Consider the following 58,235-nt stretch of genomic DNA (forward strand, 5'->3'; position numbering starts at 1 on the left):
AACTCCCAGCCATTTCTTTCTCGCCTACTCCCATAGAGAGGAAATGGGTTGTCTCCAGCCTTTGCTTCCTCTTCTGCTTCCCCTTGTGCCCACTCAAGGTCTATCTTACAAAGCACACATCTGTTTAATCATCCAAATATTTTTTACTGGGAAGTGTGCAAGATCTTCAAAAGGTGTGAAGAGAAAGAAACAGGACTACTCAGTAAAAGAGAGAGACACAGTACAGATGTATGATGCGAGTATATCGCCAACTGAATGGCAAAATTCAGCCTACCTTTTCTAAAGGACACAGGTCACTTCAGTTCCTAAAATACCAGTTTGCACCAGAGATGTTTGACACCATTTGATTGCAAACACTAGTAAACCATTTGAGGATCAGGGAGAGTCCAATAATGGGCCAAACTTACCCCTAATGTTACTGAATTAAACCAGAGGTAATTTTGGCTATGACTGAATTTGACTTCTGACTGCAGAGAAACATGTGAGATACTCTCATTCGTCATGAAGATACTAGCCAGAGAATTTAGCCCTTTTTATTTTTTACCTTTGTGTATCACTCCCAAATGCCACTCTCTGTGAGTGCGTCTATTACTTGTAAGCATTTACTAATCATTTGTGAACAAATGTTAGCATTTAGTTTGGTTCCATCTGTCATTCCTAGTGGCGGTCTGTGCCTGGCCACGTCATTGCACAGAGATGTGTCGGTGACTTTTTCCCCTTCCTGAAAACTCAAACTCTTTGGATAGAAGAAACATATTTTTGAACCATTTTAAAATAAGTTGTCAAGGAGGTCTTATTCTGGTTGAAAGGATCAACACCCTGCTAAGGCAGGACTGTTCTTTCCATATGTAGAAGAAAATCTGTTCAGGGTCACATCCTGCCTGTGTCTCCCACCTAATCATTCAGGGCTGTTATTGCAGTGTACATATGTTTATCTGAGCCAGCAGCATGGCATGCCAGCATGGGGTCTAGTGGGACCGCAAACTCAGCCAGGAACCAGGGGGGATATGTAGGCCCAAGCAGCATGTGCTTGGCATGAGCAACAGTTTTCAGCTGAACTTCACCTTTCCTCCTATCCCCAAAAAATACTGTGAGGTAGCTGGCACCATGTGATTTAAGATTTCTAAGCAGTTTAGAAGAGATTTTAAAAATTAAGGAAAGGGTCCTTCAAAATACAGGCACTGAGTGTGCATGGCCCTCTGTCAAGACTCCCAGGCCATCTGGCCAACAAATTCATAAAGTTTGTAGAATGGCAGTTGCATACTTCCATTTAGTTTTGAAAATTGTGTATGCTGTATATCCTACGAATCTTGTGTTTTAGAAGACAGACTGTCTTTATCCTGTTTTCTGACTGCTCCATTGCCCACTACCCAGTTCATCACTTTGGCAACAAATGACTGCAGGGTCTATATTCATTGCCTCATTACATGCAGCACTGCTGCTCCCAGCTAGCACCCATCCATGCTATCAAACTGAAAGCCAGTTTAGACATGTCCTTCACCTCTGTGGTTACATCTTTGACTGTTTTGTGGATCTATGAATTATCATAGAATCATAGAATCAGCCAGGTTGGAAAGGACCTCTGAGATCATCACTTTTAGTTTCAAACCCTGAGCACCAGATGTATGCTACAATCGTTAGAGGTAGGAAAATGTGTTTGCTTCTCCTTCAGTATGTGGTTCCTTTACTCTCTTACAAAAATAGGAAGAAATTTTTAACAGTACTTTTGTGCCTATTTTCATAATTGTCATGAATCAAAATATTCACTTTAATTAGTTTAGTTCAATAGAGTGCTTCAGCTTCAAATAGCACAGGAGAGCGTGGACAGTAAAATTCATGTCTTTGATGTTGCATTAGCTTTTTGAGAGATAATTTTGGTAGAAGGCTATTTCAGTGTTTTTGAAGCTGTCAAAAATCAGGCCTTTATAGCTCAATGGAACTGAAAAAAAATTATGAGTTTTTTCCTATACTTGCCTTCCTACGTTTCATTTTCTCTTTGTTTCATCTCTCTCTGCAGGTTCAAGGGAGCAGATCTTTCCATGTTTCAAGCCGGCACAGCTCCACAAAACAGCTGTGCCAATTATTTCTAGTTAGGGACTGCCACTGGGTGTAAAGCTGCTTGTACTGGAGTTGCTGCAATTACTATCATTATGTTATTTCTTGGCATGGAAAGGAAAAAGATAAGTGAGTGTTTGGGGAGCTTTGTTTAAGTGCAGCAGGTCGCTTATTCATGCAAACTGCTGAGAGCCACTGGGAAGTCAGCACAGTGAGGACAGTGAACTTCTTGGAAAACCAGATCTCATATTTAATTTGGTAAGGAGACAAAGCCATTTCTTAAGGAAACCTAAAAAACTCCAGGTCTGCCAGTTCATTCAGAAAGGAAAAGCATTTTTCAGTGTGTTAGATTAACACTGCAGTACCTATTGTGCCTTTGCTTTTATGCCGCTTACAGAGATCTTTCCCACAGCTCCTGCAGGAGCTACTTGTGTAAAGCCAATGCTCAGAAAAACCATCACGTTTACCTCCATCTGAAAAACTATTTTGAAGATTTGTTTCAAGTGGTCTGTAGTGCTATTCACACTCTGTTCCTGAAGCTGAGAAGGAAACTCTTCTTCAGACACAAGATTAGAGTGATCTGAAAGAAACTTGTTCCATCTGGCAGTTTGAAGGACTTAAATTCGATGTAGTTTAGGGTACACAACATGGTCCCCTCACATGCAGCAGAGCTCCTGTACCTGCACATACCAAGCCAAGGGGCAGTTCAGTACCCTACAGCCAAATGCTGTTTACATTTGGTCTATATTGTAACCAATTCAACATAGCACCTCTTCTCAAGACAATTTTTCTTCATATAATTGTAGCAAAGCTTCAACATGCCCAGGGAGCCGCACAGAGGCTCCAGCAGCGGGTATTGCCTCAGGCTGCCCAGACCTGCCCAAACAAAGGGCCAAGACCTGCCAATTGCACACCCCTGGCACTGCTCTGGCTTTGCCACTGAACAGAGACAGGACAAAGACTTCAGTTCAACACTTCATCTCATACATTCATTACACATCCATTCTTCACAATATGGTTTAGTCCTTCACAATAAGGTTTCAGCCTCATGATATGGTGTAGTGGGCACAGTGGTATTTGGTCGAAGTTGGACTTGATGATCTTGAAGGGCTTTTTCAACCTTAACGATTCTATGATTTCTGTATTTTCCTCCTGTGAACATGACATGAAGCCGCGAGGAAGGTGCCCAGAGGTGACAGGACGGTGTGAGAGGTACCACTGGTGTGAGAGGTGCCACTGGCAGCACAGCCCGGGGTGAAGGAGGAGCGGGCTTGCCTTCACGGTACCCGCGCCGAGGGCCTTTCACGCCAGATTTATATTTATATTTATACTTATGTTTATATTTCTATTTCTATTTATGTTTATATTTATTACTTGTGTGTTTACTCGTGGCCCCACACCCCGGCAGCGCTCTCCAGAGCGATTGCGCAGGGACAGCCCCGGCCCCAGCCCGGCTGCCCGGCCGGCACCGCGCCGGTTCCTGCGCCGCGGAGTTTCCGTCGCCGTGTCCTCCGCTGCCCCCGCGCCGCGCCCCGGTCACCAGGCGCGTTTCCATGAGCCGCCTATAAACAACATGGCGGCGGCGGCGGCGGTGGCCCCTCTTCCCGCCCGCGGTCTGTAGGTGGCGCGGCCGGCGAGGGGACGCCCGGGCGGTGGGTCCGGCGCCGCCGCCTCAGCTGCGCCGCGTTCCGCGCTCCCCCTCCTCGGCGGGGCCGCGGCGGGGGCGGCCGGCCTGCGCTCCGCTCCGCCCCGCCGTGCGGGGGTGTCTGGGCGCCCGGGAGCAGCTCGGCTGCTGCAGTGCCGCGGCGGCGCTGAGGGTGCCCGCGGGGGCTCCTCGGAGGAGCAGAGGAGGGCGCGGAGTTTCGGGTGCCGGCGGCAGCTGAGGGGCGGCCGGGATCGGGACCATGTCGCTGCAGAGCCCGCCAGCGGCCACGGCCGCCGCAGAGCTGCCCCCCGGCCCCGGCAAGGGGCTCCCGCCGGGCGCGGAGCTGAGCCAGGGCAGCACCGCGCCCCCGTCAGCCGAGGAGGGCGGCGAGGAGGAGGAAGGAGAGGAAGAAGGGGAGAAGGAAAAGGAGCGAGAGAAATTGCCGCCCATCCCGTCGGCGTCCACCGCGGCTGCCGGGGTAGGTCCCGTCAGCGCCCGGGCAGCCGCCCCCGGGACCGGACCGGGGACCAGGACCGGCTGTGCCGCTCCATGTTCGTTTGCTGTGTTTGCCGCTTTATTTGGGAAGGGAGAGGGAAGGGAGGAAGCATCGTGTTCGTTTTCTTTCATGTTCTTTTCCGTTGAGAGGCTTTCATTCAAGTTTCTTAAAAATAACAAGTGCATCTGTAAGCAGTGACATAATGAAGCTATAAATTCTCCATCCGCTTATAGTTCTTTAACATTTTACAACGGTCTGCTCCGGGGGGTTAGTCATGACTGAGGGTTTGCAGCACTGGTGACTGTTCATTAAGGGTTCTCGGGGGTGGAGGGTTTGAGCGCAATACACTTAATGGCAAGAGAGTTGATGAGAAATAGTTCTGTATTTTTAACTTTTTCTTAAGAAGTCTTACGGTTTTTACTTTGTGTTGAAGCAACGATGACAGAACAGAACGTTTTGATGAAATCATGAATGAGTTAGCGTGGGTAAAAAACTGGGAGAACGGTATTTGCCAGAAAAATTTCATTTCAGAAGCCTCCTTTGAGATTTTTAATTAAAATGAAGTTGTCATTTTCTTTATGTTTTGTAACATTGTATGGTCAGCAGAAAATTTTCCTGGCATGAGTTGAATATCTTACGTAGCTTGGTGTTAAAACTTGGGACAAGTTACTTCAGTCCAACAGCAGAGCAAAAACATTACTAATCCTGTAGTTAAGTAATACACTTATGAGATTTTAGTTCAACAGTTTTGATAAGTATCTGACTTACTAGAAATTAGCATTTTACATAATTGAATGTTAAAAGATTGAGCATATAATACTTATGAATGTCAGGAAATAGTTGTAATGTTGAACTAAGTAATCATATGCAAACTACAAACTCTTTGGAGCAATTCTGCCAATTTTATGTTTTGTCTAAATGTTCCAATCTTCTGAAAGACTTTCAGCTTTGCAAATTTGTCAGAATGTGGGAGACTGTGTTTGTTCTTGTGATTCAAATACCAGTGTGGTGGGACAAGTCTGTAATGGACAAGTGCCCAGGAGTTATTTTTACCTTTGAAAATCTCCAGACTTTGTATGGCAAATACCAGTCCTTTAGAATAAAGATACAAGTGATGGCGTAAAATGTGTCAGGCTCAGCTCAGCCAATGAAAAATGTGTGCACCTGGACAGCCGTGGAGAATCCCAACTGCCTTAAAGAATCAGAAGAACTTCCTTGTAGTGAACGTCCTTCATGTACCTCTGAACCGCTGCCCACAGGCACAAGTTCTCTAAGTTGACCTGCTGCAGAGGAGCTCAGGTCTGGCTGGATGTCACTGCTTGTCAAATGCAGGGCAGGGCTTGAATTTACAAAGAGGGGGTTCGATAGTATGTTACAGAGAGGGAGAGAGTTTTGTGGAGAGATGTCAGAGACAATTCCATAGCCCTGGGTTTCTCTGTAACAGAATGCCAGTTTTGATTGAAATACACCAAACAGGGAATGCTGGTATGCTTTTGCAAGATCTTCGAGTTGCTGTAAAGAGGGTATTGGACCCTTGATCTGCTAAGCCCCAGTTGTGACCAGCTGACACATCTAATTCCAGGGGTTAGTGAAGTGTGTTGTGACATTCATCTTACATAGCATGATTTTAGAACAAATTCTTGAATTAAAAATTCTAATGGAATAGCTGAAAATGAGTTGCTTAATGCTTGTTTGATTTCTTTCTTTTATTTCTAAGGAACATTGTGGAGTTTAAATTAATCCATGAACAAATTAACTTAATCCTGCAAGGAGTTCAGGCTTTTCTTATGGTCCAAATGGTGATTAGAAATAATGCACAAGGGGTGATGGTTTGGATGTCAGTATTCAGATTCTGAAAAGAAACTCGTGGGAAGGTAAATAACTTGCTCCCTAGTGAGCAGGAACAAACAGAGATTTCTTGGAGCAAAACCAGTCCAAAGTTACACCTTTCAAGCTATGAATGGAAGGGGAAATCCTGCTTCTTGTGTAGGCTGTTGCATTGTCAGTTGCCTTTTGGTAATGAGTGTCCTCCATGTCTTCTTGCACAGGAAAGAAAATCTTTTAGTTTTCACTAGTCTTTGCTTGCCACATACATATGGCTTTTAAATAAGCAATGTTAGGGCTAACATAGGATTTTCAAGAAACTCCTCTAGATGATCTTTTGCCTCTTCCCAGAGGGCAGTCTGCATGTGCTCTTCACAAACAGTTTGACTTGTTTTCACCATTTAATTTCACTTCAATAATGAAAATCACAGATTTATAAAATAGAATGCTAGTACCTCTCCAGTCTTACGAAGGGTGTAATGTTTTGGAAAACTTCCACTAAGAAGCCAACAGAGTTGTGGATTATTAATATGCTCTTAAAACAGGACTAAAGATGACTTTGATCCACTTACTCCCTCTAATCATACTCAATCCTTATGGTGGGGAGGGGGTAGGGGAGTGCATGTTCAGTTTTCTGATGGCAGTATGTGTGTAGGCTCAGAAGCTCAGTGACCTCCTACAAAATTTTGTAAGTATGACATGGTGCTGTGCTCTTGTCCTAGATTACACCCCAGGAGTTGTCAGAGTTCCTCATTAATGAGCATGAAGTTTCCCAGTATTCCTCCAGAGCCTTCCAATGAAGCTTTTGTCCATTTGTTTGTCCATATGTCTGTCTTTGTTAGAACTGCACTTGAAGCAGGATGATGGAGTTACAGCATGTGCAATTTTTGTTCTTTATGATCACTTCTGAGGGAGGTGGCATTAAGAAGAAAGTTTTAAAATAGCTGTTCACCTGTAGTATTTTAGTGGCATTGCTGGAGTAAAACCTGGAAAGCTAAGTCAGTCAAAAAGGGTGTCACAATAATTTATTTCATAAATCTCATTTTCTCAATTATCTGTGCTATCTATTCCCTATTCGTCATAATTTGGCTAGTCTGAGCTTCAGAGGTTTTCTGCCTGGAACATACATTTTGTGACAGAGCAGATTGACCTCAGATCTGGATTTGTTTAAAAGTTCTTTTTCAGTCAATGATCTTTGTTCAGGGTCTGTTTTTCTCCAGTCACATGCCAGGTGATTTTTTAAGAAGCATCTTTATGATATTTCAAAGATTGTAGAACAAAAGAAAAAATTAATGCAAAAATTACTGTGGTAGTTACATTTTAGTTTTGAATGTTTGTTTCATACAAGGAATTTGGAACTAGAAATTGAAACTTGGAATTTTTAAAGCTAGAAGTCCTGCTGATTGTTCAGGTTTGTTATGTACTGAGTTATAAGCCATGGAAAAATAGCTATTTGTGCCACAGTTATTTAAAATTCCTGGCAGTGTTCCGGGTTGTGCACACTGTGGTGTGGTAGGTTTATGGGCTGTTATTACCCTCCTGGTGGTATTTCAGGATGTTGTGGTGGAAGTGAAGTTCTTTCCTCAGAATTCTGGCTACATGTTGTAGTTCAAATTTATTTCTCTTAAGCGGAAAGGGAAATGTACTGGCTTAAAAATTTTGATAGGATGCTAATTATTCTAGGGTTTTTATTCTCATTATGGGAATTAAAGTTTTGATTTTCATGGAAACATTTTTTTCCAGCTGAGAGCAGAGATGCCAAATATCAAACAAATGAGTCTTTAGGTTCGGTGAGGCTGAAAATCATGATATGCAGGAAGAGTGTGTATCTTTTTTTCGGTTGACCTACCTTTTCCTGATATCAACTGATGACTTGGAGCTGATATGAAAATTAAAATCTTCATCATGTGACTTCTATCATCTTAGGCAAACCCCTTAACACATCCATACTTTGCAAATTCAAGAGTAAATAACTATATCTAATAGCACCGAGTGTAAAACAGACTAACTGACACAGTCTTTTGGAAGTCTGTTGTGTGATTTCACTTCTGTTTGTTGTTAAAATACATTAGTACACAACACTTCTTAGCAGAGACTTGTGGTACTCAAGTAGAGTTCCTTTTAGCTCTCCTTTTAGCATTTGTGTTAACAAATGTTTGTTGGTTAGCCTTTCTTACGTAGCAGCAGATGCTGACAATTGGAATCATTTGGGAGTTTTACCCAGGTAGTCAGTATTTAAGTTTTATTAGCAAGTTAGAATTTTTGGCTCTGCATTTCAAGTCTTGGGAAATTTTTCAAGAATACTTCAGTATATTAGGGTTATTTGGAAAAAGGAGTATGTGACACTTTCATCTGTTTAAACTGAGTTGGATGTAGGGAGGAATATAAGAGGAGTTAGACATTTGGATACAGACAGTCTGAATATTGTCAGCATTCTAATTGTACTGTGTTTTCCTCACAGTAGTCCAAGGATATCTTCACATCCTGCAAATTAATATTTGAGGTTTTTTAATGTAATGAAAAGGAATTTTATGGTGTATCTCCTGATTTAATTTGAAACAAAATTGCAGAATCATTACTTATGTCTCATTTAGTTTTTACCTCTCTGATTTCAAGATAAAACGTATTTAAGAGAATTCTGTGTAATACCTCACTGGTAGGATTACTCTTGCAGTAATGTATTAGCCCTTTATAGCATATTGTCATCTTAATTACAGGGGTTGGAGGGAGGAGCCAAAAATCAGTTTTCCACTTTCAGCAATTTCATCACAACTATCAACCAAAAGAAAGAAGGCATCGGAAACAGAAATTCACCTACACAACTTGTTATACCCAACATCAAAACCGGTAAGAGAATAAAAGCCCTGTGTTACTTGGTTACCAAGGTAAGAAGGTGCTCAGTTTTCTGCCAATATTTGTATTGGCAGAAACTAGAAATCTAGTTTTCATTAAATTATGCTGTGTTGTACATTGTACAGGCAGGCAGTGATATATATGATAGTCCATCCTCAGTAGAGGTTGTGTCATAGAGACAAGTTGGAGAAGAGAAAAACAAATAGACCTGGAGGATGAAATAATCATCTGAAGTTAAAGAAAGTTAGATTCAGTAGTCTATCTGCAGAGACTCTTTGTCTAACTGCAATCAGGCAGTGTCTCTAGAAATTGTGTCAGAATTTTGGAGAACATTTTCAGTTGCCATCTGAATATTTTGCCTTTCTCGGATAACATTTTTTTCCTCAGAAACTAAAAGTGACCTCCTATCAATATTAACTACTCAGCTGCTAGCCTCTATACCAGAAACATTCATGCTGTTCATTCAGACTCCAAGCTCCTGTCTTTCGTTATTTAAGCCTTAATTGTTTCCCGTCCAGCTTCTGTCTGAATAGTTACTTAGTACAATCTTAGGTTACAATATGAAAGCCTGATGCTTAATAAAATTTAGGACAAAGTAAAATTAATATTGGGTCAAGCAATGTGAAAAATGCAGTACCCTCTTGCAGAATTCATTTCACTAAACAGAAGAAATATGCTCCTCTCCTGCCCTCCTGCCTTTTTTTTTTTTTTTTTTTGTACCTGGCAAAAATGGTGAACTGTAAACACCTTTCTGTTGAAGTGCCCTCAGTTTTGCTGCACATAATACTGTCCCAGTTGTAATTATTGCCTCATAAGTACTTAGTTGTTAATTTTCACCCCACTAATGCATGGCAGTATTTATTATAGTCAGGGATATATTCTTGAAATAGAGCTCAGTGTGTAAAATTGAACAGATATTCTGGTAGTTTCAGAAAACAGATTATTTTTAGCAACAGTGCAAGGTGACTATTTTGAGTCAGTATTGTATAGAATAAGTAACAATTGAAACAGATGTCTCAGTTAAAAATGCTGCTTTTTCTCTGGCAATCAGGAATAATGCTTAGTTGGTGTTTTGGCATGTGTTTGTTTATAAATATATATATCTATATTTATATCTATACATGTGCTCTCTGAGCACGTGTAGAGATATATATATATATATATATATATATGGGCATATACTGGTAATACTTTAGTTAAAGGATGTTAATTTCACTGAAAACAAAAGATGGAAGAGGTAACGCTGGTAAATACAACATGAAGGCCAGGGAGATGTTTGTTTGCTACATAGCTGCCCCATGTAACAGGTCTTCTAATGTGACAATGGTCTGGTATGAAATTTATATATGAAATAGATTGATATAGTTCTAATGTTACAAATACAAGCAAGTTTTGTTTGCTTTAACTATCTTGAAAATTTTTATCTGCCAGCAGCTGTGTTGATCACCATGAAAATAACTGCTGTTCTAAATTCATTTACTCTGAGCTTCCCTGTGCTACTCAATTCTGCTTTGTATCAATGAGATTTTCTTCCCCAGAGTTTTTGGTCGTTCCTTAACCAGCCATGCATTGCTGAATCTTTTTACTTGATGTAACTGGGCAAGAAGCCAGAATGATTGTTTTTTCTCATAATATTGTGTTATTACTGCTTATCAACTAAATAAGTAAAGTTTCAAGTTTCTCCTGGATGACACTTGTGACAGATCTTAATTAGTACTCTTGACTGGCAAATGAGCAAATAAATCTATTTACAAATCAACTTGAATGATGACAAAACATATTGAAGTTAACCCTCTTTGTTAAACATATTATTAAAAATCAATTTTAGCATATCTAAATTAAACTGCATATATTTCAAAGAAAACTGCATGGATGGCAGGGTGCAGCTTAGCACCTGCAGCCTCAGTTTGCTGAAATGAGAAACAGTTTCTGTCAGCAGATGTGAAAAGAATATTTTCCTCATTTCAGTGTATTCATCTGGTTATAACTCAGTAGGTTATAATTCAGCAGGTTATAACTCAATTTTAAAATCCATTTAAAATTGAGAAGATAGAATGAGACAAACGAAAATGGCTTGTTATTCTCAGAATATAAAAATAAGACAAAGTCATAGTTTCTTTGAAGTCAGTCCATCCTGCCTTCAGGAAATGATGCACAGTAGCAGAGCACTTGCGTGGCGGGATTGTTTGGCAGCTTGGCTTGAATTACTTTAGTATGTTTGTCCACGTGGGTTTTTTTTAATTACTACTTTTCTCTTCAAATAGCTTTAAATTCCAGCTGTGAATATCCATATCTGTAGTTGATGCCATACTCAGGGGATTGAGGGCAGTTCTGATCTGTTATCCCATGAATGGTGACTGAGTTAAGTCACAATGACAGTTTCTCTGTCATTAGCATGAGTGAAAAGAATCTGCTTTTGGGATGTGGGGGTTTTGTTAGCATCTGTTTCCCTGCTGTGATAAATGGAGTAGGGAGCAGAGTAGTGATACTACTTTGATGTGTAGTTAATTTTTAAAAGAAACACCTCTTGGAAAAGGCTTAGAGAGCTCTTAGACATAAGGATCCTTCATAGAGGATTTTTGTTAAATATGTTTGACTTTTGAGGACAGTTTTATTTTATGTAGTGTCTTTTATCCCAAACATATGTCACAATTCATATAAATGATTTTAAAAATGTGCAGTATAAATCAGATTTAAAAAGCACTTTGAGGATATTTGTCATAAAATGAGTGTTGGAAATGCCCTGGAAATTTTTTTTCATGTTTTGGATGGGTTTACCTTAGCTGGCTACCAGACGCACCCTGAGCTGCTGCTCCCCCTCCTCAACAGGACATGGGGAGAAAATAAAATAAAAAAGCTCATGGGTTGAGATAAAGACAGGGAATCCACTTTCCAATTACTGTCATAAGCAGAGCAGATTTGAGGATATTAATTTACTGTCAGTTAAACAAAACAAACCCAAAACTCAAAACACCTTCCCCTGCCCTGACCACCCACGCCTCCTTGTTCCCAGTCTCAACTTCCCTCCTTTTTTCCCCACTCTACTGCCTTCTTTCCTCCAAGTGGCACAGAGGAGTGAGGAATGGGAATTGCAGTCAGCTCATAACTTGAACTCTGCTACCCTTTCCTCCTCACTCTGCTCCCCTGCTCCAGCATGGGGACTCTCCCATGGGATACAGTCTTTCACAGACTTCTCCAACATGAGTCCTTTCCATGAGTTGCAGTTCTTGAAGAACTATTCAAATGTGGGCCCTTTCCACAGGGTACAGTCCGTTAGGAATGGCGTGTTCCAGTGTGGGTCCCCAATGGGCCGGAATTCCTGCCAGCAGCTGCTCAGGCATGGGCTCTCCATAGGCTGCAGGGGGATCTCTGCTCCACAGTGGTGCTGCAGAGGGATAACGTGCTTCACTGTGGTCTTCACTGGCTGCAGGGGAATCTCTGCTCCAGACCCTGGAGCATCTCCTCCTCCTCCTTTTCCGCTCATCTGCGTGTCTGAAGGGGAGTTTGTTTGTTTGTTTTTTAATCCCTCCTCTCTCAGCTGCTGTGCAGTGTTTTTTACCCTTTCTTAAATATATTATCATAGGGATGCTACCAGTGTCAATGATGGGCTCAGTCAGCTTTGGCCCATGGTAGGTATGTTTTGGAACTGATTGTGTCTGATGTACAAGCAGCCCGATTTCTCCTCTAACAGCAGCTACACTGTTGCCTAATCTTGCCTCTCTAACTCGATACTATGTTCTCAGACCAAATAGAAAGTAAGGAGTAGAATAGAAAGACCTTGGTAATGCGCTGCTAGTGCTAGAATGGCAGCCAAATTTTTTGAGGAAATTTTTAAAGATGCTATTGTTTCACGAATTCTCTGTAAGACAAAAAAGTTTGCCTTTCCCATTTAATTTATTGGAGGAGTTCTTTAAGGAGGCAGTAGATGATCCGCAGTCTGCTCTAGATAAAATTATATGTCACGGTGTAGAAAAATGGACTGAAGTCTTGTCCTTGTATGACAGTTGGACTTTGGTGTGGTTGTGTCAGAGATTTTTCATAGCTGTAGGAAACACCATTGTTGCAGTTTGTATATTACAGTATTTAAAATCTATATTGTAAATACAATAGGGGGCAGCACTGCTATTTCTTTCAATTAGTCAAAGTTTCCATCATGTCTGGGAGGTGCAAATGGTAAGAAAAATCCTTGTTTAAAGATGTAGGATCAAACACTGTGTTTTCTTTTTTTTCCTAGTTCCTATACATCTGCATTTTACTAACTAAATATTTATGGATATGATTGCATTGTATTTATTCTTCTTTACCTTTTTTTAGTGAGAGACCTACCACCTATTTGCCTCGACGTACGGCAAAAGCAGCGCATGTCTGTAGATACGTTACCCCAAGAACCGAAAGCACCATTTCCTCCTGAACCTTCCCTTCCCATTCGAACCAAAACTGTGAAAGATTTTCAGTAAGTTATACTGTTGTTCTTAAAAGTGTACTTTCTTTCTTTCTTTGGACTTTTTTTTCATTTTGACCTAGTTCATACATTTGATTTTGTTAATGTCAAATGAGGAAGCAGTTGAGTAAGACTGACAGGAGTTTGGTTGTGATGGTGGAATCGATAACTCTGTTGCTCTGAAAATTATCAAATTTTTTTTTTTCTACCTTGCAGTGTTGTTCCATGCAGAAAATGGCAAAACATATACTTCAGAGTTAGAAATTCAGTGGGTGTTTAGTTTTGGAAAAAAATATATGTGGCTTATTGTAGGCTGTAAAATCCCTTGCAGTCTTAGGTATTTTCTTTGTACTACCAATTATTTCTCTTTTCCACGTTTGAAATTTTGTGCATTCAGTGAAGAAAAGGAATGCTTTTTGATTGTCCAGTGTGTATTTTGGTGGGAAAGGCAAGCAGTGTAAAGGAGAATTTGAAAAGTCAAGGAACTTGTCACTGACAACTGAGCCACTTTTCTCTGGTCTCCACTTGAACACTGAGTCATTGACCACAGGTCTTTGACTGTGACCATCCAGCCAATTCCTTATCCACCAAGTGGTCCACCCATCAAATCCATGTCTGTCCAGTTTAGAGACAAGGATATCATGCAGGACAGTGTTAAATCATAGAATCAAAATCACAGAATAAACTAGGTTGGAAAAGACCTGAGATCATTGAGTCCAACCTAATATAGGTTTGTGTTGGAGGAGACCTTTAAAGTTCATCTAGTCCAACCTCCTTGCAATAAGCAGGGACATCTTCAACTAAATCAGGTTGCTCAGAGCCCTCTCCCAGCTGATTTTGAATGTTTCCAGGGATGGGGCATCCAGCACCTCTCTGGGTAACTTATGGAAGCGTTTCACCGCCCTCATTGTAAAAAACTACTTCTTATACCTAATCTAAATTGACCCTCCTGCATTTTAAAACCGTTACCCCTTGTCCTGTCCCTTTTAATCCTCTGCTGTGAGCCCCTACTGTCCTTCCATTGCCCCTCTCCCATGACTGCCATCCACCAGGAATGGCTAGGTTCTTCTTTGTTGGATCTGACAGCTGCTCCCTACACTGAGCTGGGTTTTGGTTTCCCCATGCTGAGACTTTCTTGGACAGTCTACTGCAAAGCAAGAGGGAGGGCCTTCTAGGGGAAGGCCTTGAACAAGTCCAGGTAGATGATATCAGTCATACTTCCATCATCCACCACCACCGTAACCCCATTGTAGAAGGCCACCACATTTGTCAGGCACAATTTGCCTGTAGTGAAGCCATGTGGGCTGTCACCAGTGACCACCTTGTCATGTGCCTAAGATAGTTTTATTTGAAATATTTGAAGAGAAATAAAATTTTGCAGAAATGGTAATGAATGTAATTGGTTTAGGAGCCTTTATACTTAAATAAATTAGTCTGAGAAATTTTATCTCGTGTTAGTGTAGCTTCAGCATAATTTTGTTCTGCTAATTATTTGTCTTAACATACTGAACTGTTACATCTTGAATTAACATTTTGAATAAAAGACATTGCTCAGGTGTATCAAACACAAACTATGCTTTTGTTCTCTTATAATACCATGATCTTTAAATGACAAAGAAGATGTTAGAAAGATACTGATATTATACTTGTCTGTCTTCTAAGTGTGCTTAGTGAGAAAAGCTTAGAGTTTCAGTGCATTCTAGAGTCTTAAGTGGCTGAAAAGATCAGACCCTTATATTACCAGTATTTTAATGTATTCTTTCTAGGGATGATGTGGAAAAGTCCAAGGCATCGGGAGACTGGAAAGCTGTACATTATTTTTATTCTACAACATTTGATTCTTTTCTGGAGATAAATGCTGCGTTTAAGGTAGAAAATAATTCATAATACTATTTAGTAATTACAGTGCTTTGCATATTCAAAATGTTTACAAAAATATCAGTTAAAGGCTTGCAGGTGGTTACTCAAAGGCCACTATGATCATTTTGTCACAATCTTGCTTACCTTTGATAGACAATCTGTTATTGTATTTCTTCACTGATTCCAGTTTAAGCAACTATATTTCAAGTTTATGTGGAGCTTTAAAATTCCAGTATGTAATTTGTTTTGTGACACTATGACTGTCTAGATACTTTCTACACAAATTACAGTTTTAAAACATCCAAACTAATGCAGCTAATGTGGAGACCCAGGCAAATCTGGAAACAGAAATTCTCTGTCCCTAAAAAAGGGTGTGATATGGGCTCTAGTAGAGCTGTTTGTGTGTTATGATGGCATGCTTGGTTTTCCTTGAGAAATAGCTATATTTGTGTTTCTTAATTCATGCTAAATTATTATTTCCTGCCTATTATAGAGCAAACTATGCTTATGATATTTCATATGGACAATAGGGCCTGAACCTAGACAAATAACCTGTGACTTTTAATTACTTTACAAATATATTGAATGCTTAAAAGGTCATTGCTTTTGTCTGATGATGGATCCACAACAAAGATAAAAGATGAAAGTTCAATGTAATTCATTATTTGAAGCCCTCTTACATTTTTAAAATAGAATGGCAAGGTAATGGAATTACCTGAATATTGCCAATGTGTCAGAGTACTGTTGTTTTGCTTCATTTTTCACGTATTAATTACAGAAACCTGTATTCTTTTGTTTTGATAAGGAAAATAGTTACATATGTTTTCTTAAATGTTAGAATTATCTTTTTCAAGGATAGATAAAATATTTGAAGTATTTCAAACCCAAAATGCTTCATGTATTATCTAACTTACAGAAAGATACCAGTTCTCCATTTAATACCATTGAGGACTCTGGAATCGATGCAAAATTTGTGGATGTTGTCTATGATGCCTTATTAAATACTGTAAGTAGAAGAAAATAATTCATGTTTTAAAACTTAACAATTATTTCAGTGAAGAAATATGCTAAGAAGCAATTTATACCAAAAGTTTTTCTCAGATATGCATGATTTCTGAAGAATCTCTCAAAACACACTTAAAACGATCCCATGAGAATTTACCATAGAATCATGAAAGCTGCTCTAATAAAAGAGGAGGAAATTTTTCTACTTGTAAAGCACAGTTTATATTGTGGTAGATCTTAAAGGCCACTTTCAAGTTATAACATGACTTGTGGTGGGACACTGCATGGTGGGAAATAAAGAAAATGTGAGGATGGGGATAGCAAAAAGTAAATACTGTGCCTAGTAAACAAAAGGCAGAAGTAATTTAGACATTATATTTACAGTTTTTAAGTTAGTTTAAGTGTTGAAAGCCACAATTGGCACAACCTCAGGCCTCAGCTAGTAATCTGTGAGGAAGATACTTAGGACCTCAGCATCATAACACAAAAGATTTCTTTGCTGTCTTGAATCACAAGCAAAACAAACTAATTTTTTGTTACAATATCTTGTATTGAACATGTATAGTTACTTCAGATTTGATTTTTCCTCTCCTTTTTCCATAGCCTCAAGATGTTCAGAAGTCAGTCTTAAAAGGAATAATTAATGGTCTGCTACAAGAATGGACAGGGTAATTATAACAAATGTTTGCATTAGTGCTGTGTCAGCACTTAAAACTGATGTTTTGTCTTCATCATTTTAGACAAAGAAAGAAAATGTTGTCATGCAACTTATTTGATGCATAAGAACTTAATTCTTTTTGCATGGCAAATCTGCTGACATACATCTTGAACTCTGTCAGCTGACATTTAACCTTTGGGAGGCAGATCTAGATGCAGCCATACGTTCCTTCACCAAATCTCAGCTACTTGTTCTCAGGGCATTCCTTTGGACATCTGATTTGGGAGATGAGTTAAGGAATTTATTTAGGGTAAAACTTATTGTCCACCCCCCAAGAGCAACTAGGGTAACTCCCTGATTTGAAGTTTACTTCACAATGCCATTTTTGTGTGGCAGCAGCATAGGAAGAGCAGTGCAGGATGCAGAAGGGGATAGCCCAAAAGTAGTTTTTCTGGGAGATGACAACATGATGATGAGTTCTTAGCATGAAGTAATAGAAGTGAGAATGCAAAGTTAATTCATAAAAAGATATAGCAAGAGACAGTGCCTTGTTGTGACTCACTTGTGATGCAGGTCTTGGCTATTCCTTTCTCCATTTTATGCTACTTTTTCTGTGCTGTTGCTGCATGGGTGCTTTTGGTTATGTGAAAGCCTTGATAAATGGCAAGACATACAGAGGCTGCAGTGGTAGAAGTGTATGGAGAATTCTTGCAGGAAACATCAAAGATGGAGCAAATAAACTCATCTGTGGTGTGATTCAAGATAGACAATAGCATGGAATTGCCTCTTTGATCAGAACTGAAGAATAATAGGTTCTCCACTTTTAACCTTCTCTCATGTTATGCTACAAAAAACAGATGATAAAACAGCCTACTGCCTTTAGGAAGTTGTCAGAATCTGTAAATGTCCTTTTCAATTACTGAGAGCAGTGAAGATTCTTAAATATGGTATTCTGTACTTATTGACCAAGCAAAATAAAATTGTGTGTCATTTTATGACTCTTAATGTGTGTAAATGATGCATACATATGGTTCTGTTTGTTATTTTATTCATTCATAGGCCACGAACAAAAGATGATCTTAGAGCATACTGTATACTTTTACAGGTAAGAAAAATGATCTTTTTGTTTAAAAATGTGTCTGCTTAATTTATAATCTATAAACCAGTATACTATGCAAACAAGATAATTCGTATAGCTGAGATACTTCATATCTATGGAAGAAGTGTAGGGAATGCATGATGGGAGTGGGACCTTGATGGAAAATAGTTGATGGGGAAAGGTTGCATAGACTAAAACTATGAACTAACAGTTAGACAGGTAATTGTTTCCTGTTATTTTGTGGGTTGAAAGAACAAATGTTTTACCATGTTATTTGTTCTTATTTCATCCTTATTCCCAGATTTGCTTTATTGGTATGCTGTAACTGAAAGTTTCAGTATATACACTTTCTGATATTGCTGTAACTTTCTCCAGTGTTGCATTTTAAGCAGACTTTCTTCAGTTTATCTAACTGGCTGCATTGTCTGATTTTTGTCTGAGTTCACCTATTACCTTTGTTACTGTAGGTGATTTGCGTTTGCAGCAGATTTCCCCTTTAAATTTTGCCAATGTAGGTAACACCTCTCCACACAAGGAGTGGTTCTACTGTTATTTGACAATATCAGATAGTAATTTAATTTTTTGAGACAATAGTTTTCTTCTTTGGGGTGGTATAGTAGCTGTGAATTACAAGGGCTATCTCCTGCTGAAATGTGGGAATGTGTGAACTCAGACAAGAGGGACTGACATGCAGAGAGACAGAAGCTACAAGAATCATTTTACTGAGATGAAAAGCCCATCACTCAGAGAAATGTAATTTATGTGCTACAGTGTAAAGGAGAATCCAGAAAAATATATTGGTTACTGCCTTTGGGCTACCTGTGGGCTTTCTTTTGAAAAAAAAAAAATCGTACTTTTACAATATAGCAATTATGTATTTCTTATTGGGCTAGAAATTGCAAGTCATTTTTTCCCATAGTTTTACCTCTGTCACAGCTATTTTTGTGAATTCCTTTCCTGTGTAATTGAATTGTATTGGCAACAACAAACATAAGAAAAAATCCTAATGACTTTACTTCTTTTATGCAGTTTATTAACCTAACACATTTTTTTTAATCTTTTTCAGAATCCTCAATTTAGTAACACTTCTACTTATGTCATCTATGCTCACTTGCTAAGACAGATAGCAGCCTTAACAGAAGCTGACCATCATTTCCTAGTGCACTGGTCTAAAAAGTAAAAAAAAAAAAAAAAAAAAAAGAATTTAAAAAAAAAATTAAAAATTCCATTTTTAGGATTACAATTGTTATTGTATTTCCATTGATGTTGACTGTTTTATAAATTATATGAAAGTTAATTTAATTGACTAAAGAGATTGTTTTTGATGTTTTCAAAGTACATATGGTCATAGTCCACTAAGTGATACTGATTTATAGATGCAATATGTATGTAATGTATAAAAATTAATATCTTTCTGCAAAAAAGCCATAATTGGAAAAAAACTTGCCTAAGTTATTCTTCCATAAGACATGCAAAATAACTTGTGTGTAAATTTTTAGTTACATGTTTATATGGTATTATTAAAACAAACATATTTATGATCTTTGTTTAAATAAAGTTTTATCTTGCATAATTTGCAAAAGATATTGTAATGTTACTGTATTGTGTGAAAACTACGAATGAATTAGAGTCCTTGCTTCATAGTGTAATAGAGGTGGTGAGAGAGTGTGGTTAGGGCATTAGATTTGTAATTAATTGAAATAACTCTAATAGCACCTCACTAATAAAGTCATATGGGAGTTACTGCCCAAAGAGCAGCTTCCAAGTTGGTATGCAGATTGCTCTCCTTGTGCTGACTGTGCAAAAAGTTCAGTTTGGGGTAAAAAAAAAAGTTCAGCCATATTTGCAATTCCCTTATCTCCTAGGGAACCTGTTAGTAAAAGATTTTATTTTCTGCAAGGATGGAAATTTGGTAAAATATGATTTCATTTGAACTGGTGTTTACAAATAAGGTTTGCACTCTTGGTTAAGGATGCAATAGGCATATCAAAACATCTATTAGAAGTGGAAACCATTAAAATAGGAGAGGTCTTGTTTAGAAAAGGATATTTTAACATACCTACATGTGTATTTTTGTGCTATTATGGAAGTGGTGCAACATGTAATTTAAAATGTGCACTTGTCACAAGCACTTGAAGTACTTTTCCTCTTTATTCAATAGGACCAAGTATCTCAAAATAAAAAAATCAGAATTCCTCAGTATTCAGAGTATGGAGTGAAATAGATAAGGCATTTTGTTTACTAAAAGTCAAGAAGAGATAATGATTCTATTGCTCTTTTTTGTTTGTTTTTTTTTACAGAGCAATAGTTAGGGGCACACTGAAGAGAATTACCGTGTGTCAATACTTAAAAGCACGCCTCTTCAAACTTTGTATTTCAAATTGTGTTTTTATGTATAGGACAAAAGCATGTTTTTGAAAAAATAACACTGAAATCTGATAGCATAAACTCTAGTGTAGACAGTGATCACATGAGAGTAAGTGCAGCATGTCTATTTTAGGATTTCACAGAGGAGGTTCAAGCAGGTGGTGGACAGGTTACTGCAATTCATTTCTTTACGTCTGTTTCCTGCAAAACCTGAAGAGTTTCCACCTATGGTGAAATGTAACTGGTGGATTCCATCAGCAACAAAAGTCCTGGCTTTATTTAGTAGGTATTTTTCTTGAACTCTGTATGCATATGTATGTTTATATATATATGTTTGTGTGTATATATAATGTTTGAATATATATATAGATGTCGAAATATATATATATAGAGAGAGAGAGGATAGTTTATGCTGCTCCTCTTCTGGGGGAGACTGATGGTGGCACAGTACAAACTACAATAAAGGTAGTAAGCAACAAAGAAAGTCTTCTGTTGCTTTCCAGTAGATGATAATTGCTACGCATCATTTTCCTGTGACAAAAACTGAAGATTGTTCAAACAGAAATCCACAGAAGTGACCAATGGTTAAGGTTTCCCTTAGATTTGTAAAAGAAATGTCTTAAATTTGTAATTGCCGGAATTTCATCTGTAACTGGCCTACCCCCACAGAACTATTTAGCATCCAAAGGAATTTAGGCAATGCATGTGCTTCTTAAATCCAAAACAACAGTGTAAAAAAAGTAAATTTGTGCTCAGTTCAACATAGAGCACAGCAAATTTGACCACTGCAAATTCACACCTTCTCCTCAACTCATGCCAAATAGTTTGGTGATTAGAGCATATACTTTCTCCTTTCTAGGAGAAAATAAAGACACCAAATTAAAATTAAGATTGGAATTAAGATGCTTTCACTCTCAACACTTTTACTTAAAAGCATTCTGCACAATCCTACCTGTCCAGAATTAGGCACATGAGCACACCGAGATGCGTGTTTTCTAGTCATCTATGAAAGAATTGCCAGTTCCTTAGTTCTGGAAAAAGAACTACTTAGTAAATCAAAAGACACTGCTTTGTGTCTGACTGACCAAAATTAAACTATGTTGAAGTGCAAATAGAGAAAACTTACTAGCTGTTTGACATTATATGAATGTTACACAGTGAGATAGCTTAAATGTGAATTAGTTCTCTTCATTTAGTCAAGTACTTAATTTATGTACAGGTGAATCCAGATGGTATAGTAGTTCCCTGAGGAAATATGTATATCTCTGCATACTATGTTTTATGCCCCTCCCTTTCCATGCCTTTTGCAAAAGGCATCGAGCACAAACAGGTAATTTTTAACTGGAAAGCATGTAGATGTTCTAGCCATAGCTGCATTTGAAATTAGGTGGATTTCTTAAACATTTTCATTTAACAAACTGCATTTTCATCCATTTCAGCAGAACATAATGTCCTTTATCTGTGAAACCTCAGTTTAGTGTATGTTGGTAAGGGAGCTTGAGTCAAACTGAGGTTCCCTTGTCATAAGTGGGCTGACCTAAGGATTTACTATTTTCTACAGCAATTAATATGCTGTCATAACGTGTTATGTTGTAGTGTAATTCTCTAGCTAAGACTGAGCTAAGTTCTGTTGCTAAATTATTGTTTGTTAGTATTAGTTTATTACTATTATTTTAGACTTAGCCTAAAGTTTCTGACTTCACTGGTGCCCATGATGCCGAGAGATGAGTGTGCTGAATCCAGGCACTGTTTTAAAAGACTATTATGTTTTCTTTGTAGATGCTGCAAATAGTCTGATCAGTCCTCCTATTATTTCATATACGGATTTCTATAATTCTACACTTGATCATATTGATCTTATGGAAGAATATCATAACTGGCAATGCTATGGGAATTCTCACAGGTAAGAGGAATAGCTGGTTGTTTCTTTTTAAGTAGTATTTCAAAGCACTGTATCTATGCTATGTGTATCTATATTAAATATAGGGGATATATATATATAGTGTGTGTGTATATGGTATACATACCATTTATGTGTATATATATCCACATTAAATACTGTATTTTATTGGACAAACATAACATAGCTACTACTTGTTATACTTCCTACTGCATGGATGTTAGATTGACTGGAATAAATCTCATTCTGCCTTTGCAAACTGGAGAAAAGATCTAAAATATAGATGATAATAAAATAACTTTATTAATTATAGGCATAGACTTCTAATTGTGTCTTACTACAAACGTATTTTAGCCTCCAATACATTCATAGACAGTGATAATGTGTGCATACTTACCACTTAATGATGAAAATGTATGTAATTATATGTATATATGTGGCTCCAATCATGTTTGTTCCAGTGAAATGAATTGTACTATTTTTGTTGCCTGAAAATAAACACACAAGTTAAATCTTTGGACTCAAAGCTTGCCCCTCGTGAGGCAGCCCAGAAGTATGATTTAGAATCATCCAGAGAAATAGACATTTCATCTTTTTGCTGAAGTTCAAAATCTTATTAACGTTTTAACAAAAATGGTTTTTTGCCTAGCTGTATTTTTCAACATATCACTGTGTATCACTCAGTCTTTACAGCTTGAATCACAAGATCAATTAAAATTTCCCCATATCTTGAGACTTTTCAGTAAGCTAATTTAAGACATCAGCCCTCTAAATGTAGCTTTTTGTTTATTGTGTGTGCACTTTTCCTTTCCTTTAGCAGCAGTTGGGGAAAACTTGGAGACCATAATTTGTTCCACTAAAGCAGCTATTTCAGGTTAGGCTTCTGTCTGATACCTGATACTCTGCTTGGGAAGATAAAAAATCAAACAAATGAAACGAACCACACAAAACCCAAATAAATAAATGAAACAATTGCTCCAAATCCCATGATACATGATAGCAAAACGTGCAGTATGCTTTGCATAGTCTCAGTCAAAGCATTGGTATATGAATACTGCTGAGCTTCAAATGATTTTTTGATATATTTTTTTTTCCATTGGAACCATCTGGCTGTTTTGGCACCCACAACCAATCTTATAAAAGGGCTGTGAGATTTCCACCTGCTCCAGTTCTTTTCAGTTAGCTGGGTCACTGGGAATTATGTCAAAACAAAGTTTGCTTGACACATAATTGTTGGAGTAGCTGAAGTGAAGACTAGCTGCATTATTCTTAAAGTATAAATAATTCTGTTAATTTGTTACAAGGACTTTTTTTTTCAATTTTACATCTTTTGACTCCTTGTTGTTCCACTTAAAACCAAACGGAAAAGAAACCCAACCTGACAACAGAGGCCCAGTAGGAGCAAGTCCTCATCTACCTTCCATGTGGAATATTTTGAAATACATACTTTTTTTAACTGAGTCAACACACTTTGGTAAAATATTTTGGATTAAGATTTACAAGAGACCAGGTGGGCTCTGGTTATTTCGATGTGAACTTCTGCTAGGCGATGTATGAGCTAAATAAACAAAAAGACTTACCAAAATAACCAGTAATTAAAAAATCTTTTACATGATGAATTCAGAAGTTTTTCAAAATCATTTTTATTATCTGATTGCAGTGGAATGTGGCTGTGATCTGGTATTTCAGAAGTCCCAAACACATGTAACCCCAGGATAAATCTGAAGGGCCTGTGGAAAACCAGTTCCTTTGAAAATGAGTTCTGTACCTGAGAATGCTGCACTGAGATAGATGTTTTTCTTTTATTTAATACGAAGATATTGTTGTTTGCTTTAATTCAATGTAGTAATTAAAATTTTGGTATTTAAAGCAGATGATGACTGTTTTTAGTAGGTCTGTTGATGTTAATAATAAACAATTAAAAATGATCTTTATTTAGGATAAGCATTATTGCAGTTTCTAGCAGTAAATGCAAGTTACAGTTTGTTCTGCTGAATTGAGTATCTATATACACAACACAAAAACCCCCAGCAGCTATTTGCAAATTACTGTCAGTGGAGGGAAGGTAATTACTGAATGGTAATGTAATAATTCACTCCTGTATTCTTAAAAACAATATGCTATATGCTAAAAAGGAAATATTTTATATTCTTTTCTCTTGTTGTTAGGTTTTCTTTCTGTCAATACCCATTTATTATTTCTATAGCAGCAAAAAAAGTTATTATTCAAAGGGACTCTGAACAACAGATGATAAGTATTGCACGGGTAAGTCAGAGATAAATGTTTGTGTCTTGTGCCTTGGTATTTTAGTAAGTTTTTTAGATTGGTATTACACACAACCTGTCATTACAACTTCTAGTATTTCAGACTACCCCAAAAAAGAACTTAAGCTATTTTACTATGACTAGTATACAGATGTCCACACTGGATTTTTTAGTTATTTAATTTTTTTATTTTTATGTGCTTAGTTTCAGGATGCTTATATATACTAGTATTGTGGAGAAAGCTATAGTAATTTACTTATTCTTTTCCTCTTTTGAGAAACCAGCATGTACTAGCATGCTAGATTAACAAGATAAGTAAGGAAGATTAATTCTATGAGAATTTTAGACTGTTTCCAGTTTTATCCTGTGAAGATATGTTGTCATGGAAGACCAAGATTCAGCTGTATACTTTCAAGTCATGGAAGAGGTACTGCTTCTGGGCAGCCTCCTCTGTTTTGAAAGAGGCATTGTCTGCCTCCTTCAGTGTTAATTTTCTACAGGTGCTAGGTGAGACTCTTTTCCTCAGTGCTCTATGTAGCAGAACTATCCATTCTTGTCTTGCTGGATACACTTTGTGAATAGCTGATTAAAGCACAAACCATTTCCAGAATCTATATTTTCAACAGTTTGGAAGGTTGAAAAAGTTGCTGCACAATTGCCACTTTCTTGTTAAACCTCCTGATAAGTTAGTTCACATATAGGGAAAATGCTATCTGCAGTAGGAAAGAAATTGCTCTTCATCTCTTAGACGATACTGAAGCAGATATGATGTTAGGGAAATGTCTTTAATGCAAGATACTGAGAACTTCTTACATTTAATAAGTGTGGCACTTGGGTTTTTTAAATGAAGATACTGCATGTATGATGTTTCTTTTTCATTCAAATAGCAAAGCCTTGTGGATAAAGTCTCTCGCCGACAGAAACCTGACATGAATATGTTATTCCTAAATGTGAAAGTGAGGAGGACACACCTTGTTAGTGATTCACTTGATGAGGTAACAAAAAAATGTAAATGATGTGTTGCTGCAGAATAGCTGTTGAACTTAAATTTCAGTTTGATAATTCATATTTAAATCTTTCTGCACTAAGAGATTGGGACTATAACTGCATAATACTAAATAAAAAGAACTTAATTACTGTCACAATTGCAGTGCTGCAGAATAGATTGTGTTAGACATTCTGAAATTAATTTTCTGTGCTCATGCTGCTCCGTGGATAAGCCCATAATGAATATACATGCTTACATGTGGTATTTTTTTGTGTTTGTAATTTTTGTTTTAAAAATACAGTGCATAATTAGCAGGCTATGTAGGACTTGAGTCCATGATAGGAGCATGAATAGTAAGTGACTAATCCCTAATGAGTTTGTTCTGTTCTAATTCTCAGAATATTTTTGTTCTTTTCCTTTGCTAACTTCTCCATCCTATAAGAATTATTTTGGGCTTTTTTTTCTTAAACTCTTTTAACAAATTCTTCACATTCTTGAATGTATTTTTTCCTTTTTTAGAAATGAAACAGATGTGTCCATTAAAGTAGGCAATTCTTCAGTATCCTCTGAACCTTGATAATTAACATTATTTAATGAAATCTAGTTCCCTACTTGGCATTGAGAATGGCCTGATCATATTGAAAAATAAGTCCAAGTAGTGAAAACAAGATCAAAGAAATTCTGATTACTCATGTCAGAAAATGTCTATTTTGGCCTTGTCTCATAAGACATAAGAAATACGAGTGGTAATACTGCTTTCTCTCAGGCATCACAGATTTTTTTTTACCACCCTAATATAACCAAGAGCAACTTCAAAAGTTCTGACAGTCAAAATATTCTCCTATTTATTTTTATTGTTTTCTTCTGCCCATTTCAGAGATGAATAAGAATGTATTATATTATTCATATTCTGAAAAGCATGGGGAGTGGCAGGTGGAGGGGGAAGATGTCTTATTTGTATTTCAGAATTTTAAAAATAATTTGGAAAGGAAGATCACTTCTAATAAATAACTTGTTTCAAATAACATACCTGTAGTTGTAAAATGTCTGCAACAGAAATTTACTTGAGCAGCTAATAACATGGAAATTATTTTGGTACATGCATCTTCCTGACTGATTTAAAAACTTTCTCTGGAGCTGGCCAGTAGTTAATGATTTAAAGAAAAATTGTATAGGGACTTGATCTGAAAGATCACTGTTAATTATGAAAGGCCGTAATCTAATTCTTTGCAGGTTTTTTGCACCCCTGGATGAAATGCTGTCTCCTAGGACAAAGCAATGAAAAGAGCTTTTCCATTGTCTAAAAAAGAGTTGTAAAAAGCAGCTGATACTTGCTTGCAGTTATCTTATGCTAAACTGAATGGTGTTCAAATATTGGAAGTTTTAGCTTACCTCCTTATTTCTAAATATTTCCAAATTATGTGTAATTATTTTCTTAATTTCCCATTTCTTCCTGGTAGAATGTCTTCTGTAAAAGGTAAAAAATTTTATAGGTCTAAAATATTCCAGACAGACTCAATTCATTGTATGTAGTATCTCATTAAGTCTGTTTGTACACCACCCAACTTCTTTTCAAGCCTGGAGAGTGCCACTATGTGCAAAGTAGTTGATGATGTCAAGTAGTCGTAATTGTCCTGCTTCTGTAATTCAATCATTGTTTTAATATAGTTTTGACCTATTAGTAGAACATTCTGCAAATTAATAGCTAGAGCAATAGAGACAGAGATGTGTTCTCTCTGGTTAGAGGTAGTGATAATATGTTAAATCTCAATTTTCTTCTTCCCTACCTGTTTTGTAATAGCTAGCAAGGAAGAGGGCAGATCTGAAAAAGAAGTTAAAAGTCACATTTGTAGGAGAAGCTGGTCTTGATATGGGTGGCCTGACAAAAGAATGGTTTCTTCTGCTGATTCGCCAGATTTTTCACCCAGATTATGGTGAGTCGTAGTAAATGTTCTTAAGTACAGCATGAAAGTTGTTTGGACTCTATGTAAACACTGCTCCAGCCATAATGAAAAAGTTTTTTTATTATAAACACTGGTTTCAGCACCAATCCAAAATATAGCCTTGTACTAGCTGCTGTGAAGGAAATTATCTCAGCCTAAGACAGTGCAATGCTGTAGCGAATATTCAAGTGGAGATAAGGCCAAATGTATTAGTTTATCATCTGCCATCCCCGACTCTTTCCTCTCATGCTGCATTTTCTCTTTTTACACTGCCCTCAGTTTTTTTCATATTGCTGGTTTGGGGAGTTTTCCTGGGTTTTGTAAGTAGCTACATTGGATGCTGTTACTGTGCTCAGTTCTAGCAAACTGCTGACCTCAATCTCCCATGTATCAATGGTTTCTGTTGGTGCTGATGGTAGCACTGAGAATATCTGCATGTTCTAGCACTATTTCTGTGACTAGGATGGGCAGAGGTTATGTCTTACTTGAATTTTTGCCATCATATATTCTGTTTGTGGTATTTGTGTGGCCAGTATTCTTTTGTGGTCTGGGATAATCTCAGGAAAGAAAGGTCCAGTCAGTGCAGAGACAGTGTAGGCAGGTGTGAACCTGAATGAAATAGCCTGCCTCTGCTGCTACCAGGACCTGTGAGCCCATAATGAAATTTGCATGCCCAAAAGAAAACAAAAAGAAGATTTTTTTGAGCAAATAGGAGATTGTAAGGCACGAATGAGCAGTCATAAACAGGCAGTCCAATCTACTTGGTTTTTATTGTCTACAGAGAGGGATCTGGGTGGGTTTTATTCCCCACTCTAATATTTGTTAAACCAATCCACTTTCCTAAGCTGGGCATGGATACATTACTGCTGATTTAATGGGTTAAATTGTTTCCAGGCTGGCTTTTAAATTAGAAATATTGATTTCCAGGGACCTGAGTCTAACACCTGATAGTCATTGGTAGAATGTGAGAGCTTGTCTGCCTTTGCCTGGGAGTGTTCATATCCCTTAAATCCATGGTCTTTTGTTATTTATAGAACTCCTTCTAAAGGTACAGAATTTTAAGTCATAAATATGTCCTCAAATCTGCTGAGATCATTATTTGCCTGTAGCCCTTTTTGTGGTAAAAAGGAGTCTGTGTGGAGACATTACATTCATGATAACAGCCTTAATAGGAAACAATTTATCCTGGAGAAAGTGTTCTGTAACTTTGACAGTTCTGTTAGTAAAAATGTTGTCAGCAGAGCTTGGTAACTGATGCGTTTGGAAACATTCAGAGTAGTTTATTTTTTCACCATCTCTGGCAGGCTTCGTTGCTTTAAAGTGTAAATTCTTTCATTGTTATGACTGTCAGCCAAATCTGGGAGGAGTTCAGAAATATTAATGTCCCTTCGAAAGGGATGGTATCCTCTGCTGTCTTTAATGTTTAAGTTGCAATTAATGTATGTCAGAAGCTTAGAAGGGAAAACATCACTGTTCTTACCCTTTGCAGGTTAACTAATCCTGCAGATTTAACTCGTGGAATTTAGAAACTCATAATTAACTCAGCTGTCTGCCCTCCTATGCATTTTGCAATGCTTTTTCATCTTGCTGTGGACGATTAATAAGTGGGGTTTGAAACCTATTTTGTTCCTGCATCCCTGCTGTCTTTTAGTATGTGAACCTTACTCTGCCTTACATGCAACTGTTCTGTTGCTTCTGGTGAAAGAACTGTCTGAACCTTTTGTGATGAGCACCTTTTTGAGCTAAAATTCAAAAGATAAATTGTTCAGAAGAGTAGGGAGGAAAAACATGAATGCAGATTTTGCCTATAATTTATCATAAGAACTAGATGTCCCTGAAACAAGTTGGATTTTCGTTCTTTTTTTTTTAATCAAAATTACTTTGATTGTTTTTTATTTAAATATTACTTTTCACCAACTATATCTTCAAACACAGATTACAGTGAGCTGTTGCATGCAAGATGTCCTTAGAACTACTCAGTGCTTTGGTTTGTACAGGCTGTGGAAACAATCATGAACTGTTGGCCCATTTAATCCCAACAAATTAAAACCAGTCATCATGTTTCATCCAGTTTAATTCAGCATTGCTGAAGTTAATTTCACTGTTAGTGCACACTTATCTAGAGTATGTCTTGCTTCTCTGAGCAATACTTCCTAGGCATCTTGAAGCTGTTATCTGCTTTCATTATGTAGGTTTTTATGTTCTGTCACTCTTTAAAACAGAATGTTCCATATCTGATGCAAATAGCAGTCAAACTTGTCTATACTCATGATTTCAGTAGGATCTAGCTTGTCATTTAGACCCATGAGTAACTTTTTCAACTTCTCTGATAAAATTTTTTGGCAGCAAATGTGAAACTAACCCCTTTGCTGCTAATGTGTGTGTATAACATAAACGTTTTATGGATTTCTATTCTAAGAAGGTAAAGCTTATGATATTTGTATTATGGGATTCATGCCAGCATTTCTAAAGACTGTATCTGTTATTGACCTAGGAAGAAAGAAAGAAAGAAATGATTTTACATTGCAGTAAGAAAATTTTTGGTTAGACTGTTTAATGTTTCTGGCTGTACAGATGCTGAAGTACAGTGAAGAAACAGATTGTACAGAGACAGTGCAGAATATCTACAACTAGAGGCCCTGAGGAACATGTTGCCCTGGCACCCAACAGGGCTGGTGGGCTTGAGCCTGCTTCAGGCTTGGCAGTGCCCTTGGTGGTCCTTCCCAAGCACCTGCCTGCAGGCTCCTGCCACAGGTGGGATGAGGGGGCTGAGAACAAGCATGGAGATGTGGGCACACCAAGGAGCACTTCTAAGGGTGCGTGTGTGACAAAGATGAGGCTTTGTTGAAGTTCAGGCTTTGTAATGGTCGTGTTGCTGTTCTGCAGGCATGTTCACCTACCACAAGGACTCACACTGCCATTGGTTCAGCAGCTTTAAATGCGATAACTACTCTGAATTCCGACTGGTGGGAGCTGTATCCTTTCATGTCTGCTACAGGCGCCGAACCACGAGCCATCCCATGAGCTGGCACGGGGGCGAAATAAGGCACTGGCTAAAGCTCCTTCAGAGGTTGTATATGCAACTGTGCTCCGTTTTTAATGAATTTTTTTGAATGTCATTCTAGCAAGTGAACTAAAAATAGGAAGAAAATGATGGTGTGTGGGTACATCATACATTTTACAGTTAGAAAATACTAGAATCAAGATTAAACATGCAACCTTTCTTGTATATAAGTTGTAATTTTTAATATACTTAAACCTCTGAGTTTCATTCAGTAAACACCAATGCACCTGTATGTATTAACGCTTCACTGAGTATCAGTTGCTCCCTGTTGATCAGTATGTGGCTTTTTGCACTTTGCCAGTGGAGGTTTGGTTTAATATATATATATTATATAATATATATATATTTTTTATATATATATATATAATATATAAAAATATATATATTTGATACATATTTATATATATATTTGATTTATTTAAAAGAAACGTTGATGTATTGAGCTCTCAGTAGAACTTATTGTGGATTGAAAATATATATGTGTACAGTTCTCTTTTTTTTTAATAGCAATACTTTGGAACAATTTATTGTAGAAATACTTGTATAGGATATTATGAAGAAGATTGTCAAGTGTTCTGTCAATGTGCATCATATGACCATTTTAACCGCTACTTAATTGTAATGCAAAACTGCATTTTTAAAATATTTCTTCTAAGTTACTAAAATACTAACTATAATAAGGCTATGTTAATTTTGCCCTTAACATTTGACATATATAGCTTATGGGACTTGCTGTATATAATAGCATAGCCTTGGATATTCGTTTCCCACCTTGCTGTTACAAGAAATTATTGAGTCCTCCCATTGTTCCCTGTGATCATAACACGCTTGTAGGCATCTGTGATGTCACATTAGATGACCTGTTTCAGATTATGCCTGTAAGTATTATGGATTTTTAAGAAGCTAAATTACTGATTTAAAACCTAATTTGTTTATATTTAATGCTTGAGTTATAAACTGTTTGAGAACAGCTTCTTTTTTCAGTACAAGCTGACAAAGTCTCCTTTTCTTCTGCTGAAAACAGAAAATCTCCATGTTTTTTAGCATAGCAGTATTTTTCTATTACTTGAAGTTCTGATATGATTTTTCTGATACATATTTTCCATAGTAAAAATAAAATTGTGACAGTTTATACTGAAATAAAAATACAGATATTAATTAAGCAGTGAGTTTTTCTCTGTGCATGCATTTTAAATATACAGCTTTTTCCAACCTACTTTCTGTGTAAAGTAATGCTTCTGGCACGTCCTTGCAGAGTACATCACTCAGTTTTGTAGATTCACTAAAGAGTTCTTACTCATATTGTAGGAATTGGCCCACGGACTAAATGAACTTCTATCCTATGAAGGCAATGTCGAAGAGGATTTTTACTCAACCTTTCAGGTCGTTAAATACACAACTGTAAATGATTCTCAGACTTGTTCAGTAATTTTTACCGATGTTAAAATGGCAATGGAGTGACCTTCTATGGTGTAATTGCTGATTGTTTGTAATATAACTGCACAGGTTTCAAGACCAGTACTGTTCTGGGGCCTCTGGGCATACAGAGGCTGACTCTGTGATGGGGCTTGAAGCTGTTGTTCCCTGACAGTGTAGGTGCCTCCAAGTGCTGACTGCCAGGGTCACATAGCCAGCTGCTGGGGCATTTCCAGCTCTTTCTCTGACACCATCACCTTGCAATCAGTGCCCTGGCTTGCAGAATTCATCTGGCTGCAAGGCAATCCCTTTTCTGTCTAACCCAGAAGCTAGTCAGAGCTTCCTTGCTTCCTTAAGACACTCTGTCCAGGAAATCTCACTTCAGCAATAGCTTGTTCAACTTGTGAGAGTTTTGCCTGACCTTTGTGTCTTAACTGCTACTTCACTCAACGAAGTCTTTTTCATTTATTCATTGCTTTAGAACACATACCAGTTAATAAAATTTCAAGTTGGTACTTTTTAGTTCCTAGGTAAGCTACAGCAGAACAAATACCTTCTTAATTGTATTTGCTATTCCTAGATTGTTCTTTTGTATGAAAAGCTCTGTGCCTCCAGAGCCTCCAGAGCAGGTCAGTTTGACATGTGTAAGAGGCTCATTTTTTTTACTTCAAATACTGATTTCTTGAGCAATTTGTTGAAAATTGTAATTTTTAACTTCTAAAAACCCAGTAACCCTCAGAATTACAGCATACGGTAAAGAGAGAGAGAGGGGAAATACATGGCATAATAAATATCAGATCTATAATTTATGAGAATATGAATGTATTTTCCAGTACTGACCTTGACTCCTTTTTTTCTCTAGGTTTTTCAGGAAGAATTTGGTGTTATAAAATCTTACAACTTAAAGCCAAATGGAGATAAAATTCCAGTCACAAATCAGAATAGGAAAGGTACCTCAATATATATTAATTACACATATTTGGCAGATTAAAGTTTTTTCATTCCTATAAGCCTAGGTTTTCATTAACAGTGTGAAAATGAAATTACTGTAGTCCTTTCTAGTATGCCTACCAATTTAATGGTATCTAAAATGAAATGTATTCATTTTTCATAATTCACTACAGTTCAGGAGAGCAGAACAAATAATTGATTAAAATTATTATAATGTAACAAAATAAAATGTTTTTTTCTTTTTTAGAATATGTGCAGCTCTATGTTGATTTTCTTCTCAACAAATCGATCTACAAACAATTTGCAGCTTTTTATTATGGATTTCATAGTGTCTGTGCTTCATATGCATTACTGGTAAGAATAAAGTGAAACATAACTCTTCACTTCTGTTTTAAGTATTTGACAATGACTTATCTAAATTAAACAAATTGTGCTGGTTGATTTTAAGATTTGTAAAGAACACTGATTAATCCATAGGCTTGATTAAGCCAACATAAGTAGAAAAAATTAAGCAGGTAATCAACTGTTCTCTGTAGTGTTCCATTGCAAACAGATAAAGCTAACCTGAAGAGCTTTATTTATCAGTATGCATTCACAGATGCTTCACGGGCTCTCTTGTGAATGTTTATGAGGTTTCTCTGTATTCCCTACAGTTATGAACTGCAGAGCAACTATGTCTGTGTGCTCCTGAGTGACTCCTCTGAAAACATCTATTACTTTTTCCAGGAAGAACACTCAGTGAGGTTGAGATTAAACATTCTCTCTTCAGTCCTGTTTGGCTGTTGGAATGACTTTGTCATTTACATCATCCCTTCTGCACTGAGAAAGAAGAGGCAGTTGCAATTTGCATGAGATTTTTTCAGTGCCTGTGAAATTAGTGAACTATGACACACTTGCAGCAAGGCAAGATGCGACTGACTGCAGGGAAGGTTCTGGAAGGAGAATGAGAATCCCCTGAAATGCCATGACATACTGCCATGCAATATTGCAGTGTTGTAGTAAATGAATAAGTAGATTCTGCAGGTGCAAGTTTAGTGGTTTATTGTCATAAGCACTTGCTTTGCACAGCAGTGGGTACAATTAAGTGCCAAATTCTGTCAGCTACCTACACTGGGATTGGTCAGTGTAAATTAAATTGAAATTGTAACCAAAATTGACATCAAGACCCTTCCTCAGAATTTCATCCATACAAACTTAATTTTCTTCCTGACCCATTTGTAATCTAATCAGATGGCAGGCAAGTCAATGTAATAAATGTAAGAATGAAAAAGAGATGAGGTACAAAAGAAATATGCTAGAATATTGTCTTATCCAGTAATTTGCTTTTTACTACCTACAATAGTAAGAGATTGTTTAAAGTGCTGAGGGATTGATTTTTCTATAATCAGTATATATCCAAGGTAGAGACTTATACTGAATGATATTCTGTTAATTTTTCTAGAATGACAAAATAAAAATTTAATCTTAATATAGTAGCATAATTTCTCATCTAAAAAAAATATATTTTATCTTTGATTTCTGGCAGCTGCTTCGTCCAGAAGAGGTTGAAATTCTTGTTTGTGGCAGCCCTGAACTGGACATGTCTGCTTTACAGCGAAGTACCCAATACGAGGGCTACCAAAAAACTGATCTTACTATACGGTAGGCTCGTGTTTTTTATTCTAAATACTGAGTTTGAAAACATCATAAAATTTTAACCTTTCACCAATATTTCACCAAAATCTCTTCAAGGATAATCTGAGAATGATTGAATAAAAACCTATTTCCAGATAAGACAAAGATGCTTATTAAATTGTTCTAGGTAGGAAGAGTTGTGTCCTTAATGGTGTGTGTTGCTGAATATCCTTATAAGGTTCTGACTAGATGGAAGTGGAGATAGTTTAAAAAGAATAGCTTCAAATCCTCCATAAGAAATCTGAGTCTTTATTTTTATTATCCTGTCTTCTAAAAAGTCTTTTTTTTCCCAATTCTCTTTGTTACTAAGGACATTTATATTAGTGAGTAGAAAGCATTTATCTTTGGAAGGTGGGTTGGGTGTCATTTGACAAGATATAATTCCAAAATTAATAAAACATTGTATTTATCAATTCCCTAGGAATTTAACCTTGTATACTGGGATACTACTGTATCCAGATACTACTGTATACTATATATTACATTAATTAAATTTTCAGTAAGTGACATTCATCATGTAGTACTTGTGGTTGTATTATTATCTTCATACTGTTTTGTCGTGATATTTCATCTTGCAACATTTTCTTCTCTCTCTGCCCTGAGCATAGATACTTCTGGGATGTAGTACTTGGATTTTCTCTTGACCTTCAAAAGAAGCTGCTACATTTTGCTACAGGAAGTGATAGAGTACCTGTGGGAGGAATGGCCGATTTGAATTTCAAGATTTCAAAGAGTGAAACATCCACAAATTGGTAAGTACTGTTTTTGGATTTTTAAATTTTTTTCATTACAGTGTTTCCCAAGAGACCTTATTGCTCTTGAATGTCTTTTTAAAGAAGAGCAAACAAATATACGAGAAGAAACTTCATGGAATCCTTTAGTTTGTCTTCAAAATACCTATTTATTGATTGCATAAATTTTGCAGGTGACTATCTAGCATAAAATTGTTTCTCAGTCGATGTTTATATTTGAGACCAGTAATTCTTTATTTATAGAGATCCCATTCATGTTTTCAATTCAAATAAATTATTCATTTAATCATTCTTATATGACAGCTAAACTAATGAAAATATACTTGGATCACTATGATTTTTACTGAATTCTTTGAATTTTATGGCATTATTTATAGCAGCCCCTGCACCTGCAGAAAATACTTGCATTTTCTCTTGACGGTCTAAATAAGAATTTTAACATGTACGGCTGCAAAGATGTAGTATTCCTTTAGGGCCTCTGGGGTATGGCTGATACAGAAATTGCTCAGAAGATATCAGAACAAAGCAGTCTTGCAATTTCATTGTGAGGATTAAATTGTTCATGCCAAGTTCTTATGTTTCTGGTAGTGTTTTATTTTGTATTGAATTGACTTGAGACATTCCACACACTTTCTAGCTAGTGTTTTCCTTCTCAAGACTGGAAAAGTCAGTTTAAGTAATTTGGAAAGCTGTATAGAAAAACTTGCTGCTCTGAAAGTCACTGATAAGCAGTAATTACTGACTTTATCTAGATTTCTCAGACATTTAGGGTAATCAAAATACTTAAATAGAATTATAGTTTCAATGTAAAATTTTTTGGGGGTTTTCCATGGAGAGCTGAACTAAATGCATAAACAAAATGAACTTTGGTTTTATTTTTAAATTCAATTTATCTTGTTACCGAGATATTTCTAATGCTGGTTCCAATGATGTTAAAGGAGCATGAGCATCTGAGGAAAAATGAAAAAAAATCAGTCAACATTGAATCTCTGTTTATGTTCCTTCTGTAAATTGTTCTTTTTCTTAGAAATGAGAAAATGGATTTTGAAATAATGTGCATTTTAAACTGATGTAGGTCTGTTTTGCAAGAGAATTGTCGCTGTCAGACTGCCTGCACAGGGATGAATGGAGATATGTTGCTCACACAATAGGATCAAAGAATGTAATAGCAATAAGAATTGGCAAATTAGTGAAAGTTTCTCAACTTTCCAAATTCTGAAGCATGTAACTCCAGTCTGATTGACAGATATTTGCTAATCTTTTAAAGGGCAGGGAGGGGAAAGTAGCTTGAGTTTCCACATCTAGGGGGTTCAGCCCCCTTTCCAGGAGGTTTACCAGTGATCATATGCCCTTCAAAACACTGAGGGATTAAATGAAAAAAGAACTAGAGAGCTTTTGAGCCACATAATAAAACTTAAATTGTAAGTGTCCAAGTTTTAGAAATTTTTCAGTGTGTTTTCCAAGTATCAGGTGGAGCTTCAGCTCATTGTCTTTCTCCTCTCTCCCCTCAAGTAATCAGTTGTAGGACCAGGCCATACCCTCAGTACTGTCCTGCTTGTCACTTGAAAATTTAAAGAGCAAGAAGATCCCTGGCTTCTTTTTAGCTGTGGCTCATCAAACTAATCTGTTCTAGTGAGAAGCAGAGTTTCCAGATTTTCAGTCAGGCATTCCTTAATATCTGCAATACATGTATTCAAACTCTCTGCTCAGAAGAAACTTGCAGCTGAAAGTGTCCAGCATTTCAGTTGGCTGAGGGATGTCTGTAAGGATGTATTCTGCCTGGCTGACCTTGAGTTCTGTATCCTCACATAACTGTGGTTCCTCCAGGTTTATCTATACCTACTGCAGGACCCACCGTCCTTCACGTTGTGCATTCTGACTATACCCACATTTCATGTTTAGAGACGTTCTGTGGTACCTGGAGTTTCCAAAATCTGGAAGGAGATGTTTCCAACTTAACAAAAAAATAAAGACAGGGAGTTGCAGGCAAACAGATTCACCTGAGGTGCTTATGACCAATAGTGGTGTTATTTGCATTCAGCAGAACTTGAACCAACATTAGGATAAATGTTTCTTTTACCGGGTTTCTTACTTAAGTAATGTTTAACTGAAAATGTGTAGGCAGTTGGCAGTGTTCTGCTTCTATTGCATTATTATTAAGTGTGTTTTGTTGGGTATTTTTAAAATTATTTTAGGTTACCTGTGGCACATACCTGCTTCAACCAGCTTTGCCTCCCTCCTTACAAGAACAAGAAGGAACTGAAGCAAAAGCTGATCATTGGAATTTCAAATGCAGAGGGGTTTGGTCTAGAATAACATTTAATAATCAAAGAACAGCATTTTTATGTAGCATTCACTCTCTTCTGATTGTGCCTTTAAGCTTTTCATTGTTATGTCTCTTGATACCAGTTTTATCTCACTTAGATTATTTTTTTTAATTAAATATGAAGTGTATGTTTTCCCCTGAATGGCAATACATTTACTGCTTGCTTTGTCACAGAAGGTAGCTTTCTTTGTACAAAAAGCTTGTCTCTTTGATAAACAAAACATAGCTTAGGCAATTTCTAAGTTTTAGTTTTTTCTTGATAGCACTTTATCATTAATCATAATTCCTTTACATCAAGGTTTCCCACTGGGAGATAATATACAGAACATTTCTTTATTAGTTAATCCCAGTGGTAGAATGTTTTCAATTAACATTAATAATAGAGAAATATACAACATCAGCATGTAGCCATTTTTTCACAAAGGCAAATAGGAATTTTAGTCTTTATAAAATGTATGTAGTTTTATTTTTCTGGTTTTCCTTCTTAGTGAAACCAGTTGTCTAAGAAGTATGTAAATAACTGCCTGTGAAGAAATAGGGTTTTGATAGTGCCATTTACTGCTAAAAATTATTTTTTATGAATAAGAGGTTTTAAAGGTTCTATATTCAGTTTTTACACTTGATTGTACAAGAGTGTTAAAAGGTATTTTTTCAGCTTGGGGGGATTCAAGTTCAAGCTACAGGTATTAAGGAACTTGTATGTTCATTCTTTACAGCAAAATAACCAGATCTACTGTAGCATTATAGTAAACAAAACTAGATATTTAAAATAAATTCCACATATGGTGAATTGCTTTCAGGAAGAGGATTAAATCCACAGTTCATGGCAAACTGATATAGTGTATCATGCTAACATTTTTTAGCAACTCTGTTGAAAGTCTTAAGTAAGCTGTGACAAAAGTGAATACAATAACATTTCAGAAGAATGTTGAAGCTTTCATTAACTTGAAGACCAGCATTTAAAGACAATGTTTTGTGTTTTTCACTGCACAAACTACAAGAAACAAATAATTGGTATGTCTGCTCTGAGTTATCAGATTAGGAGCTAGGAAATAAATGGTTCTAAAATACTGATGTAATTGTAAGTCTGGGTTTTATTCATTAAATGGAAAGAATTTATTAGCATGCAGTATAGTATTTTTAAATATAAATAGCTACTGTGTGTTCTATAGATTTTTTTTTCAGCTGAATGAGGCCCAGATCGTTCAAGACACTTTGGCATCTAATTTGTCAGCTTTCCCCACTGACTTCTGCTGGGGCATGGATGATTAAATATCTTGTAGTGTCTGTGCTCAGATATTATATTAGTCTTCTTTTCTCTCTTTGTATTATTTACATATAATCAACAGATTAACAAATTATGAACAAACTAATCTGTCTAATTCATAGTTTCAAAGCTGTTGTGGATATTCTTCAATAACAAAGTGTAAATTTGATTTTATTCTATATCTTTATGAGTTACTGGTGATTTTACTGTTTTATTAAAGCAGAGATAAATATTAGGATATTTTAGAATATTTGGCAATGTATTCTTTGTGCTGTCCTTGAAACCAGTAGTAACATTTTTGTTGACTTCAGCAGAGAACTAAACTGGGTTAGCACAGAGAGTGTTAAAAGCAGCACTGAAAAATTCTGCATTTTACATTGTTTCTCCCAAATGGAGATTTTAAAATAAATTTTAACGTACAGGATTTCAGATGCTAAGAAATAAATGAAACTTTCACCATTGCACTGAATGAACTAGACAGCTTCAAGCAATGTTAAATTTCTAATAGCTGAATATGGTTGTAAAGAAATCTGGAAATAAACACTGCCCCCCTTCCCCTCTCTGTAGAATTGGATTCATGGAAGGTTAGCTTATGAATAAATAGCTATACAGTTTATCTGAAAACATGGCAAATTAGCCAAAATATTTTTTTATGGCTCAAGCCCACTTTTAGTAACTATTTATCTATTATTGTTAAAATAAAAGCTTTATCTTCTCATTTTCACTGAATTGCACTTTGCCTTCAGTTTAGTTTTATTTATTGGAACTTTTCTTTATTTAATGTGTTATATTACCTCAGAATTCTAAAAACGCTATTGTATTTGCATCAGTTTTTAAATAAGATTGTCATTCAAAGACATTTTATATATTTCCTGATGTTGATAGATTAAATAGTAAATTTTGTATTTGTTAAATGAAAGCATTGCACTGTATTTATGAAATAAGACTCAGATAATTTTAAAACTTTTCTTCAACGATGTTTTATTGTTCTTTTGTCTTGCCCTGTAGTCCAGCAAATCTTTTTTTATTTCCATTATTGTTTTGTACCATATAAAAGAAATCTGGTTTGTATAAACTTGTTCATTACTAAGTATCTATTTTTATGTATTAAATCTGTGCGGTCATTAAATCAAATATTTCAATTTTTGGCCTCACTTGTTTAATTTCAGATTTCCAAAACTGATCATAATGGGTTTAAGATTATTATCAACTTTTCTGCTTTTGGTTTATTTTTCTTTTTAAAAATTTTCTTAACAGTAACAGTTTGGCTAAAACATTGCATGACTCACTGAAAAGAGACTAAGTTTCAAGTACCAGACACGCACCAAGAATTATATTTCATAATTATACTCAAAATTACAGGTGTTCTGGTGCCTACCAGAGTGTAATAATGCTGTAAAATAGCATGGATCCTCAACACGGAGCCAACAACTGAGGCAGTTTCGCATGGAGAACAGAAGGCTTCGGGGACACCTCATCACAGCCTGCCGGTACCTGAAAGGGGCTTATGAAAAGGAGGGAGAGGGAATTTTTATACAGGCACAAGTGATGGCACAAGGGGAAATGGCCTTAAACTGAACGAGGGCGGGTTTGGATGTTAGGAAGAAATTCTTTACTCAGAGGGCGATGAAGCCCTGGAAGAGGTTGTCTGGAGAAGTTGTGAATGCCCCGTCCCTGGAATTGTTCAACACCAACCTGGATGGGGCCCTGAGGAGCCTGATCTAGTGAATGGCATTGCTGCCCACGGCAGGGGAGTTGGAACTAGATGGTCTTTAATGTCTCTTCCCAAACACACCATTCTATGGTTCAGTGATTCTAACTTAATTTCCCTTATTTTTTTTTACTACCTCAATTGCAAGACTATTTTGAGGTGCACAGAGAGACAAAGCCACAAGCTGTTGTATGTTTTATCTTGTGTATTTTTCTGCCTAATTTTAACATTGAAGTCAGGAGGGACAGGTAACAAGAACATCATGCTTTCTCACCGACATAGGTCCTGATCACAGGACTGTTATCTGACTGGATTCAAGCGTTCTTCTTGTCTTCTTTGTACCATTCAAGCTACCTACAGATGGCAGCAAAGATGAAGATTGAAATAATTTAATTAGAGGTCTGACTCTCCTCTTAACTAACATTAGTAAGGTGTTGATACTGGTTGACGTGCTCCAAAGGCAAATGGTATATCCATTGTTATTCTTCATAGCTGTGGCATTTAATATTCTTTTAGAACCCCTCTTTGGAAAAATATCTTAAAGGTTCTTAAAAGCCTCTGTGTTAATGTCCTGACTGTCAGATGATCATGTGTTTTTTCTTCTAGAGCACATAGTTCTCTTCCAATAAATTTGTTTGAGTCAAGTAAGTTTTCAGTGTATTTGTAATATTTTTTTCTTCAGGGTCTGTGCTAGTATGGTGAAGTTCCTTGCACTTTTAAATATTCATAGCATATAAGAAAATAATAGTGGAACAGCCTGGACTGCCACAGCTGTTTCACTTGTTTTAGAAATGTTCTAATTAATAGTTGGATAGGTTTTGCTGTTAAATTAATGAGCAAAAATGGGCCACCAGCGATCTGCACCTTTCAAATTGTTAATTAAATTCTTACTGAATTTTTTAAACCCCCGTGGCTTTATGTAAAATACAACAGGTATGGCAAGGGTTCTTATGGTCTGATGTAGATATTCTTAACTGTAGAATGGATATTTGATACAAAAATAATTCCTTATATAAACTACATCTAGGAAAGAACTCTGAGGTCAAGGAAGATGGAGATATTTTGTCTGATAATCTGGTGACATAGTTGCTCATCAGACCCCGGAAGGGTGGAAGAAGTTCACTAAGCTGGGCAGCACTTTAGTTTTGGACTCTTCTGCAGTACTAGAATTAAGTAATACCTATATGTGTAAGAATAGGATATATCAATGAATAAGTTTTATGTTTTAGGAGTTTTGTGTTCTACTACAGCAAGGCTTCATTTACCCTTTTTGGCATCAGTTTAATGATTTGTTACTTGTACTGAGTGATGAATAGACTTCTGATGCAATATTTTCTTCCCATGAGAGTTGTCCTAGATTCTCTAGATCTATGATGTTCAGGTTTAATTTATGGGGTTTTTGTTTATTTGGTGCTTTATAACATGATTTCGTATTAACCAGGAGAGATGCATTATTCTCACAGAGTCCTTAGTTATCTTTACACCAGGATCTCTGGCAGCTACCATACTATGGATAATAACAATCCAGCCTCCACTAGTCTCTGTAGGCATTACCAGAACAGAACTATTTGTAACTGTGTGTATGTTATTCAAACCATCTTGTCAATGGGGGTTTACTCAATGTGCTTTCAATTTCTGCTCTAGCAGAGAGCTTGAACATTAATTTCTTTTGGTATTTATTTTGTGTCAGTAGCCATACTGTGGAAAGCAAGAACTGTGTTTTGTGCCCTGGAAAATCAGTCCAGCTGGATATGAGGTAGCCAAAGCACAGTCATTTTGAAAACAGGGTGGTTTAAACTCAAACACGTGGGTCTTGGTTTTGGTTGTCTTCTGGTGAATTAGTGCAACCTCACACACCTTGTTTCCAAGAACTGTGGTGGCAGCATATATAGTGCTTGGGGGTTTTAATAGTTGCCCTTAATTAGTAGGAAGAAATGGGTAGATGAGCCAGTAACATATACCACACTGAGCAAAGAAGGCACTTAATTTTTCGTCTCACTTATCTACTTTACGGAGAGATCTTTTCCCAAATCTTTCTGGATTCCAAGATGGAAAAGTATCCTGCCCAAATTTTAAAACTCCCTGACAAGACATGTTCTGTGGTACTAAATACATCATATTAATTCTTAAATGTTCATTAATAGAAAAGTTAATTAATCATGGCAGATAAATGTGGCCTTTGTAAAACAGAGAAGAGCACAGCAGCAGAAGAGAAAAAATTTACTTTCTTGTAGAGAAGTTCAATAGAATGGCTTTTTAGTTGCAGAAATCTAATTTTATTCCCTTAGCTAATGAGGTTTAATTTTTCTAGTGTTTAATTTCTTAAAGAGTTTAAGAACTGAAATTATCTTTCTTTAATTCAATCACCATGTTAGATAAAGGTACATTTGAGTAAAGTGTAATTTTTTCTTACGTACACCACTGTGTAGTGCCTACTGCATTGTCTAATTCTACTGAAATCAGTAAAATGTTCTACATCAGTATTCCTTTGGAATTCTAACTTTTCTGGCAATTTTTACTGTGAAAGAAGAGCTTTTCCAATCATTAAAAGCACTTGTATTCATTCAAACTGAAGCTTTTAAAGTAAAAACATAGATTTGTTTCTATTGCATATAAACAACCTCATTGCATTTTGGTTTGGGTGGTTTTGTTTTAGGACTCAGAATCTATTCAATATCATATTTCTGCATATTGATTATGATGCATTAAGCTGTCATGTGAAATGGCACATTCTGGAAGGTAAAAACTCACTTCCCAGTAGCCTGTGCTACTGGAAGTTACTGTAAATATATGAAAAGGATTCCAAGGTTAGTAATTTCTACTTTGCTTTGTTAGTTGCCATATAGGGGTTGAAATCTCCTAACGCATTACAACCAAGCTGTGTTTGAAATAGCTGGGGATGTTTGCTTCATCCTATTGATCATCTCCTAGCCCATGCTAGCCCAGTTGCTGCCAGTGATGGATTTCACATACTTCAGGTGTTTTTAATTGTATTTCTTACATTGGCATATTTAATATGCATTAATTATTCCTTTCAAAAAGTGAACTCGGTTTCTTCAAGTGTCTGTAATGCTGGGCAAGAACTCAAAGGTGCAGAACTAAAACCTCAGTGAAATTAGTTTGGAACACTGTTTCATTTTCTTATACTTGATTTTAAGAGTTAAACATCATCCTATAATCAAAGCTGTTGAGGCAACATCAACTCAGCTATGCTGAGAGCTGTGTCTTCTGTTCCTCATTCCCTGTTATTTTGTGTAAACTACTGTAGGCATGTAACCAAAACACAGGAGATATGATAGGAGTAAGTTTTTATGTGAAAGTGATAGTGTTGGAATTTTTTTTCTCTCTTGGCTTGATTTCTCATCCCCATGTGCTACTTGTAGTTGTGTGTGTTTTTCATTTGTAACTATTTGCAATGTGAGCACTGCAGCTGGGAATCTGAAGGTGTAATTGCTTGCATCATTTTTCATATAATTGTTCAAAAGAAAAAAATTACCTGGATTTTTCTTCCCTGTCTTCAGGGCACCAATTGATGCATCAAGGCTTTTCTATTTTATGGTGCAAAGATATTCTCAGTTGATCTTTTGCCCTTGAATTTCTTCTCAGTTTATTTGTTGCTGGCTTTATTAATTGGTCTTATTAATTATATATGACATAAGCATGGCTGCTATGCTTAATCATACATTCAGTATAGCATTTTCATACTTGCAGGTGCACTGTGAAGAGGAAATTACTACTTTCATGCAGCACAACCAACCCTTGGTTAATTTCTGCTGTCATTACTTACAGCAACAATCTGCATTCTTTGTATAGTTATGCTGGCTTTCACCGTGTTCAAGATCTACCATCATTCATAATAGATAGGTGATTGTGGAATGATAAATGGAAGCTTTCACTTTGAATTTCCCTAGATTAGAAAATCATCCCTTTGGCTATTTGTGGCATTTTTTTTTCTACTTGTTTTTTTTTTTACTAGACCTCGGGTTTTATTTTGTATTTTCTTGAGACACAGGGTAACTTAGAGGAATTTAACAGACATTTTAGAACTGAGTTGTCACTTACCCAGGTTAATTATTTGGCTAACTCAGTTGCCAATCCTTAGCCTAGCTGCATGCAATGTCAATCCTCTGTTTGCAGCACATTTGCATGAATCAAAGTGATTCTAATATTAAGGAAGAAAACATAGACAAAGCTGCTGCAAAAGGATAGTGACGTGTGTCTAGGGTGCAACTTGTAAATGTGTCTGTACCTCTTGAAAAAAAAGGCTGATGGAAAACAATGGTTCAAGGTGGTGGCAGGGGGAAGTGGAGAGAATTGCTATCCTTCATCTCTCATTTCTGGGGAGCTACACAGAAGCTACATATTGAAGATATCCTGTATGGGAGAAAAATTGCTGTGGGATAACACTAGAAGCTTCAGATCAGTCATTGTAACTCAGTCTGCTCTTCCTTTTTGTTGCTATTAGCTTATTATTTGAATTACCTTGGGAATGTTTGCTTTTTTCCCTATTGATCTTGCTGTAGCCCATGCTAGTGACAGGTTTCACATGCTTTGGTAGAATTCAGATTTAAATTGAGAAATCGAGCTCCACTTACAAGATGAGAAAGGAGGCAAGGCTTGTCTTGGACCATCTGAAATCCCAACTTTTTTGACTATATATAGACAGCTGAAGTGTTAACAGTCTGTCTTGGGGGACCCGTTTTTGACTAATCCTGATGGCAGTGCTGCTTGGAGACCTTGTTTGCCCAGATCATATCACAGAGGGCCGCTGCTGCAGAGCCAGTGCAGAGGCTGCAGCTGGGGCTTGGCAGTGCAGCAAGTTGGCTGCAGCCTTTCACTTCAGCTCTCTAAATGCTTCTCAGTTTTTCCATTTGGATTCATTAGCACTTGTTGATGTCAGTCAGTCACCGAAGGCTGGATCCCAGCTGAAGCTTGCTGAGAGTCTTGCCTCTGTATTCAGTTTTGATTTCTCAATCTTTTTAAAACAGGTTTTGCTAGAAATTGATAAGTGTAGGTGAGCAAATAAATTTGAAATGTTGGTTTGTTACCAAATTGATAAGATTAGTAGGGCAAATATCAGTAATTTCTTTTGATGGAAATAATTATGGGGGGAAAAAAGCCACAATCTATCTGCCTTTTTTAGATTTCACTTGTTCATGCTTTTTAGTGTGTGGCCACAGAGCTGTCCTGAAAACGTCATAAATGCAAAACCCTGATGTGCTAAATTTCTGCAATTAGCATTTGTCCTTAATTAGGTCCATGTGATTCCTTCACTCAGTTTGAACCCCAGGGTCTTTTCAGCTCTGGGGCCAAAGAAGAAAACCAAGAAGCAGGAGATTCTTGTGTATTGGGTGGATCAAGTACTATCACCAAGTTGTCGGACAGGTGGTTGGTGACTGTTATGAAGTTTTTTAAATTAAGGCAGTTTTGGAAATGTGCAACATTGATATAATTGCTTCATTTGTCTTAATTATTGCAGATTAAATGACAAAACATCTGTACCAAACACCATTTTAGAACTTTTTATTAATAACAGCTTATCAAACATAAAAGCAGTGATATAAAAAGAATGTGGAAATTTATTGTTAGGATCAGAGCTTCATCACAATTATTGAATATTACTAGTCCAAAGCAGCCAAATAAAATAGTCTCGTATTATCTTAGCATATGGTACATTCTGGGTATTACATGTCTGTTATATCTTGTAAAACTGGATAACAGCCTTTCCCATCTCCCGCACTGTTTTTTTAGCATAGGCAGAATGTGAAGAGAGAACCACGGAAAATACTGAACCACCCATTGGCAACTTGCATGTAAAAAAAAAAAAGGTTTGTTCATTTTTGTGTATTAAAGGAATTAAAGGAGAGGGTTTCTTGGATTTGTTTAGCTTTGGTGGTTTTATTGGTGGTGTTCCCAGACTGTCCACAAGCAGACCCACAGCTGTGGGTGAAGGAAATTAAAAACCAAGAGGTAACTCTAGGGCAATGTTCTAGTTTCTAACTGCTCTTGACCTTCAGGTTATCTAGCCAGTAGTGTAAGTGCTTATTTCACTAATGATTTACTTTTGTAGCAAAGGTGTCTGGTTTTTGTAGCAAGATAATAAAGCATCCATAAAATATAGCTACGGGGGTTTGCATACTTGGAGCTATTCAAACTTATAGTAATCATCCCTTGAGTCTACTGGAGTTTTTTGTTTGATCCAAAGTTGCTGATAAAATTTGATGGTTAATTTTGGTTCATGAGCTTTGTGGGGAGAAATATTTGGTTTACAAAGAGAGGAAGGTTTCATGCTTTTCCATTCTTTCCATTCAACACTCAGGTGGTCAGAGCATTTACCAGCAAGGCAGGGAATTGGCATTCCAGTCTTCTGAGGGCAGGATATGAACTTGTGTTTGTCTGTAACCCTTGAGTTCCTAAATCTGCGGTTTCCATCAGGCAGAGGGAGGCTGGTCCTCTACTCCAGGTGAGCACGCTGAGTCGCCCAGAGAGAACTCCCACCATCGTACTGAATGAGCTCTAGCTTTTAACTTCTGTGGGTGCTCTTGTTAAACTTCTCCAAGTGGAATAAAAGCTTAATTTCTGATTCAGTGTAAAACATGGCCTTCTACTTCCTCACCTTAGGAAAATAAAATAGCCCCCACTGCAATGTTATCTTGATTTATCTTGAGACCCCACCCAGGGTACTGTGTCAAGGTCTGCAGCTCCCAGCACAAGAAAGACATTCACCTATTGGAATGAGTCCAGAGGGGAGACACTAAGTTGATCTCAACTCTGGAACACCTCCTGTGAAGACAGGCTGAAAGAGTTGGGTCTGTTCAGCCCAGACAAGAGAAGGCTCCAGGAATACTTATAGCACCTTCCAGTACCTGAAGGGACTGCAAGGGAGCTGGAGAGGGACTTCTGACAAGGATATGTAGTGACAGGACAAGGGGGAATGGCCTTAAGCTGAAGGAGGGAAGGTTAGATTAGATATTAGAGAGAAATTCTTTACTGTGAGGGTGGGAAGGCACTGGAACAGGGTGCCCAAGAGAGGTTGTGAACTCCCCGTCCCTGGAGGTGTTCAAGGCTGGGCTAAATGGGACTATGAGTAACTAGGTCTACTGGAAGATTTCTCTGCCCATGGCAGAGGGTTTGAAACTAGATGATCTTTTACGTAATTTTCAACCCAAGCCATTCTATGATTTTATATCAATCTTTGTTTTCTGTAAATCTTTTGGTTTGATGGCTAAACCAAAATATTACTCATGCTCAGGAGTCATGCCTGAAACCCTCCCTCCTACTCACAAGGCAGGTGTGATCCAAGGACAGAAGGGGCCAAGAGTGGGAAAGCATTCTGGTAAGTGTGGTAAATCTAACAACTAAAGTACCATTCTTCTTCACATCTCAGTATGCAATTTTCCTGAGCAACATGCAAAAATAACAAGCCAGAAATACCTTATTGGATGAAAATACAGAGAACACTGTGAAAGCCATCATGGCAAATTGTTCAGTTATTACATAGCACTAACTTCTTTTTTACTATCAAACTCAGAAAATTACATGTTTTATCCTAATTTTAATGCTACGTTCTTTGGGCTGCATTTAGCTGTTTGTGTAACATCATAAATCTTCAAACAAGGCCTTGCCTGGCCTCTGAAGCACTGAAAGGATTATTTTCTCTGGGGAAACTGCCTTCTCTCTGGGGAGCACTGATGTTGGGTCAGGCTTTGAGCTTGATATCATTGTGGGATTTATTTCCTGATGCCAGTTTATTTACAAGTATTTTCTTGTGTGAAAGAGACACTATCACCTATTCTTACTGTTACTTTTTGATATTCCAGTCCATATTCTACACCATACAGTAATTGTGTGAAGAACTGCAGTTTAAGGCATCCTAAAGTTTAAGCTTCTATTACTTACAGACAGATTTGTAAATGTAATTTTTAGTGGGTATTTGCAGAAACCACACCAGCCAATGAAATTATGGATGCCTTCTAGGCTATTTCTTCTGGAAAAATCTGTTCTGGGTTGCAGATAATTGAAGAAAAAAGTTTAATTGTTTTTTGCAGACTTTCTCAGTAGAAAAATCTTTGCACTTCAAGTGCTGGAGGAGAGCATGCCTATGGCACTTGGAAACCATTGCCATCACCAAAGAACAGACTATTTTGCACAAAATCACATACAGAATTGAATCCAACATGCTTTTCCTGACTTCTGGTTCTCTATTCTACTCATTAGCTGGGTTTTTTCCATGTAGATTAATGAAATATAGACAGTTTTGAAGAATACTGTGTTGAAAAATAAGCATCTGGAGTCTCATGAAACTTTGAATTTTTAATATGCTGAAAAATTCTAAGCTGAAAATAATCCGTTTTGACTATAAAGCTTCAAGCAGTTTTGCAGAGATAGGTGTTGAGAATGCTGTGTCATTTGCATTGTGAAGCATATCCTGTTAAAGTCCTTATTCAAGCTCATGGAGATGCTCACAGATTTCAATAGGCTTTGGATGAATCCCATACTTGCCAACTTGTAAAAATGCTGTCAATACAGATCTCAAGTTTTGACTGTAGAAAATTCAGTTCAAAAACTTGATTGGCAAAGACTTTAATACAACTATTTATATACTCACTAGTTTACAAAATGTGTTCCCCAAACTTAACAACTTCATCATTCTTTTCTTATTTATGCAAATCATAACTTTGTGCATAGAATTGCAATCTGCCCAATGAAAAAGCATGTTTGAATCTTTATTTTCTAATATTTTTCCCCTTTATCAAGCTTGGATGTTTTGTGAATGTTTATATCCAACGCATGCAGCATGCCAAAACCATGTAAAGCTGTTATCCCCTCTGTACATTCCTAAATTTCCATATTATTAAGTTACTTCTTATAACACCCTTGAAAGAAAAATACTTCCAGTTCTAAATGAGGAGGAGTTTGTTTTCAGGCAAACAGCATTCCTGTAGGTATTCCACCCTGCCTAGAAGTACTACTGCACCAAATATTATGCATCTTTTTCAAGGAACCTCTCGTTTTTTAATGAATTGATTTTTGTCAAGACAAGGAAAATAGATTGAAATGGGCTTACAACTCTCCAGTCTGCAGGAGGGACCACAATCAGCTGCAGGAACACTGTGGTTCTGAATGTACTATGAAGAAAAAAAGAAAAACAGCATGAGCAATTTTGTGTCTGTTTCCCACAGGTATTTATGCAGCATATATTGAAACATTTTTTACATACATCCTATTCAGTAAGAATGAATAGTACCATAAATTAGCTGCTACACTTCTATGTTTGGGCTTAACTGTGCCTAATCATATTCCAGTATAACTCCCCTAGCTCCAGATGAAACTCTGCCTGAGGTGAGTTTGAGCACTCCCTTACATGACTATTCTGTGCAGTTGCCCTGAGGGTGCAGCTGCTGCAGAGGGTGCAGACCCAGGCCCTGATCTGCAGGCAGTGCCTTCCATATGAGTGGGCTCTTCCAAAACTGTTGACCACTTTTGAATGTTTAAAGTTTTGAATGATGAGCCTGAATGAATCACAGTCCAGAATTTTAATATTTGAAGTTTCTGCAGGTACATTATATTGGCACATTATATACATTATATTGGTATCTCAGTGTGGGCTTGTATAACTCACCACCTTTAACTTCATCAAAATCATATTTTTTAAATACTTCTAATTAAAAAAAAAATTATTTCTGCAGTCTAATTTGTTTTTATTTATTTTGAAATAGCTGGGGGGTTGTCCACTAATCACGTGGTCTGTTGCTCTTCTGCCCTCTATTTTGATAAGAGGTGTTTGCCAGTTGTTCTCTAAACTTGTTGAAGAATGTCTGCTCTGCCCGAGGCAAGAAATGCTGTTGATAGGTTGACATGGAGTTCATGTGGGGAGCTTGCTCGAGTCAATGTATATTGTCAGCATCAAAAGCTATGATTCAGAATGTTAGCAGAAAGATGGCTATTTAAACAAGCAGAGCCATACTCCATCCTAAAGGTGCAAGTTCACACTGGGTAAGAATCTGTCCTAAGGCTTTATCTTCACATAATCCTCACTTTAATGCGATGGAGTATTTGTTCAAAAGAGAAACTCCTGAAAGGATTTCATCTGCAGAAATATACCCAGTCTTGCATTATAAATTTTTAAATCATTGTTAAATGTTTTCTTTATCTAAGAGCAATTCACCACCTAATTACCTCTATCTTAAGTATAATTAATGCATTCTTGAATCACAGCATAGCTACCAGTAATGCTGGGATTTGTGCATTATGGACATCAGACTGCTTAGAGCACAGAGTACCCTAGTGTCTCCCTCAAGCTGGGTTCATAGGCTCTGCCTTCTCTGACCCTGCAGGTGGTCTGGTCCATCAGCAAGAGCTTTCTCCTGGTAGAGGTCTGCACCTTCAGTCTCAGTCCCACAGTTTCATAAAACTGTTCAATTAGAACAATAATTTAATTTACCTTTATTTAATTTAACTTTGTTAAATTGTGAACTGTTGAATTGTGAAAGGTGAACTGTCTCTCATTCAAGTGTGAAATTGCTGATTTTCAGAAGGAAATAATTTAACAATCCACGGGGGAAGGGACTGAGGTGACCCACTATTGCTCCTCCAGGATGGAGCCAAAGCCTATTTGTGAGCTGGACTGGATTTGCAGCTGAAGGAACAACCTCTTGTGCCAAGGCTCTCAGCCTGCTTTCTCGGTAACAAGACTGTGAGTAGTGTGTTAGCATGACTTGGCAATCACAGACATGCTTCAGGCAAGTAAAAATACTATTTCAGACTACTCTTACAGCACCTTTCCAATACTCTGACTGTCATGTCTTATTGCAGACCCTTCTCTTAAAATGCAAGCACAGCAGCTTGCAAAGAGATGGAGTATAAAGTGAAAGAAACCAGAGTTTATGTTCTTTTTACCTAAAATTTTTTACTTTGTGTATTTAGGTTTGCATTAAGCCTTGTCCCTGACAGCAACTGCCTCTGAGCCTCCCATGAGCAAAGTGTATTTGGCTGAGCCCACTCCCCAGGGTTCACACACTTCTTTCTGCAGCAGTTGGACTTCTGAGCACAATTAGACAAATGAGGAGGTCAGTGGCACACAAGGTAAAATACTGCTTTCTTTCCCTGTGCATTCCCAAGTCTTGTATTGTTACCAGTGCAGTAAGATCATGAGTGATCACAGGATTCAGAAGATTACAAAAGCCAACTTATCTATCAGGTGCCAGGACAAAACAAACAAAAAAAACCAAACAAAACCCCAAACCACTAAATGGAAATGGCTCATCTGCCACATCAGCCACAGCACATTGTAGGGGCCTGCTCATCCCTCTGGTGCCAATTTACTGCTGAAGAGCAAAGAATCAGCATCTTGAGCAGCTGATGGCAAGAGGCAGCACTTCATGCAAATTGTAAGGTCATGGATACAGCAATAACAAGGAAAGGATTTCATTAGCAAGGCCTGCTCTGTTTCCCTAAGGCTGGTCATCTTGCTAAATCTGATCTGAAAGCTGTGTATCTGTTGGTAAATTATCCTTTCCTTAGACCTTTTTCAACATCCACAAACTTTCTGCAAAAACCAGACTTGGATGCTGCTTTTTCAAGCTTGCCTCAGGATCAGTATTACAAAAATCAAATAGGAAAGTAATAAAAATACATCTTCTTGGCAAGGTACATCTCCGGGGAAAAGTCATTTAATGCCGAGATTAAATTCAAAGCTGATACATACATGATAAATTTGGATAATACAATTTTCAAAATTATACCATATTTTAAACTTAGGCTCTGATAAGTTTTGTGTGTCTGCTTTCTCTGGGAGATGAGTCTCTTGTGGATCACTGAGATGCCAAAGTCCTTTTTTCCAACAATTAGACAACGGACGTGGTATGTCAGCCTAGTAGGTTATTAAATTTCCACCGAGTGGGCTATCACATTCACTGGTATTTTGGGATTGACAGCTGGTTACTAATGTCTCTAATACTTTTATCACAGCTGGCATTTCATGAATAAAGACACAAATCTAGCTCTGAATTTAACTCATGTCATGTTATGAAACATGAATATGTTTGGGGGAACTTAGATGACAATGCACATTCACATTGCAGGTGTGTTTAATGGGCAATCACCTAAAGATACAAAGGTAATCATCTTTCCCGTCTTGCTTCACTTCACTGAAGTGCATTTGCAAGGTAGCAAAAGAATGTTTCATAAAACTATTCAATTAGAACCATAATAATGAATGTTAAAGGTGAACTATCTCATTCAAATTGAAATATGAAATTGCTGATTTGCAGAAGGAAATAATTTCCCTGGCAATCTTTATGTAAGGTCCAAATGATAATGTAATGCTTTATAAGCGGTCTTTTCAGGCTTGCTGCAGAACTCTAGCAGGAATAAAGGTTTCAATGAAAAGAACAAGTAATAGTTGTTGGTAAAATTCTGTAGACTTCTCATTATAATTTCTGTTAGATTCTTTTTATGAAATTCTTGTGTGTGTGTTTTGGGGTTTTTTTTGTATTCTGTGAGATTTTTCCATAAAGGAATTACAGTTTTTAGGTTTCTTTCATGGCTTTTTCTTGTTCTTTTTTTCTTTTCACACACCATCATATACCTTGCAGTTTAAGTGTGAATGATTTGATGGAAAATGAAGGGGGTTTGTGATGAAGGAACTGGCCTGAAGCTCCAGAGATCTGTACCAGGCTTTTGTGCAGAGCACCTGGCTCTGTATCAGGGCTTTTATGGGACCTAGAGCAGGCAGCAGCTAGTACCCAAGTGCAGCCCTGCAGGGCATGGGGAGAAGGACATGGAGTCTGACTCTGGTCTGGGCTTGGTGGCTCCACAGGATCCATCCCTGCTGACCAGGAGGTGCAGCAGCAGTTTCTGTTGAGCCTGGGGACACCAAGCTGGTGTGACCAGTGCCCATGTTAGCCCAGGTTTAGGCAGCTTCACCATCATCCCACCAACCTGCCCAGCTCCTGCTTGGCTGGTGAGCAGACCCACAACTCCTTGCACGTGTCACCTCCAGTACCTGCGGTCACAACACAGCCACACCCACACACCCTCAGTAGAGCATGGGGGTCCCTTTAGCTCTGTCCCTTCCCCGGGAATTCAATCTCAACCACGGCAGTATTCCAGTCACCCTCCATAGCTTTTTCCAAGGCTCCAGTGATGCTCTTCCCATCTCCTTGCAGCTCCCAGGTAACTCCTCCAGATGACACCTGTGTAGATGGAGGCAGCCACAGACCTCTCTCTAATAAGGTAAATATGATTATTTTGCTTTTGGGTTTAGTACAGCGAACTCATTCCCTGAGCTGCATAGGTTGTGTGTGACACTCCTTTTGCAAACATTGGTGCGCTTTGTTAGGGCGCTGTTTGAAAGCAGATAGCCTACACCCGGAAATTATGGTATGTTGTCAATTTTCTCAAATGAGGCTGCAACAAAATTGTTAATTATTGACCTGACAGTACATCAGATAATCTTCCCGGGCTTCAGTTTCCCACCATGAAAAAGGGTGAGCAGTGCTGAGTTTTAGTAAAAGCTCTGGATACTGAAGGACACCAGACAGTAGAATTAAGATAATTCTGGACTTAGAACAAACATAGCTGAGATTTCAGCTGGGGTAAGAGTGCCTTGATGCCAGAATAAACACTCTAGTTTTACTCTGGCCTTCCTTTGGAAAAACTAGCTGCACACACATAGCTGCCAGCCTCTGTTGGCTGAGCTGACACACTTCTTACACAAACAGATTTAACTCAGACAGTGATTACGACAGACTTTCTTTGCCTTTATATGGTTGTTTCATGCTTCTCTGCATCTAGCTCAGCCTACTCCTAATTATGTCTTCACAGCCTAAGAAACAAGCTTTGTGTTTCTGGGCATCCTTTTCAATTTCTTGAAATAGTGTGGCACTGATGCTTGAAGGATGCTAAACCCACGACTTCTAGTCAGTTGTTGAAACCTGATGGCATCAATAAAGAATGATGCTGATAAGTATTAGAGCAGCCCCATTTTCCTCACAAGAAATGTGTTATTCTTGATCACTTTCCCCTAAGATTGATCCATATTCATCTTTTTAAAGAGTGTTCTTAAATAAGCATCTGACTTTGTTTACACATGGAATAATTATTTGACCAAATCTTCACCATATTTTAGCAGAAGGGTGTTCTATTCCCAAGGAAAGTTTGCTCCAGGACATGGGCTAGTAGCATTGCATTAGCAGAATAAGTCTGGAAGCTGGAACACGTATCTCTATGCTATTGACTTTTAGTTTGTACAGTAAGAAAGTGCAGCCTATGTCTCTATATATGAGAGCAGGGTTTTGCTACAAACCAGCATTATCCCAGGAGACTGTTTTGTTTCTTCATGGGAAGCTTTGTCCTGAATCTGTGAGAGTCAGTGTAATAATACCACAAACTTGCAGCCAGCCTCAACTTTTGTTATTCCTGGGTCAAAGCAAGATGCTGGGGTGCCAGAGTGTTGCTCAACCTCTTACCAAGTTGCCTTTTGTCTGCCACCACTTCTTGACCGCAAGAGCCCTTCTTGCCCTTCAACAACTGCTAAGGTGTGGTCAGGTTTGCACTGTTTGGCACTTTCTGTGGCCCCAGCACTGCTGCTAGGAATATTAACACCATGAAATTCCATGTTAGTAGTCACAAAATTCTCTAAAGAGGGTTTAACAGAACCAGAAAACAACACTGGCAAAGGCAGCAAAGGGCAGGCAGGGTCAGGGATGTTTAAGAAATAAAATCCTGGAGATGCTTCGAAAGGAGAAAACTGTGGCCAGAAAAGAGTCCAACTCCTGGGGGTCATTCCTGCTTAACAGGAGCTCACTTGGACTTTCTATATTGGCAATTTGTACCAGATTTCTATGCTTTCCATATCCTGGGTGACTAGGGGAAAGAGAAAGAGACATCATGACCCAGAAGCAGTGTGTAGCAGGTTGGCTCAGCCACAAATCAGACTTATCTGCCTGCTGAAAGTGAGGTCATTTTGATACCAAAGGTATGGCATAGGTACTTTCAGCTGGCTTTTCTTTGCCTAAAATGGTTGAACATTTGCCTTGGTTCTGCATTTTCCTTTATTTGAGCAAGATTTGTGTCGCAATAAAGAATACGAAATAGATTGTTTGAATAACATAAACCTTATCAACATGTTATCTTTTTGACACATTTAATTAATCCCACACAGAGCTACATTAGTCCACTACTGGAATATGACACACTAATTTCTGTCCAATTATGCAGAATGAGGATTTTGGGCACTGAAATGAAAACACCTCATACAATTTTCTTATTCTGAACACTTCAGGAAGAATTGGATAAGGCATTTGCTTTTGGATGGCAAAGAGCCACCTCTGTTCACTTAACCAGGAGGACTAACAGCTCCGGTCAAATTCAGAGCCAACAGAGAGACTCTGACTAGTGCACTTCAAAACTCAGGGGTGTATTGAGGGGCTGCATTTGGAAGAGAAGTATCACTCTTAGTGTTTGTGGTGGTGTGGATCCTCTCTGAGTTCGTATTACAGCTGTGTAGCTCTGGCATATAAGTATTCATTGTTTAAATGTAATTGAAAATTTACTTTGTGGCGTAACTACCCAGGGTTGGCTTTTGTTCCAGTGTTGGTGGATGAAATCTGTGTGGTTGCATCACATGAACAGGTTGTATGCAAAAACAGGCATCATTTTGGCTGTTTGCAGATGAGTTTGTGTTTTCTGTATCCCGAAAGTGCATCTACTGGTTCACATACCAGCTTTCTGGAAACCTCTGGCCAGCTGACCTCATGCCTCTTAGCTAAAGAATTTTAATATATCAGCTGTGAGGATTATGTATTTTCCTACATTCGTTATGAATGTTTTAAGCAACGTGCATGCATTTTTCCTAAAAAAAATCTGTTGGGTTTTGTTGGGTTTTTTTACTGTTCTTAGATTGAATAAAAATGAACAGATTTTTAGGGGACTGAAATAGCAATAGGACTGCCTGTCAGACAATGAGTCCCAAGGTATTTCCATATTTAATAGCTAGTAGGTATGAAGATAGAAAGAAAGCCACTTTGATTTAATGTTTGGCAATACTGTTTTAAAGAAGTTTAACCACTTGTTTAGAGGCCAGTTGAATAGGTTGCTTGGGGAGGCAGGAGAGGAAGGGAAGACCTCTAGTGCATGACATGGTTTTAGTTCATTAAACTGTGGAGTGTTTACATTTTTGTTTGCTAAAGGCAGAAACAGCCCATCTCTTTCAGCTGAGAGCTGCATCCGGGAAAGTGTGTAGAAATACAAAAAGCACAGAGCCAAGGAATGACTTATGATGTTGCAGCAGAGTCATGTTTCTGGAAGACATTAGTGGGAGAATGTATTCTAAAGTTTGTTAAGAAAAAGAAAGTTCTCACAGTTCAGAAGCATTTCCTGTAATTCACATATGGCACACGGTTTTGTCAGGAGTTGTATTTCTCCCATAACCTGATAAGTAATTTTTGCTTTCTGTTGCAGAGGTCACAACAAAAGCTTTTGGCTTTATTGCCATCTCCTTGCATACCAACAGTAGTTCTTTAAGTGTCATATCACAAAACTGGAGTTTGCACATGATACTGAACCAGGCAGGTGGAAATGAAGCACTGTGTATGTGCTGACACACTTTGGTGGGTACTGTCAGTTTTACTGAAAGCAGAGGTTCTTCATTCTGCTAGAAGTTTGTTTCATGACATCTCCAACACAGAGCAGAGTCTGAAATTTGCTGCAGGGCTTCAGAGATCCCTGTAACATTTTGGTGATGCTTGTGCCTGAGCTAGAGCATTTCATCCTCTCAGTTCTGGGAATGAAGTCAGCATCTAATTATAACTGAAAAAAACCCATAAAGTTGAACCTGTGACACTTATCTCCAGCCTCTAAAATCATGGAAGAGCTTTCACAGCTGACCATCTTTTGAATTAATGATAATTGGATTTAAATGTGATAATACTTGACTAATAGGATATCAGCAGATATCTGTGTCAGACACAAGGTGTGTAGATGGGGTAAATACTGATATTCACACTGGCAACAAGTGACGTCCTAAAATATTTACACTAAAGAGAAACTGTCGGGAGGGTCATTTTTTGAAAGGGCAATCTGAGGTGATGTTTTTGAAAAAACAAAGCACAGAACAGTGTTGACGTGCCTCAGGGTTATCCGAGGTGGGTCAGGATGGGGATGGGGATGGGGAGCAAGCATGCACAGTTTCAGCAGCACACAGGAAAGCTGCCAAATGCCAGGACCTTGCTCCTTTTCCTGCAGAAGGAGGATCGGCCTTCAGAAGTTTGGGGAATCCTGCCACAAATGAAGAGAAATGGTTGTACTGAAATTCCAGATGAAACCTCAAATCTGTATACTGGCACAAACTAAACCGAGAAAAATGGACCAAAAAGATGTTCCTAGTGTTTCCCTTCACCTTCCCAGATGCAAAGAAAGGTACGTACAGCACATATTCAGGCTCCCATTTGTCAAAGTGCTATCTAAACAAGACATTTAAAGCCCAGTATGGACTAAAATTCTCTGTTGCATAGTTGTAGTTGTTCACATCTGGGCTCTGTGGTACTTTCAGCATAAGCTGCATACCCAAAAAAAATGGTACTACTATACTGGAGAAGGAAGGAGAAGAAGAGGGAATGAGAATACCAGTGCCATCCCAGCTCCAGCAAGGAAATCTAACTGTTTTTGCAAACA

General features: G+C 37.5%; 1 protein-coding gene across 1 annotated transcript; it reads left to right on the plus strand.

Moving 5' to 3' along the window:
• The first annotated feature begins 3,648 nt into the window (after positions 1–3,648).
• HECTD2 (HECT domain E3 ubiquitin protein ligase 2) lies at positions 3,649–39,990 on the plus strand. Its single transcript, XM_064662882.1, has 21 exons — positions 3,649–4,178; positions 8,738–8,867; positions 13,188–13,326; positions 15,081–15,183; positions 16,091–16,180; positions 16,783–16,847; positions 17,897–17,942; positions 19,003–19,112; positions 20,437–20,585; positions 22,083–22,206; positions 24,372–24,468; positions 25,355–25,462; positions 27,257–27,389; positions 30,285–30,373; positions 31,182–31,340; positions 31,771–31,845; positions 32,741–32,828; positions 33,077–33,183; positions 34,355–34,470; positions 35,112–35,255; positions 37,451–39,990. Exons 1-21 carry the CDS (start codon positions 3,960–3,962, stop codon positions 37,569–37,571), a joined length of 2,412 nt encoding a protein of 803 aa, XP_064518952.1. The 5' UTR covers positions 3,649–3,959; the 3' UTR covers positions 37,572–39,990.
• Positions 39,991–58,235: the final 18,245 nt, after the last annotated feature.

This window comes from Pseudopipra pipra, chromosome 8 (genome assembly GCF_036250125.1).
Source record: "Pseudopipra pipra isolate bDixPip1 chromosome 8, bDixPip1.hap1, whole genome shotgun sequence".
Taxonomy (NCBI): domain Eukaryota; kingdom Metazoa; phylum Chordata; class Aves; order Passeriformes; family Pipridae; genus Pseudopipra; species Pseudopipra pipra.

Bases quoted from the DNA above. Each gene is read 5' to 3' on its own strand.
- HECTD2 (XM_064662882.1), top strand. From the start codon at position 3,960: ATGTCGCTGCAGAGCCCGCCAGCGGCCACGGCCGCCGCAGAGCTGCCC. The intron at 15,184-16,090 runs GTAGAAAATAAT...TCTAACTTACAG, and splicing joins AGATAAATGCTGCGTTTAAG to AAAGATACCAGTTCTCCATT. The intron at 20,586-22,082 runs GTAGGTATTTTT...TTTTCTTTGTAG, and splicing joins AAAAGTCCTGGCTTTATTTA to ATGCTGCAAATAGTCTGATC.